The sequence below is a fragment of the Eriocheir sinensis genome, chromosome 44 (assembly GCF_024679095.1).
Source record: "Eriocheir sinensis breed Jianghai 21 chromosome 44, ASM2467909v1, whole genome shotgun sequence".
NCBI classification, from domain to species: Eukaryota; Metazoa; Arthropoda; class Malacostraca; order Decapoda; family Varunidae; genus Eriocheir; species Eriocheir sinensis.
The window spans coordinates 2,629,879-2,699,468 of record NC_066552.1 but is presented as its reverse complement, the minus strand read 5'-3'; the positions used below and the strand labels follow the sequence as shown (position 1 = coordinate 2,699,468).

Genomic DNA, 69,590 nt, shown 5'->3' with positions numbered 1-69,590 from the left:
ATATAAATTACGGAAAATGTAATGTCCAGCGGCCGCTCAATTGGTTATAGTTCAGTTAGGTAGTATTTTTCACTGTGGGTTATGCGTCTGTACTTTAATTTCTCCTCTTTTCCTAACTTTCCTGCAGAATTTCTTTTTATTCCTAGTGATAATAATAATGATAACGGGAAAACAAGAAATTCGCGAGCAAGACCAAGACCAAGAAACGATGTAAACAAACGATCTGAAAACGTTGACGGGGCACCCACGGCCTGACCACCCCCGGAGACACTGACGAAGAGGAGGAAGAAGACAAGCTACGAGTCTAGTGTTGATGGCCCTCTTCCCAGCTTACTCCAGTGAAGGTGAGGCTCATTAACAAACCTTTCAGCTCCTAAGTACAGGATTTCATCATTGTCCCAGGATTTGAAAAGGCTCGTTCAAGTTGTTGGGATTTCCATGAGCCTATTGGTAGTTCACGAGGCTTTTGCACCATGGTATTGCTCCAGCCTTTCACCAAATTCACTCAGGTGGTCGACACTTCTTGGTATTTGGTATTTTTGTGTTGGTATTACAAAGCACTGGTCCCCAAGTTTGTTAGGCCTAGAGGAAGAGAACAGAGAGATTGGGAATGTTGTCCTAACCTGCAAATTTACCCTATTTTTCTGATGGATCTCGACATGCACTTCAACGTTTCTTGGTATCATTTCTGTCGCAAATTAGAAATACAGAAAAAAATAATGATTCTAAGTTTGGGTATAGTTAAAATGAGTAAAAGGATGTCCATAACCATCATAAATTACAAGTATCAAAACTGAGATCATGAGGAAAGCTGTTTTGAACGTTGAATTACAGCTTTACCATCTCCATATGCATGTAGTAATGGTGTGTATCTTTCAGAGGCCCACCCCAAGCCTGCAGCCTCCTCCCTGTCATGGCTGTGCAACCCCAGCTGCCCCCCAGAAATTGGTCAGCTGCCCCCCCAAGAGAGGTGAGGTTCCTCCATTTTAGTTGTTACACTCTCTCTTGTGTTATTTGTTCTCAATCAAAAACAAAAGTAGATGTACCTGTCTTAACCTGGTAGCAGCGACGGGCCAAGTTTGTGGTTTTACCGTGTAGCAGCGACGGGCCAAGTTTGTGGCTTTACCATGTAGCACCAACGGGCCAAATTTGTGCCATGAAATAACCCCAAAAAAATAGATGATACATAATCTGATCACAAATGCTTTGATATATATTATGAAATGGTTTGTGTGAGGGATGATTTTTTCTCATTTTTGTCACTTAGAGGGACCATTAAAAAACATGATCACCGCTGCTACCGAGTTAACTGGTACTTTGACAATTCTGTGCTCCTGTTGTGAGTATATTTATTAACTGAACTAAACCATCTCCACCCACAGTGTGCCAACGGAAGACAAGGAAGAACCCCTGGCACTCGAGGGGCCCGTAGAACCCCTCACAGAACTGACACAAGCCTCCCCAGAACCAAAGAAGAATAAAAGAAAGAAGAAGGAGAAGAAAAAGAAGAAGAAGAAAAAGAAAAAGAAGGAAGAAAAGAAGGAGCTGGTTGATCATGATTCATCATCTAGTGAGGAGAAAAAAAGGTGAGTAAATGAAATTATAAAAATGAAGTTATATGAAGTTTATTTATATTAGGATGGTTTATGATGCCTTGCTCAGTCCTTCTCCCTCTCCTTCCAGGTCACCAAGGTCAAAGAGCAGGTCAAAAGAAAGGTCAAGGAGCAAATCAAAGGAAAGGTCACTGAGGTTAAGAAGCAGGTCAAAAGAAAGGTCACCAGTAAGAGGACAAGTGAAAAAGTCGAGGTCAAGAACAAGATCAAGGTCGAGGGGAAGAAAGTCAAAATCGCTATCAAGGAGAAGGAGGTCAAGATCAAGTTCAAGGAAGAGAAGGTCAAGGTCAAGGAAGAAATCAAGATCAAGGTCAAGGAGGAGGAGGTCAAGGTCAAGATCTAGGTCACAGAGGAGGAGGAGGATATCAAGATCAAGTTCAAGGAGGAGAAGGTCAAAATCTAGGTCGCAGAGAAGGAGGAGGACATCAAGATCAAGTTCAAGGAGGAGAAGGTCAAGATCTAGGTCACAGAGGAAGAGGAGGAGGTCAAGGTCAAGGTCACCCAAGAGGAAGCATATCATCAGAAAGGGCGACCAGAGCACAGGTGGCAGGTACGGCCCTTTATTTATTTATTATTTTTTTTTATTGAATTTATATTTTTCTCTGCTTCTCTTTTATTTCATCAAAGGAAACATAACAAAATATGAAAAACTGGCCTCAACACACATTATTTTTTATGCTTCTTCTTCCTTTTTATTCCATCAAAAGAGACAGATTGGTTGATCGGCAAAACAGTAATATAACTAAAAAAATTATCACAACACATTTACTTCTATGCGGTCTCCTTTTTTTCATCATAGTTCATCGTAGGAGACAGATGACAGACAAACTAAACACACACAAAAAAAAATGGCCGCAACACACTTAATTTTTGTTTCATCTTGTTTTCCATCAAACCTAAAACATATCTTTGAAAAAACTGGTCACAACACACTAAATTCTTTGTTTCTCCTTTTTTTCCATCAAAGCAAAAACATATATCTAAAAAAACTGGTCACACTAGACTTATTTTTTTGTTTTGTCTTGTTTTCCATCAAACCTAAAACATATCTCTGAAAAAAATGGTCACAACACACTTAATTTTTTGTTTCTCCTTTTTTTCCATCAAACCAAAAACATATATTTGAAAAAACTGGTCACAACACACTAAATTCTTTGTTTCTCCTTTTTTTTCCATCAAAGCAAAAACATACATCTAAAAAAACTGGTCACAACACACTTTATTTTTTTGTTTCGTCTTGTTTTCCATCAAACCAAAAATATATATCTGAAAAAACTCGGCACAACACACTTTATTTTTTTGTTTAGTCTTTTTTTCCATCAAAGCAAAAACATATCTCTGTAAAAACTGGTCACACTAGACTTATTTTTTTGTTTCCTCTTGTTTTCCATCAAACCAAAAACATATATCTGAAAAACTCGGCACAACACACTTTATTTTTTTGTTTTTTCTTGTTTTCCATCAAACCAAAAATATATATCTGAAAAAACTGGTCACACTAGACTTATTTTTTTGTTTCCTCTTGTTTTCCATCAAACCAAAAACATGTATCTGAAAAAACTGGTCACAACACACTTTATTTTTTTGTTTCATGTTGTTTTCCATCAAAGCAAAAACATATCTCTTTTTTGTTTTTTTTGTTTCGTCTTTTTTTCCATCAAACCAAAACCATATATCTAAAACGAACTGGCCACAATGCCCTTGATTTTTGTTTCCTTCTTGTTTTCCAGTGAACCAAAAACATGTATCTGAAAAAACTGGTCACAAACACTATTTTTTTTTGTTTCGTCTTTTTTTCCATCAAACCCAAAACATATATCTAAATCGAACTGGCCACAATGTACTTGAATTTTTTTTTTTTTTTTTTTTTTTTTTTTTTTTCTTTTCAACACAACAAAAAAGAACAAAACTCAAAAAACTTATTTTCCTTCTCTTTTCCATTGAACCAAAAACATACAACATCTAAGAAAAAACTCGCCTCAACACACTTTATTTTTTTTTTCCTTTTTTTTCCACTGAACCAAAACCACATGTAAAAGGAACTGGCCCCAACACACTTAATTATTTTCTATTTTTTTCCATTAACCCACAAACATAAAAAAAAATGGCCTCAACAAGCTTCTCCACACTGCCATTCTTCTACTTAACGCTTTCTTTCTCCCTTCAGCGCAGAGAAGATCGTGTCCAGCTGCAAGGGTGTCTTTCTGGAGGACCTGCAGGGCATTGTGAAACCCGAGGAGGCGTTCTTCATCACCGTGGAGGGCGATGGCAACAACAAGGCCCTCGCCACCACCCACTACACACAGCTGGCAAGGTACGGACTCAGCTGACCTTTTGTGCTCTTCAGGGCTCTCGTAGACTTTTTTATTTTATTTTTTTTTTATTTTTTTATTTTTTTACAACAAAGGAGACAGCTCAAGGGCACACAAAAAAGTAAACAATGATAATAAAAAAAAAGCCCGCTACTCGCTGCTCCTAGTCGGACACATTTGGTTTGTAACACTGTAAACTAAAACACAAATTACACTTATGGTCATTTGCTCAGTTTAACCCGTCCGCTGCGATTGGCATGGATTTCGCCTTCACTGGTAGCCTGGTAACATATACTCCGAGGTCTTTCTCTGCCTGTGTGGTGGATAGTGGAGTGTTTCCCATGTGGTATTGGTGTGCTGGATATCCTCTCCCAAGGTGCAGGACTTTACATTTTTCTTCATTGACTTGTAGCAGCCACTTTTTCTTCCATTCCTGTAGCTTGGTGATGTCTGCTTGTAGGAAATCTGCAGTCGAGGGTTTAATTATCCTGTTTTGCTTTCCAGTTACAAGACAAGAACCAGGGGAACGCTAGGTAACCCCATCACCCGCACCAGCCAGAGGAAGAAGGTCATCAGGTATTACAAGAAGAGTGCGCTCAGAATCCTCTACTCCGACGCCACACCAGTCAAGAGGCTCAACCCCAACTCGGACACCCCACACGAGAGCTACGTCCCCTTGAACCTAACCCACGCAGAGGAAACAAAAATCAAGGGTTCCCAGGTCAGGAGCTTTCAGGGGTCGGAAGCGAATCCACTCGGCATTTACGACTCCAAAACCGAGCAGTATATCACAGGGAAAGGTGGACTGGACATTGAGGACAGCGTAGAGACATGCCAGGATGCGGAATATGAGATGTGGCAGAGTAAAGCCAAGCAGTACAATGAGAGACTAGGCAAAGAACCGTACAATGTGTCTCTCTGGCTGGAGTTTGTGAGGTTCCAAGACGACTCCTACAAGACGCTGTATCAAGGTGAGAACAGCGCCGACGAGAGAAAGCACAAGGTGACGCAGAAGGCTTTAGCCGAGAGGAAGATCGCCATACTAGACTCAGCCATTAAGAAGAACATACGAAGCCTTGAACTATACTTTGAGCGCCTGGAGATCGGCAAGGACCTCTGGGGTGACAAGAAACTGAAGCAGGAGTGGGATGCGCTTGTCTTCAACTTCCCTAATAAGGTCAGCGTGTGGCATCAGTATCTCGCGAACGTACAGACACACTTCACCTCCTTCGGTCTATCCTCTGCCGTCCGCATGTTCGGCAAGTGTTCTGAGAGGCTACAGCAGATGAGGGACGGCGTTTTCATGACACACGCGCCACCCCAGGACATCGGAAAGTGTCTAGTGGATGTGGCGACGCAGCTGGCACATTTGTGGAGGCAGGGAGGGCACATGGAGAGGTCCGTCGCGTTGTTTCAGGCGCTGGTGGAGCTCAACCTCTTCAGCCCCAACCATTGCAGTGCCAAGGATGTGCCGCTGGAGGCTAAGCTGGCACTCCTGGAGCCTTTCTGGGACTCAAGGGCACCAAGGTAGACTTATTATTTCTTTCTCTTGCTCTGGCTTCTATGCTTTCATTTGTTTTTACCTTCAAGCTGCCTCCTTCACTGTAAAAAACAAAGTATATGATTATGTTTTTAGTTATTCTTTCAGTGAGATAGTTCCAAGATTTTTCCATGCAGCATAATGTAGCTATATTGTATTGCTTCCTCCTTCATTCACTGCTGCATCTTTTCCATAATGTTCTAGAATTTTTACAAACATTTGATAATCTTTTGACCTCCTTTCCCAGGTTTGGCGAAGAGAAGGCAGTGGGGTGGGCCAAGGTCATGGAAAGGAGGGAAACAGTCCAATTCCCTGAGATTATATTAGGTAAGTTGTGTGAGGCGTTTTGGAAATTCTGCAATAAAGTACCGATTTCGAAAGTAACAGAAATCCCCTACGAGTTTTGAAATGGCGTAAAGGAGTAACTATCCGACTAGCTTACTCTAAATCACTTTCCCACCCTGAATATGAAAGTCACAAGTGTCTTTTCTTAGATTGTATCATTACTGTTATAATTATTTTTCCATTTCCATACTCAACAGGATAGATAGAGATAGATAACTGTGTCTCACTTACTTTTCCTTTTACTTACTCAATAGGATAGATTTTTTTTTTTTTTTTTTTTTTTTTTTTACGTCGCGGCCTATTGCGCCGGTAGGCTTCTTCCCGGTGGGGTCTGATGGTCGGCCCAAGGCTTCTTCCCGGTGGGGCCTGATGGTCGACCCAAGGCTTCTTCCCGGTGGGGTCTGATGGTCGGCCCAAGGCTTCTTCCCGGTGGGGCCTGATGGTCGGACAAGCCTGTTCTGGCGCAGGCGAGTGTTTATAGTGGCGCCATCTTGTGTTGGCTCATGCTGCCTCCCGGAACTCATCTTTGAGCCTCTCTTTGGAGGTTATCTAGAGCCCAGGTTGATGGGTGGTCTTCAGGGCAGCACGTGGGTAGTCATAGGCCACTCGGCGGTGACTGAAAAACCTCAGATGTGCGTCAGCCAGAATTCAAACCCGCGTCCCTCCTGGAGCTCCTTAACGCGGGGCCGTCACTCTAACCACTCAGCCACCGCTTCCCAAATAGAGATAAATACCTTATGTCTCAGTTATTTTTCTTTCACATTCTCCTCAGGGTAGGGATTAAAAGCCGTATTACCAAACATTTCGCCGCCCAAGTACATATATTTGACGAGGCTTTCATAGGAGTTGTGGGGATTTCCAGTAGTTTTACAGCCCTGGTTGTAGATTGACCCTTCCTCTGTATCATGAACCTAAAAAAACACTCATTAGAACCCGTTTCATCCCCTTTTAGATCTTTAGAAATAGCTGATGTCTAAAATATCGACCTCAAACCTTACATGTCACTATTTACATAAGGTCGACAGCCTAACATTTACTGACCACCTTTCAATCCTGCCGTACAGAGGGAGCGCTGGACGAAGAAGATGACCTCCTGGCCCAGGGCGGCACCACGGCAAGGATGTGGCTGGCCCTGGAGGTGTCCCGGGAGCGGCGGCACTGGCTACCTTGGGAGCAGGACCCCGAGGACTGTGAGGACCCCGAGAGGATGGTCCCCTTGGAAGACCTGACCCCACACCTCTTTACGTTAGACTCAGTGGAGGATAAGTTCTACCTCATCCTTGAGTTCCTGCGGTTTCTCGGCATTCCGGAGGTTGAGGACTTGAGCTGCCAGGGGTTGCGGAGTCCTAGGAGTCCTACAGGCATCGGCACTAGGGCGGGGAGCATCTTCAGACCCCTTGTGATTGAGACGCTGTATGACGCTAACCTGTTTGGGAATCACTTGTGTAAGGAAAGTGGCGCTAGTAACATCCTTAGTTTTGATGCAGTGGGTCCCTCCATCACCAAGCCCTCCTGCGATGACTACTACCAGTTTCTGTGTCGTGTGGTGCAGCAAGCAACGTCGATCTTTGAGCACCAGTATAGAAAGCACTTGACCCTTTTACAGATCAAGCTATTTTCCACGTATTTTCAAGTCAAGGCACAGAGGGAGGACGAGGCAACGCTGAAGACTCTGGCGAAGGAACTGAAGAAGCAGATCAAGAGCGTCCTGAAAACGGAGGAGTTCAGGATGTGTCTACCGGTGTACCAGGAGTATGGGAGGATGGAGGAGGCCTTGGGGCATGTCTCGGAGGCGGAGAATATTTACGTCACGGCATTGGCGATCGGCACCATGTCGGGTAAAGCTTTAGAGCCAGCCGGCGAGGACTTCCGAGCAGTGATAGATCTGTACGTCTCATACATACGCCTCCAATTAGACCGTGAAGTTGAAATCTGCAGCGGACGCCATAGCAACAATATCCTTCAGTCACTTTGCTTACTAGTCAATGAAGGGAAATTCTCAGCACCCGACGGATCACCAGCAACAGGAGGGAACTTACTCAAAGCCAAGAAAAAACTACTCCAGATGCAAGCTCACCGTGGCCTCCAGTTGACCGGTATCGGCAAGGATGGGGCGCTACATGAAAACGAAAAGGTTCTCGCTATAAAAGTGGTCACCTTCCTCGCCCTTATCCAGCTCCTCACTATCGGCTTCCGTCCAGCGTGCCTCGTCTTCGAATCCACGATAGAGAGAGTGAGTAACGCCGTACCACACACACTAGACGACATATCACTACCGTCGGAAATGAAAACGGAGACCAAGAATAAGAAACACGACAGGAGTTTAGACGAAAGGGCGAAGGTGTTGGAGTGCCTGTATGAAGACTACCTTTGGCTTGTTGAGTCCTCCAGGCGGCTCGGACACCTGGTGAAGGACGGGAAGATGTCACCAGTGTCCCTGAGGTCGGTTCTTGCAGCAGCCCTCAAGGTCGCGCCGGAAAACCAAAGATTCCTCCTCCTTCTCGCCCAAAACCAGGTTAGTGTTGTGTTATGTATGTTTATATTTGTGAGGCGTTCTCTCTCTCTCTCTCTCTCTCTCTCTCTCTCTCTCTCTCTCTCTCTCTCTCTCTCTCTCTCTCTCTCTCTCTCTGACCTGTTTCTCGTATATTTTGTTGTTGTTTTTGTTGTTGTTTTTTCCATGCATTACATTTGAACCAGCATCCTCCAGGCTTTTGTTTTTGTTTTGTTGTTTTTGTTTTTCCTCGTGAACTACCTCCCGTGCTGTAAAAAATATATATAAAAAAAATGAAGATAAAAAGCAATAGAAATAATCCCTGTCTGTCCTTTCATTTGTCTTTCCTCCTTCCTATCAACTCAAAATCATCATTCCAAGACACAAAAGGACATAAAGCTATATACGTCATCAATCCATCTGTCTTTCCTATTTCCTATTAACTCAAAAATACAGACAAGATGAGATGGAGTCCTCCCCTAGAGCTGGCACAGTCTATTTTTGTTGTTGCTTATGTTTTTGCCCGTGAATTACCTCCCTTGTAAAAAAAAATATTAAGAAATGAACAGATAAAGAACAATAGAAATAACCCCTGTCCGTCCCTCCCCCTAGAGCTGGCACAGTCTTTTTTTGTTGTTGTTTATGTTTCTGCCCGTGAATTACCTCCCTTGTGAAAAAAACATATATATTAAAAAAATTAGTAGATTAAAAAAACAATAGAAATGACCCCTGTCCATCCCTCTTCATAGAGCTAGCACAGTCGTTTTTTGTTCTTGTTTATGTTTTTGCCCAAGAATTACCTCCCTTGTAAAAAAAACATATATATAAAAAAATGAGTAGATTAAAAAAACAATAGAGATGACCCCTGTCCATCCCTCCTCACAGAGCTGGCACAGTCGTTTTTTGTTCTTGTTTATGTTTTTGCCCAAGAATTACCTACATATAGAAATGATCCATGTCCGTCCCTCCCCCCCAGAGCTGGCGCAGTCTCATCGGCGGCCTTGAGACCCGCGCCTCCGAGAGCTGCTCCATCGTGGGCCTGGTGTGCAAGCTGCTGCCACACATCAGGAGGACCATCACCCTCATCACCAACACCAGCGATGGTAGGCGGAAATACTGACGATAATAATGATAGCAAAACTCCTTATACAATCTGCCTTCCTGGAAATTAACTGGACTTGATTCTTTAACTTTATTTTTTTTTTTTCATTTGCTTTTTTTTTTTTTTATGTGTGTGTGTGTGTGTGTGTGTGTTTTCCTTCATCCTTTACAGTGTTCCCTTTGACAGTCTTCCTTTCTTCATCTTCCGCAGGGTTGCTGAGTTGCGGGCACCGGCTGGAGGCTGTGCTGGAGCAGGCCGTGAGGGGGCCGCCGGGAAGCCACTGTCCCTTGCTGTGGCGGCTGTACCTGGCCCTCGTAGCCGCCACTCGACCCAAGGGACTCAAGAACCTCACCTATAGGGCTCTGGTGCAGTGCCCGGGCGTCAAGGTGAGTGTCTGGATTAACCCTGTAAAAGAATGGCAAAAAGTGAGGTCAATTTTGGAAGGAGAGTTGTCTTGGTATTCCCCTAAAGAGAGAGAAAGACAGTAGTAGTAGTAGTAGTAGTAGTAGAAAGAGAAAGTAGTAGTAGAAGAAGAGGGTAAATTAGAGAGAGAAGTAGTTGAGAGAGAGAGAGAGAGAGAACTAAAATATGACAGGTGTTTCAAGTGCCATTTCTTTCCCTATTGCAGAGTGTGTACCTCGACTGCGTAAGACTCCTTCCTGGGATGCTGAAGGAGGTGGTGAGGCTGCTTACCGAGAAGGGCATGAGAGTACGCCTACCTCTCGAAGAACTGCAGGTCCTCACGGAAACGGAGCTGGAGTTTGAGGACGAAAAGAAGGATGAAGACTCCGACAGTGAAGAGGAGAAGAAGGAGGAGGAGGAGGAGGAGGAAGAGGAGGAGGATGTGCCTTAGTAGATAGGTCAGTCTTGTAGTACAGCAAAGAATCCAGCCATCATCCTCATTCTTGTTTGTATTTCGGTAAAAGATTCAAGTCCATATCATTAAACATATTAAGCCCCCACTGCGATCATTTACCAAGGCCGCAGAGAAGGTTAGCCGGGTTTTCATGGGTGTCTTTTTCCATTCAGGGTGCAGAAGTCGTCTAAAACTATCATTTGGATCACTAGACAACAATCCATGAAAGCCCCAACAACTTCTATGACAGGCTTTTCAAACAGGGGAACTGATATATATGTTGAACCCGGTAGCAGTGACGGGACAAATTTGTGGCTTTACCGTGTAGCAGTGACGGGACAAATTTGTGGCTTTACCGTGTAGTAGCGACAGGACAAATTTGTGGCTTTACCGTGTAGCAGTGATGGGACAAATTTGTGGCTTTACCGTGTAGCAGTGACGGGACAATTAGTGGCTTTACCGTGTAGCAGCGACGGGCCATATTTGTGGCTTTACCGTGTAGCAGTGACGGGACAAATTTGTGGCTTTACCGTGTAGCAGTGACGGGACAAATTTGTGGCTTTACCGTGTAGCAGCGACAGGACAAATTTGTGGCTTTACCGTGTAGCAGCGACGGGACAAATTTGTGGCTTTACCGTGTAGCAGCGACGGGACAAATTTGTGGCTTTACCGTGTAGTAGCGACAGGACAAATTTGTGGCTTTACCATGTAGCAGTGACAGGACAAATTTGTGGCTTTACCGTGTAGCAGCGACGGGACAAATTTGTGGCTTTACCGTGTAGCAGTGACGGGACAAATTTGTGCCATTATACGTAAACCCCAAAAAATAGATGATACATAAACTGATCACAAATGCTTTAATATATATTATGAAATGGTTTGTGTGAGTAATGATTTTTTCTCATTTTTCTCGCTTAGAGGGACCAATAAGAAACATGATCCCCGCTGCTACCAGGTTAAAAATATGGGCTTTAGTCATTGCTCTTATTTTTATTTGTAGCAGAGTGAAAGAGTCAGTCCATCGTTCTAATTTTTTGTTTGTATCGCAGTAAAAGATTGTCATTATTTTCATTATCATTAGTCTCACAGTAAGCCGTCATTATTAAGTTATCAAAACAAAACGCATATTAAAGTTGGAGGCGAGGGAGGGAGAGATTCGGATTAAAGAAATGGGAGTCAAATCAAAATGGGAGTTATATTTTTCTCCGTGAGTTTATATGTATGCCTTTAACCTGGTAGCTGCAACGACCCGGCCATCATTGAGACAAACATCATGGTAGGGTGGAGGGTTGATTTAGTTTTTACATTATTTTAAGTTGTAAATGATAGTAAATTGATGGATAAAGAAGAAAACATAGAGTATTAACCCGGTAGCTGCGGGGATCATGTTTCTTAAAGGTCCCTCTAAGCGAGAAAAATGAGAAAAAATCACCACTCATGCAAATCATTTCATAATATATATCAATGCATTTGTGATCAGTTTATGCATCATCCATTTTGGGGGGTTTATATCATGACAAAAATTTGGCCCGTCGCTGGTACACGGTAAAGCCACAAATTGGGCCCGTCGCTGGTACACGGTAAAGCCACAAATTAAGCCTGTCGCTGGTACACGGTAAAGCCACAAATTTGCCCGTTACATGGTAAAGCCACAAATTTGGCCCGTCGCTGGTACACGGTAAAGCCACAAATTTGGCCCGTCGCTGGTACACGGTAAAGCCACAAATTTGGCCCGTCGCTGGTACACGGTAAAGCCACAAATTTGGCCCGTCGCTGGTACACGGTAAAGCCACAAATTAAAGCCACAAATTAGGCCCGTCGTTGGTACGGTAAAGCCACAATTTGATTTGGATAAAGCCATAAATTTGGCCCATTGCTAGTACACGGTAAAGCCATAAATTTGGCCCGTTGCTAGTACACGGTAAAGCCATAAATTTGGCCCATTGCTAGTACACGGTAAAGCCATAAATTTGGCCCATTGCTAGTACACGGTAAAGCCATAAATTTGGCCCATTGCTAGTACACGGTAAAGCCACAAATTCGCCCCGTCGCTGGTACACGGTAAAGCCACAAATTTTCCCCGTCGCTGGTACACGGTAAAGCCACAAATTTGGCCTGTCGCTGGTACACGGTAAAGCCACAAATTTGGCACGTCGCTGGTACACGGTTAAGCCACAAATTTGGCCCATCGCTGGTACACGGGAAAGCCACAAATTTGGCCCGTCGCTGGTACACGGTAAAGCCACAAATTTGGCCCGTCGCTGGTACACGGTAAAGCCACAAATTTGGCCCGTCGCTGGTACACGGTAAAGCCACAAATTTGGCCCATCACTGGTACACGGTAAAGCCACAAATTTGGCCCATCACTGGTACACGGTAAAGCCACAAATTTGGCCCATCGCTGGTACACGGTAAAGCCACAAATTTGGCCCATCGCTGATACACGGTTAACTACTTATACTCAGGGTCATGTTGTACATCTGACTATATCTTTTTTCTTTTTTTTTTATGACATGTTTCTCATTCCTCAGCAAGTCAGAGGTTAATTAAGTCACCCATTAACTACTATAACAAGCTCTTCCATCTCTCTCGTATTTCACTTCATTAACATGTAGATATCACAGTCATTGAGGTATGCAGTACAGGTGAAAAAATAGGAGTCTGGAAAGTATATAAAATGTCGAAATATGTGTATGTTATTTTTTTCTGACCCCCAATGTGCAGTTAATATACTGTTACGCCAAGGCTTAGCTTAGTTTAAATTGTAATTGGCGCCACGTGACGTAATGAGGGTTCCCTGCGGCCCCGTTGAGGGGGCGGGCTGGAGAGGGACGCCATGCGGCGAGGAAGAGTGGAGACGGAGAGAAGACAAAAGGACGCGCTCGCCTGTGCTCTGTGCCTTAGGACTTAATCGCCTGTGATTTGTGCCTTGACTGCCTCCCCCTTGGACTATAAGGATTGTACAACGTGCTATTGCTTAGTAAACCCCGAGAAAGTCCGCCCTGTATTTAATTGTGCCTCGCTGTGTGCTCTGTGGGTGTGTGCGAGTGTGTCCGCCGGAGTGTCTTTGTGTCTGCTGTCCGCCTCGTGGGAGCACTGTGTTTTCCATAGCGAGCCCAGTTTAAGTAATTGGGAGAGCACCTGTCTGCCTGTGTGAGGGGTAGACAAGTGGAGTACAACAGTGGTGTCAGGAGCGGGGTGGAAATTGTGCTGTGAGTGGACGGGCAGACAAAGAGTGACGCCTCGGGCACAATGGAGCTCGGCGAGCACGGTGCGGCTGGCGGAGCGAGTGGTGGGGGTAGTGGTGACCTTGAGGCTGATGAAGACGCTAAGCCTGGCCAGCTGGAGTTAATTGCCTCAATGTTGGCTGGCTTGAGGCAAGAAATAACGCTTCAAGGTCAAAAGCAGGCACAGCAGGCCGAGCGCTCCGAGGCAGGGTGACCAGATACAGCATAATTATGCTAAATTTGGCATAATTTTTTAAAAAAATGAATGTTTAGCATAATTTTTAGCATAGTATCAAATCTAGCATAATTTTAGCATAATTTTGAGTTTTGTACAATTTTCTTAACTTTTATTACCATCTATGAGAGGAATAATAGAATCTGTGACAGTTCACATTTTTAAAAAAAATCTTGAACGTTAAAGGCGGGTTACGTGCGGCCCGCGGCGCCGGGTAAAGTCAGTACTCAGTATTCACTGGACTGTCCGGCCTGGTGGCCACGTCGCGCTCGGGAGACAGACTGACCAGCAGTGCCAGTCACAGTGCGGCTGCCGCGGCTCAGTGGAGAGGTAAGGCCGGGGGCACACTTGGCGTTTCTTTTCCGATCGTTTTTTTCTCCGTCGTGCCCTTATAAACAGTGTACTCTTCAGACAGTGCAAAGTGTGGCCCAATACTGTGGTAGGCTATAGTCTACTCAGTAAATAAGTTATAACTTTTATCTCAGTATACATTCGCAAGTCGCCACTAACTTTATAACAATTATTTTGTTTTTGGTAATTATTGAATCATTTTGCAGGATAGGCTGTAATGGAGTCAGACCAAGAAAAACCCGTTTCTAAAAAGAAAAAACTAACTGAAAAATCTTACAGTCAAGCATTTCGTGAAGAATGGCTCAAGTTACCAGATTACATGCCCTGGCTAAGAAAACTGGACAACAACAAAGCTCAGTGTAGTGTCTGTAAACATTTTTACAAAGTAAGAAATCTGTGATTGATCTACATGCAAAGGAGACAAGCATAAGCGCCTTATGAAAGAAAAAATGATCCCAAAGTAATTCCCATGACAAGTTTGTGAAATCAAATAAAGATAATGATGCTGAAATTATTAACCGTGCTGAAATTAAACTCGCAGCATGGGCTGCTGAACATGAAATTTCTTTCAGAGCAATGGATCACCTACCTGCTGTGTTAGCTTCTTCCTTTAGTGACTCAAAGACTGCAAGTAAGGTTAAGCTTAAAAGAACAAAAACAGCTTCTGTCATCTATAATGTCATAGGTCAAAGGTTTTTGGAAAAGATGAAAAGCGAACTTAATGATGAGTCAGACATGGGACAAACAAAATTTTCAATGATCATGGATGAAAGTACTGATCTGACAGCTGAGAAACAATTAGCAATAGTAGTGAAGTATTTTTGTAAAACTGTTTTGTGTACAAGATTGTTGGCTCTTGTTCCAGTGGCAGAAGGAGATGCCAAGACTCTTTTTAGTGCATTAGAAAATGAATTAACTGCCAGTGATCTAAAATTTGAGAATTGTATTGGTTGGAGTGCTGATACTTGCAGCGTTATGCACGGAACACATGACAGTGTAAGTAGTCGACTCAGAAATGCAAACAGCAACATGATTATCATGAAGTGCGCTTGTCACAGTGCAGCACTGGTGGCATCATATGCATGTGGAGTATTACCACGTTCGTGTGAAAAGTTGGTACATGATGTATACAACTTTTTGCTCATTCGTAAGCGTACTTCACACTTTCATGAATTTCAGGATTTCACAAATACTGACCCACATAAGTTGCTAAAACCTTGCCAAACACGTTGGTTAAGCCTGAAGGAATGCGTCTCCCGACTTCTTGAGCAATGGGATGCGCTTTTGCTTTTCATGCAGCATCATGATTTAGTAGAAAGGAATCTACAGGCGCATGATATTGCAAACATTATGGTGAATCCTTTCACCAAGATGTATCTAGAGTTTCTGAACTTTGTTTTGCCTAAGATTGTGAGTTTTAATGTAATGTTTCAGTCATCCTCACCAATGATTCATCTACTTCATGATTCTCTTGCAAAACTGTACTTAGACTTATTGTCATGTTATGTGAAGCCAGCATACTTGAAGCAGAGTAAGCATGATATTTCCTTGATTGACCCTGAGAGTGAGTTAGCTATGGTACCATTGGAATCTGTGTATGTTGGTACAAATGTTAGCCGCTTGCAAACCACTGCATCTCCCAAAGTCACAGTTGAAGCGAAAAGAGAGTTTCTCAACGTGTGCAGGAAATTTCTTGTTATTGCGTGCAAGCAGCTTAAGCAGCGCTTTAACTTTCATGACCCAGTATTGGTAGCAGCAAGTAAACTTAGCGTTGCAACTGTAAAGTCAGGAAACATTGCCTCATTTGTAGGGAACATTATGATTCACTTTCCAGGCATACTGAAAAATGGAAAAGAACAGGAAGTTGATGATCAATGGCGTAGCCTTCCTTATGATGATAATCTGACTGATGATATGGAGTTTGAAGTCTTTTGGAAAGCAGTTATGCAGGACACCAAGTACAATGCTCTTAGTTATTGCATCAAAGCTATTCTAACTATTCCAGTGGCTAATGCGGACTGTGAAAGAATTTTCTCTGAGATCCACTGATTAAAATCTCCAGTTCGCAATAGACTGACTTCCTCTTCTCTCCTGAAGTATGTGGCTGCTAGAGAAGGCATCGGGAGAGAGAGTGAAAACTGTGAGAAGTTTGAACCAGACAAGTTGATGCTTAAAAAAATGAATTCTAAAATGTATGAAAAATAAGAAACTGTACGGTAATAGGAAAAATAGGAAAAGTAGGGTATGAGAAACAGGAACTCAATTTACACATTACCTAAGTTATATTTATTTTGTACAAGTTACATGTATAGGAAAATTTTCAAATTATGTTGCACAAAAATGTCAAATAAACCTCGAAATGTGACTAGTTTGATTTTTTTTACCGTACAACAACTGCCAATAATCATACGAGTCCATACAACCTAAAAATAATACTAGGTTAATAAAAAATATGTAACAAATTGGAATGTTAACGACAGACAAGGTTTAGCATACTTTTTGCTAATCTAGCATAATTTCAGCTGCTGTCTAGCATAATCCCGCTTCAGAAATCTGGTCACCCTGCTCCGAGGCACAGGCCAGCAGGCTTGAGGAGCAGGCCCGTGAGCAGGCCGAGCGCTCCGAGGCACAGGCCAGCAGGCTTGAGGAGCAGGCCCGTGAGCAGGCCGAGCGCTCCGAGGCACAGGCCAGCAGGCTTGAGGAGGCACTACAAGCAAGCTTGGCTTCTGTGCGGCAGGAGGCACGGCAGTATACCGATCAGGCCTGTGAGGAGGTCCGGGGTGAGCTACAGAGGGGCCTAGAGGCACTGAGAGGTGAGGTGCGGGAGGTAAGGTTTGAGGCGAGGCAGGCTGCCGTGTGTGCTGCCCCAGAGGAAGTGCAGAGTGAGCCTTTGTGTGATTGGGGGCAGTGTCAAGCCTCGCTGAGGCCACGCAGTGCATTCTCTGAGCCTCCGGGCCTGGCGTGTCCGGCCGGGGGTCACGGTCGGGGTTCAGCGGCTGGCGTGGGCTGCGGCGGGGCGCGAGCGGCGGCCCCGCCACTGTTGCCAAACAGCCCGCCACCTCGCCTCCTCACCTAAACCCTACCCTGCCTCCTTTCTTGCCCCAGTGCCTGCCTTCTACCCTGCTCGTTCGTTTCCTTCCCACGACCACCGCAGGCGTAAGCCGGCTGAGTATGACAGCAAGGTAGCTTGGGAGGCCTACGTTGCTAAGTTCGTCAAGCTCGCAACAGCTCAACGGTGGACTGAGGAAGAAAAGGAGCTGCAGCAGGCAACGGCGCTGCGTGGACCGGCACTCTAGATTCTCAGCCACCTTCCAGCCACCAAGCAAGCTTCCTTTACCAGCCTGTCGGAAGCCTTGCAGCGCCGCTTTGGGCACAGTCACCAGGCTGAGGTGTACAGGGCTCAGCTGAAGAAGAGGGCGAGGCAGAAGGGCGAGACGCTGTCACAACTGGCGCAAGATGTGGAGGCCCTTGTGAGGCGGGCTTATCCGGCTGCTGGTGAAGACATGACGACCGTCCTCGCCCGTGACGCCTTCGTAGATGCTCTGCAGGACCACCAGCTGCAGATCTACGTAAAGCAAGCCCACCCTGGTGACCTGCAGGTGGCTTTGGCGAGGGCCATGGAGTTCGAGGCGTTTCTCAAGACGTCAAGCCGCCTCGCTGACTACGCCAAGCCTCGGAACGACGTGCGAGGCCGGAAGGCGAAGTTCGAGCGTAAGGCGGCGTCGAGGGAGACGAGCCCCGAGTTTGGTGGCCGTTGCTGGGGCTGCGGTGAGAAGGGCCACAGACGCGACCGGTGTCCGAGGGGGCGAAAGACGCGTTCCCTCGACCGGCCGAAGTCTGGGGGCTTCCAGACTTGCTGCAAGGACTGCGGCAAGTCTGATCACCGCTCCAGCGCCTGCCCCAAGCCGAAGCAAGTGGCGCAGGCGGGAAACAGCAGCGGGCTGGACAAGGGGGCGACTACCCAGCCTGCCAAGGTCGACACGCCCCACTTGTGTAAGATGCCGCCATACCACTAGTTCGGTGCAGGTGGAGGGCAACGTAGACGGTAAGTCTTGCCGCCTGACAGTCGACACCGGGGCTGAAAAGACCCTGGTGCGCCCCGAGTTGCAGAGATTGTGCGGCGTGACGGGGCATTGCGTGGCACTCCAGGGGCCTGTAGTGGCTCGTGTCGGCGTGGGCGGCGCAGAAGAGCGGCTGCCAGTGTACGCCGCCGACCTGGATGAAGAGGGCTTGCTCGGTTTTGACTACCTGGTGCAGACTGGCGCATGTATCGACTTTGGACGGAAGCGGATGAGGGTGCACGGACAAGAGGTGCCCTGGCTTCCGGAAGTCGGTTGTGCCGAGGTAGTGACGGCCGAGCGACTGCACCTTGCCCCCAGGACGGAGCGACGAGTCCAGTGTCGACTGTCGAGGGTGATGCACGACGCGGAAGGCATAGTAGAACCCTCAGAAAACCAGCACCTGACTGACGGTGTGGCAGTCGGGAGGAGCCTCGTGGGAGCGGGGGAGGAGTTAGTGACAGTACTCGTTGCTAACTTCTCTGACGAGGCTCGGCGACTACCCGCTGGTGCCAGACTAGGCACATGTGAAGAGGTGGAGCGAACTGAACAGCCGTCGAAGAGTGCGTCTACGCCTGCGGAGGAGTGCTGCCTGACTTCCTTGAAGACCTGGCGCTCAGGGGCTCCGCTAACCTGACGGAGTCGCAGGCGGAGAGGTGCGCCACACCTGACGCAGTACTCAGACGTGTTCAGCCGGGGCGACTTGGACTTGGGCCGCACGTCGCTGGTGAAACACAGCATCAACACTGGAACCAGCGCGCCCATCAAGTGTCCCCCTCGACGTATCGCACCTGCCCGACGAGAGGAGATGCAGCGCACCGTCAACGACCTGGCAAATCAGGGGGTGATCGAGAAGTCCGACAGTCCGTGGTCTTCAGCGGTAGTCCTGGTTAAAGAAGGACGGCACACAACGCTTCTGTGTGGACTACCGGGCACTGAATGACGTGACTGTGAAGGATTCCTACCCCTGCCGAGGATCGACGACACCTTGGACGCGCTGGTAGGGGAGGTGGTTCTCCACGCTCGACCTGAAGTCGGGCTACCACCAGGTGGAGATGGCCGAAGAGGACAAGCCGAAGACAGCCTTTTCCTTCGGGCAGGGCTTGTGGCAGTTTAATGTCATGCCCTTCGGCCTCTGCAACGCCCCTGGCTGTTTTGAACGTCTGATGGAGCGGGTGCTGGACGGCCTGCAGTGGAGGACGGCCTCATCTACCTCGACGACGTCATCGTCTACGGAGGCACCTGCGAGGAGGAGCTGGGGAGGCTGGAGGAGGTCCTGCAACGCCTGAGGAAGGCTAACCTCAAGCTCAGCCCCAAGAAGTGCTCCCTCGTCCAGTACGAGGTGCCGTTCCTGGGGCGTGCGCACAGACCCGCAGAAAGTGGCAGCAGTAGCAGACTGGCCTCGGCCCACTAACGTAGCTGAGGTCAGGAGCTACTTGGGTCTGTGCACCTACTACCGTCGCTTCGTGCAGGACTTCGCCACCATCGCGGCGCCCCTACACCGCCTCACTCGTAAAGGAGTGCCTTTCGAGTGGGACGAGGCGTGCCAGGCTGCGTTCGACGGCCTGAAGAGGGCCCTTGTGGAGGCGCCGGTCCTGCCGTACCCCAACCAGAAGCTCCCTTACCTGCTTGACACCGACGCCAGTGCGGAGGGCATCGGGGCTGTCTTGTCGCAGGTGAAGGATGGAAGGGAGCACGTGGTGGCCTACTACAGCGCCAAGTTCAGTAGGCCTGAACGCAACTACTGCGTGACCAGGAAGGAGCTGCTGGCAGTAGTAAAAAGTCTCGAGCACTTCCAGCCGTACCTCTACGGCGCTGAGTTCACCGTCCGGACCGACCACGCTGCCCTGCAGTGGTTGAAAACACTGAAGGCGCCGGAGGGTCAGCTGGCGAGGTGGTTGGGAAGGCTCGAGCAGTTCAACTACCGGATTGTTCACCGCCCGGGTCGTGTGCACAGCAACGCCGATAGTTTGAGCCGGCGCCCGTGTGAGGCAGGTTGCTCTCACTGTGCTAGCAAGGACCCCGACCCTGTGACTCGACGCCCGTGTGAGGCAGGTAGCTCACATTCCGTCCCTGAAGGACCTGACGCCGTGAGTCAGAGCCCGTGTGAGGCAAGCTACTCACACCAGGCGCGTCGGGACCCTGACCCTGTTTGCCGACGCTTAACAGTGCCTGCCAACGCCACTGAAGGCAACGACCGGTGGCGTGAGGCACAGAGCGCAGACCCGCTCTTGCTCCTGTAGTGCGTTGGCTCAGGGCCAGCGGGGAGCGACCCCGGTGGGAGGAAGTGTCGGCGGAGAGTCCTGCCACTAAGTGCCTCGTCGACCAGTGGGAGACGCTGCGGTTGGACCGGTGGGGAGTGCTAGTAAAGCGCTGGGAGGTGTTAGGCGGAGTGGGCAGAGACGCCTGGGTAGTGGTGGTACCACGTGCAAAGCGTGCTGAGGTGTTACGGGAGTTGCACGCCGGTGTTACTAGTGGCCACTTGGGCGAGAAAAAGACCCTTAAACGTCTCCGCCAGCGCTTCTACTGGGTCGGTATGCGGAACGACGTTTCCGAGTGGTGTCGGGCCTGTGACGTTTGTAGTGCGAAAAGGGCCCCACACGCCGGAATCGGGCTCCGCTTCAGTTGTACAGCGTGGGGGCGCCAATGGAGCGGGTTGCTGTAGATATTGCTGGCCCGCTGCCCATGACGCCCGGGGCAATCGTTTCGTATGCGTCGTGATGGACTACTTCACGAAGTGGCCTGAGGCGTATGCGCTCCCGAACCACGAGGCTGAAACAGTGGCGAGTGTCCTAGTAAACGAGTGCTTCACCCGGTTCGGTGTGCCGTCAGAACTGCACTCAGACCAGGGCCGTGAGTTCGAGTCCCGTGTGTTCCGTGAGTGCTGCGACTTGCTGGGAGTGCGGAAGACCCGAACGACGCCACTCCACCCGCAGTCGGACGGGATGGTGGAGCGGTTCAACCGGACACTCGCACAGCAGTTGGCCAAGTATTGCAGGGCAAACCAGGAGGACTGGGACGTCAAGTTGCCCGCAATGCTGATGGCGTACCGGTCCGCTGTGCACGAGGCCACTGACTATACACCCGCACGTCTTATGTTTGGCCGCGAGCTCAGACTCCCCGTGGATCTGGCGACGGGGCGGCCGCCCGACGTGGGCCTGCCGACTGTCACCTCTGGCTTCGCTGCCGCGCTGCAGGAGAACCTGGTCGAGGTCCATCACCAGGTGCGCGGCAAGCTCAGAGTGGCAGGCCAGGCGATGAAGGACTACTACGATCGCCGCATGCGGGACGTGAAGTATGCGGTGGGTGACAGAGTGTGGCTGCATAACCCTCGCCGGAAGAAAGGGTTATCACCGAAGCTGCAGAGTCCCTGGGAGGGCCCTACACGGTGATTGCAGTCCTGTCCGCTGTCACCTACCGCATCAGGAGGGGCCGCAAACGCTCCTCTGTCGTCCACGTTGACCGGCTCTGGCGCTACCATGGGCCGGGCCGTTACTCCTGGGGTACTGGCGCTGAGGAGGACCCTGACTACCCCAGTAGTGACGAGGAGGACCGCAGAACTTGACCCGGTGGACGTCGAGGTCGCGGATGATGTGGAGGAGGAGGCAGGTGGAGACGCCGACCTGGAGGCCGGCTCTGCTGGTGACCTGGACCAGCCGCTGCCTCTCACTCGCCCTCACCTCCACCGCGACGACCAAGACGTGAGAGGAGGAGGCCAGGATGGCTTACAGAGTTTGATACAGAATGAGGTGTTTAGTTCCCCAGTTAGGTTGGATTTGTTTTGTGAGTTGGCGAGGCGGGTCGCCTGCGCTTAAGGTAGTGTTACGCCAAGGCTTAGCTTAGTTTAAATTGTAATTGGCGCCACGTGACGTAATGAGGGTTCCCTGCGGCCCCGTTGAGGGGCGGGCTGGAAGGAAGGACGCCATGCGGCGAGGAAGAGTGGAGACGGAGAGAAGACAAAGGACGCGCTCGCCTGTGCTCTGTGCCTTAGGACTTAATCGCCTGTGATTTGTGCCTTGACTGCCTCCCCCTTGGACTATAAGGATTGTACAACGTGCTATTGCTTAGTAAACCCCGAGAAAGTCCGCCCTGTATTTAATTGTGCCTCGCTGTGTGCTCTGTGGGTGTGTGCGAGTGTGTCCGCCGGAGTGTCTTTGTGTCTGCTGTCCGCCTCGTGGGAGCACTGTGTTTTCCATAGCGAGCCCAGTTTAAGTAATTGGGAGAGCACCTGTCTGCCTGTGTGAGGGGTAGACAAGTGGAGCATAACAATACTTTAGACAATATAATCTTAAAACTTTTCTCTGCTTTATCATCAATAAGTCTCCTTGTGCTCCTCGAGAGAGAAAAAAAAGAAATAGAGAGAGAGAGAGAGAGAGAGAGAGAGAGAGAGAGAGAGAGAGAGAGAGAGAGAGAGAGAAACGTTTAGCTTACCAGAGGAAAAAAAAGGATAAAAAAACGTTCGATGAAAGGAAAAAAAAGAAAGAAGAGGGAAGGGTAGAACAGAGAGAGAGAGAGAGAGAGAGATAAACGTTTAGCTTACCAGAGGAAAAAAAAGGATAGAAAAAAAACGTTTGAAGGAAAAAAAAAATAGAGAAAGAAGAGGAAAGGGCAGAACAGAGAGAGAGAGGGGGGGAGGGAAACGTTTAGCTTACCAGAGGGAAAAAAAGGATAGAAAAAAAACGTTTGGAGGAAAAAAAAGAAATAAAGGGTAGAACAGAGAGAAACGGTTAGCTTACCAGAGAAAAAACGAAAAAAAGACGTTTGATGAAGGAAAAAAGAGAGAGAGATAAAAATGAGAACGAAAGAGGAGAAAAGAAGAGGAAATGAGGTAGAGAGAGATATCGAAAGAGGGGCTGAAGAAATGGAGGAATCTTGAACTTGATCCTGATAGTACAGACACAGATGACTTCAATTGACTTGCAGTTCCCCACGAGTAACAAACAAAGACGCGGAAGTGATATTATCTAACGTTATTTTCGCAGGTGTTATTTTCTCCATACACTCTCCTGTTGATTTCCCGGAGGTTTGAAGGTAAGCAGAATACGTATATGGCAACAGAAGCTCAGTTTATTAATTAGGGGACGAGATATCAGCGCGTTAATGAAACCAATCTTGATCTTAGTACTTACTATAGTTTAACTAATGCTTTGTAACAACTGCCAAGTCGACTATGGCTTATTTCCAGGTTCCCACACGCAATTTTGGCTATTTTTGCGGTTGTTCTTATCCCTACACTCTTTCCTATTGATTTCCGGGAAGTTTGAAGGTGACAAGGATATATACTTAACATCACAAGAGCAGTTTATTAATTAGGAGACGAGATATCAGCGCGTTAATGAAACCAATCTTGATCTTGCTCTAACTTTTCATGGGTGTCATACTATAGTTTAAAGCTTTGAAACTCCTCTTAACTTGACTATGGCTTATTTACAGGTTCCCACACACAATATTTGCCTATTTTTGCAGTTGTTCTTATCTCTACATTCTTTTCTATTGATTTCCGGGAGGTTTCGAGGTTACTAGAATACATACATGACAGCACAAGAGCAGTTTACAATTTATCAAGTAAGAGTTAAGTTGAGAGCTGCAATTAGTGGGCTTTTTTTCTACACTTTTTGTTGCCCTTGAACTGAGAACTTCCATAGCTGTAAAAAAAAAATGCGGGTGGAGGACGAGATATCAGCACGTTAATAAAACCAATCTTAACCTTTCTTTCTCTCCCACAGGTGTCATAGTTTTATTTTCATTTAGTACTGGTGTGACGAGGCCAAGCAGGATGGTGCCAGACGGGAAGGACTCTTTCAGGGTGCACGAGGCTAGCTACGAGGGCAGGTACGAGGTGGTAAAGGCGAAGGTGCTGGCCAACCCTCGCCTCATCACCGTCATGGACGACGTGAGTAGACCTTCATTTATCAGTTTTAATAAATGTTAGATATTAGTTTGTGCAGAAGATGAATTTGGCAGCCAAGTCGTTATCCATTATCATGAGTTGGGTTCCTTTTATAGATATTTATTGATTCCTATTAGGTTCTTCAAAATTTTCGATAAATGGTAATTTTCCAAAATTTTTAGAGTAGAAAATTAATCAGTATATATCAGAACCCCGTGGTGCCGTAAGACTTGCTTTAGGTAGCTGTAAATATTAGTTATGATCATTCCTTGATTGGATATGACAATGGACCAGATGCCTGGTCTGAGTCGTGATCTAAATTTCAGAGTAGGTTAGGTTAGGCAGGTTAGTATTGTAAGTTCAGGGAGATTGAATGAGAAAAGTGGATTATATAGGAGAAACAAGCAGTCCATATCATGTCAGAAATCCCAACTATTAATTTATGTGTACAATATGATACTTTTCACTTGAAGATAGTTCTATTCTTTGTAAAACACCTATTAGAGATCTAGAGGGATATTTACAGTTAAAAAAAAAAAGGTTGTCCCTTAAAACAATAATTTTGAGAAGAGAATCAGCAACAGAGAAAAAAGAACATCGCACCATTTCAGAGTGACCGTCAAGCCTTGCACTGGGCAGCCTGTGGAGGACACGCAGAGCTGGCCAGCTTCCTCATAGAACAGGGAGCAGAAGTGGACAAACCAGATGATGTAAGATACTTTGTGATGTGTAACCCTCTAACATTAACCATCATGGTTTAATGAATTATTGTTTCTTGGTGTTCCGCCTTCCTTGATGAATATGTATTGTTGAAAAGCGACTTTTGGTACATCAATTACAGGTTTTTTTTCCCTTGCATTTTATATCATATTCTTCCTGGGATGTGTTGCCTGCCTTCCCCAGTGCAAACTAGAAAAAAATGGCTTTATCCTATTTTTGTTTTTATTTTTTTTTTTTTTACAGCTAAGGAGACAGTTCAAGGGCGTAAAAAAAAATATAAAAAACAAAAGCCCGCTACTTACTGCTCCTGAATAGAGGTCAAAGGAGTGTCCAAAAAGAGAGGTCAATTTCGAGAGGAGAGGTGTCCTGATACTACCCTCCTCTTGAGAGAGTTCAAGTTGTAGGCAGGAGGAAATACAGATGAAGGAAGATTGTTCCAGAGTTTACCAGCGTGAGGGACGCTTCATCTGTGTGGCTGATGTAAGGTGTGTTGACAGTCAGGGTGGACGCCGCTCATGATAGCCGCCTCAGCCGGACGCGAGCAAGTGGTGAGGTTGCTGATTGGGCGCGGCGCCAACGTCAATGCACAGAACGCAGGTGGTCACTCACCTCTCCAGTACGCTGCCTCCAAAGACCATCATGAGGTAAGATCCATGCATATATATAAACTTGCTGGCTAACAGGGAGCATACGCCCGGGGCCATGTCACTTCACTCACTCACTCACTCACTGCTAAAAAATACGGCCAATCATGCTGTGGACATATTTAATTCATCCGCTTCGATTGGCACGGATCTGGCTTTCACTGGTAGCTTGTTAACATATACTCCCAGGTCTTTCTCTGCCTCTGTAGTGGATAGTGGAGTGTTTCCCATGTGGTATTGGTATACTGGATATCCCCTCCCAAAGTGCATGACCTTACATTTTTCTTCATTGAATTGTAGCAGCCACTTTTTGTTCCATTTCTGTTGCTTGGTGATGTCTTCTTGTAGGAAATCCACAGTCAAGGGGTTAATTACGCAAACAGAACACCATTTTCATCATCTCGCTAATAACAAAGAGAGATAATGGTGGTTGTTTCTTCCAGATTGCAAAAATATTGATGGATAATATGGCTGACATAAATCTGCCTGACAAAAGAGGTGCCACGCCCCTGCACCGCGCCGCCTCCAAGGGCAACATCCAGTCTCTGTCGGTTCTTCTGGCTAATAACCAGTGTACTCTCAACTTACGTGACGCTGAGGGCAACACCCCGCTGTAAGTGGCTGGGAGATTGCTCTGGTTTTTTGGAAGTAGGAGGAGGAGGGAGCCCTTGTAAACTGGCCAGTGAAGCATATTCATAGCAGCCCTAGAACACTTTAGCTGTAGATTGTTTAAGGTCTGTGCTGTAGCCAAACATTGGTCAGGAAGTCTTCTTTTTCTTCTCGTTTAACGTCCTTATTTTCCTCTGTGGGATTGGATGGGCCATGAGTCTCTCCCACTCCTGGCAGTCGTATACTCTCCTCCCTGTTGCTGGTCATGAAGTCTGTGTATGAATATAATATCCATGACTACAAACATTAATTTCCACTGCTACAAGTAATTTTCTTTTTCACAGGCACCTTGCGTGTGAGGAGAATTCTGAGACGGCAGTTATGCTTCTTCTTGAGCAAGGTGCGAGAACTGACATAGAAAACAACGAGGAAAAAACTGCTAGACAAATGGCCACCAGTGTGGGAGTCAGAAGGCTCTTTGCTCATGATACTTAATTAATCTTAAAAATGGAGTTTGTGTTGGAGGGCAGTGTTTATTAATGCCTTGACTGCGGATTTCCTACAAGAAGACATCAGCAAGCTACAGGAATGGAACAAATGAAGAAAGATGTAAAGTCATGCACCTTGGGAGGGGATATCCAGCATACCAATACCACATGGGAAACACTCCACTATCCACCACAGAGGCAGAGAAAGACCTGGGACTAAATGTTACCAGGCTACCAGTGAAGGCAAATTCCGTGCCATTCGCAGCGGACAAGTTAAGGGCCCTTTTCACAGTTCGCCATGACGAGTTAATAAGCCTGCCAGCCAGTACCAAAGACTCCGAAAATTCCTTGTGTAGTGTTTGGTGTTTATGTTTAAGTTCGGAAATTTGAGGAAACTGTACGGGGAACCTCTTGTATCATGTGTTGCACCAATAACCTAACCATTGTGGAGAGTAGAAGATTGAAGAATTTGGTTCGGACAATTACAAAGCTACTGTGTTGAACTGAAATTGACTAAGTATGAGTACAATGCAGAAATAGTTGATTTGAGAGGTGGAAACATTAGAGAATATTGACTTTTAAGTGAGAGAGCAAAATTAGAAAGGGGAAAGAGAAAGAAAGGAAGAAGGTAGGAAGGCAATAGAAAGATAAAAAGAAGTGGAGAACATCCCCAGGATTCACGCACGTTCTCCTTGTTTTATTCTTGGTGGGGACGCAGTATATAGTAGTAGGATGTATTAAAAAAAAAGTCTTTCATTTCATCTGTCCACCAGCAAAGCGGGATTTTTGACATGTGGCACCTGTGTATTTCTAGTTAATGAATATATAAAAAAAAAGTTGAAGTACTATTAGATCTTAATAAGCTGCAGTATATTCGAGCCATTATGGTGGAAGAATAGATAGATAGATAAATAAGATAGATAGATAGTAGTAGTAGTAGTAGTTGACATCAAAGTTCTGAAAAAATAACGAGAGGTGGAAACGCTTAAGAATATCAACCTTTAAGTGAGAAGCAGAAATAGAAAAGGAAGAGAGAAAGGAAGAAGGTAGGAAGGTAATAGAAAGATAAAGAGAGATAGAAAAAGAGATATCAACGTTCTGGAAAAAAATAGCGAGAGAATTCTTCAGCCATTTGATCGAGTTCTTAAAAATATGCAGCAAGAGTGTATGTCTATTTAGGTACCTTAATAAACAGTGTGGGATCTTTTATATCCTTCGCCTTTGATGATTTCCCTCAATTTTAATGATCTACACCCAGAAATCTTAACTTCTTTTTCCAGAAACATTGTAGAGCATCAACGTTTCACCACTCATACGTAATTATACTCACTAGACAAGTAAGACCATTCTGTATAATCTGTATCTTCATAAAACCATTCACTGACTAGTTGTGTTATGAATTAAGCAGATTGTGGCATGCTGCATTTGAATGTTGGTATAATCTGGGATGGCATGAATTTATGGAAGCATATAAGAATGAAAAGAACGATAGAAATAGATGAGAAAATAATAGTATAGAGTGAAACGTGAGAGAGTATTGCAATGAAAAGGAAAGAGGGAGAGTTAGAGAAATGAAAACGGCAATAGATTTAATTTTTCTGTAAGCCTTGAATTTACAGAAACTAAAAAAAACAATAAAAACGAAAGAGAATAGTAGCATTTGAGTAAAACATGTTGGAGAACAATATACGATGAAAATTAAAAGGAGGAAGAGACGAAGAAGGAAAAAAGATGTTTGTTTTTGTAAGCCTTCAACAAAGCCGCGGGTAAGTTTAAAATGTCAGAGGTGCAGAGAGAAGCGAGTCAAGGGAAGGGCAAGGATGTAGGCGGCATAATAATGTGTGAATCATTGGAGGGAGGAAGATGGTGAGGTCATATTCCGAACGTTCGCTCTAAAGGAGGGAGAGAGAGAGAGAGAGAACCAAAAAGGAGAAAGGGAAGAAAGAAGGAAGAAGATAAAAAAAAAAAAAAGTGAGGAAAGTTGATGAATCTTATGGTGAAATAAAATGAGGAAAACATAAAAAATGACCAGGAGAGTGAGATAAGTAAAAATCGTACTTGTGTGAACAAATGTAATACAGAAAAAGGTAATTTGATGGCAGGGTCGGTATTTTCAAACGCTTCCGCCTCTCACGTCATCTGTTTCCAAAGGCCGAAAAAGAGATTCATCGGGTTTACATGAGTGTTTTTCCACGTTCAGGGTACAGAAGAAGAGTGAGACTACTACTAGGGATATACACCTATCCACGGAAATGCTCAATGCGCCTACGGAAGCCTTGTGAAATACATGTACTTGAGCGCCGAGATGTTTAAGAACGCAAGGCCGAGACTACGGGACCACGGGAGCCCCCCCCCCCCCCCCCCCCCGTAGTAATATATAGCAGTAGTAGATATATAAATATAAATTAAGTTGTAGTATATTCGAGCTATGGTGAAAATAGATAGATAGTAGTAGTTAGTCGTAGTAGTAGTAATAATAGCAGTAAGGGAGAGCGGTCATGATTCGGACAGTGGGATGGTCCGGCCATGGCACTTATATTGTAAAGTGTATGGATTGATTGATTGATAGTTTATTGTTGCAGGTAAACAACAAGGGAGAAGGGAGGAATATACCATCCCAACCCCCAGGCAGGACAGTGTGTGATTATACAACTATTAGTACATGTGTAGGGAGCACCATGAAACTAAAATGATACAATGGTAGGAAGGAAAGCACAACAAGGGAGGGGGCGGTACCTCCCCCTGGACAATAAGACAATAAAATGTGGGGACGGAGAACATTGCCCAAGCACTAGATGGGGACTGAGCGCCGCGAGATTTTGTGTGAATGTACAAAACTTTGTTGCCTTGGCCCACAAAGGGACAACCACGCCCTCAGAGCTGTTCTTTTCGATGCAAGTCCGATTTTATGTATTTTTGCATCTCGTATGTAATATTTTCAGGGTGTATCGTAAGCTCTCACTTCAAAAACATGGCAAGGATAGCGAAATGTAAATTATTTCGGTGACGCGCGGCAAAGAGCCAAATGATGGAGGAACATTTCGAGATCAACAAAATTACACTACTTTTTAAACTTTTTTTCTAAAAATATTTTTCTAAAAAGTGGCCGAATCATCACCGCTCTCCCCTAGTAGTAGTAATAATAGCAGTAGGGTAGGTTCTGGACGAACCGTACATATGGATGTACCGTACAAAAGCTCTCAAGACCACATATATTATTTTAAGCTAGTTAACGTCTAAAGAGTGAAAGAGAAAACGGAGTCACACAGCTCCGTCCCTCCATTTGAGCGCGGCAACCAACAGCGCATGAATGAGGTGAGTTTTTCGGTTTTTCGCATTCCTGATGTAATATTTTGCCTCTAAATTATGGTTTGTGATGCTTATGAATATGCTAGGAGTGTGAAGGTTAGGTATTGTACACCTAAATATGACTATATGTGATGATATGACGAGGTTTTAGTGATGTAGTACACCACGTGTGTCGGTAAAGTTTGTTTTCCTTTTAATGGCTGCCTGTGGATGTTTCGTACAGCTTGGCTTTTAAGTGTACGGAGTCTCCACATGTAAACAAAGATATTTATGCTGTTTGTGTGTTGAACTTTATTTGAAAATTGACAGATAGGCTACAGCAATATAGTCTAGGATAGCATAAGGTATCTCATATGAAATTTAAAGATTCTGTTGCTTATCTAAATATTGTTTTCATTGTAATTGTTTTGTTGTTGTGTCCAGTTCAAGAATGGTGAAGGACACACTTGAATATAATAATGTATAGTATAGATCAGGGGTTCCCAAACTTTTTTTGTTCCAGTACCTTAGACTTCTTTTTTTAGTAGGTGTGTGTACTAACACTAAAAAAAAAATTTGATAGTAAAAGGACATTTATTTTTTTTGATTTTTAAGTTTATTTAGATCTTCATGTTTAGTTATACATAGGCATCTTAAAAAAAAAAATGAAAACAAATTATTACTAAATTACTGGTAATTGATATTTTACATTACATATACACACCCTTTATTATTATTATCCAAAACATTAATGAACAAAACTCGGTCTTAACAACAAGGATAGTTAAGTTAGTAACGAAAAAACACTTTCACTTTCACACTAGCTGCGAGTAACAGGATGAGAGTCTCTGAGTCCTGAGTCACGAGTCAGGCACTGACCTGACTCTCAGGCCATGACTCCAGGGCGCGGACGAATGCCCGGACGCTGCCGCCCTAGATATATGCCTTGTGACCTTTATTTATGTTATTTATTTCAGATTGAGCCAGGATGCCACGCAAGTTCATTCCCAAGAACCTCCGGGAGACAGACCGGACCAACCTCGAACTGGCATTCAACTACAGGATTGAGCACAACACCAGCATACGGAGGGCAGCTCGGGAGTTTGGTGTCAAGGTTATGACTCTGCAGGATGCCTTCACAAAGAGCAAAGCCAAATCTGATGGGCACACCTTTGTAATTCCCCAAGAAAATTTTAACAAGATTTTCAACAAGAATCAGGAGGAAATGCTGTGCAAATATGCCATACATGTGGCAAGACTGTTCTATGGGATGACACGCAAGGAATTTCGCCGACTTGCATATGAGTATGCTGTGGCTTGCAAGTGCTCCAATATCCCTGCAAACTGGCATGCCACACAACTGGCAAACGAAAATTGGCTCCAGCGTTTCATCAGGTTTCCCTACTCTCTTCTTTCATAAAATTATAATATCAAGTAGGCATTTTTGTTTGTTTTAAGCTTTGTAAGCTTTTTAATGCAAAGAAGATAATGTAACCATATTTTTTCTCAACTTTTTGTGTAATAAAGGAAGATTAAAATTAAATCGCATTCTTTATTTCAACATATTTATCTTTTTATGTTGCAAATCATTTAAAATCAACATTGGGTCTATTTTAACGGAATCTGGTGGCAAATTACAAATTTATTTAATTGTCTATTTTTTACAATTTTTTTTGTTTGAGGCCTCATATACGTGTACGGATCGTCCATACCTGTGGACGATCCGTACACTTCGAGATATTATTTTTAAAGCTTCATTTCACCAACTTATATTGTGGTGAAAAAACTGTGCTTACGAGAGAATATGGCGCAATGATTGTACTTTATAGTGATCACTTCAAATTTAGGTTAATTCACTAAAAAAAAAATTTATGAATAAAAAAAAAAATACGGTTCGTCCAGAACCTACCCTACGTACCGGTAGTAGATATATATAAATATAAGTTGTAGTATTCGAGCTATGGTGAAAGAATAGATAGATAGATAGTAGTAGTAGTAGTAAAAGTAGTACATAGTAATAGTCGTAGCAACAAGTTTTGGCAGGGCAAGGGAGATATTAGCAAGTGTGCATGAGTCACCCCTGAGTGTCATGATCACGAGGCTGTTGTGGTCATTCGCTTCTTCTTTTTTTTTCTTCTCTCTCCCACTCATTGATAAGCCAAGGACTGTGATAAGATAGCAGGGAATGTGGAAACACGGTGTAAAGATGTAGACAGATAATTAACTTTTGCATTTCCTCTTTCATCCACGGTATACCTTATTTTTTCCTTTTTTTTTTTATATATTTTTGCTCCTCATGTCATATATAAGCTAGATCTACACATATTTTCACTTCTACCGTTTCTATAGAAGTAAAGATTAGTGTGGAAATTAATTGCCGTGAAGATATCTGACAACACTAAAATGATATATATTCTAAGATGTACATATATTCCTAACTCCATATACTACCGTTTCTCCAAAATTATAATTGATACACGTACAGACATGTGACTGACTGATTGATAGTTTAATGTTACATGTAAAAACAAAGAAGGGACAGACATGTGGAAATAGCCAAGAATTAAATATCATATGTATACCAACACTAACACAATAATGTCATATATATTATAATAGCCTATACTCGAAGATTTACATATATTTTCACCTCTAGAGAGACAAATGTGGAAATATAATCATACCACTATCGTACTATAATTTGACACGACATATGTTGCAAGCGTACGTCAACTACTAGCAGTATTTTAATTCCTTTCATGTCCCGTACGATCTCTGCCTGTGACTTTTAATACATATGAACAAAGAACAATAACGAACATTTTTGTTTAATTCCCATGCATGTGACACCTCATCGATTTTTATTAGAGATTGCGTCATCTTTCTTCATGGTATATATATAAGACCCCACATTGTGCAAGTATTAATAATTTATGTGGTGAAAAAAAGCTGCCTAGCACAATACAATCAATATATCGACCTTAAACCTCAACATTGCCTTATGGGGGTTGTTAGATCAATAAATATCAACCTTTCATCATAGTGTTTTTCTTCTTTGTTTGTAAACATATGATGTCATAATGTCGTGTCATCTAACCCAGTAGCTGAACAGGAATTTCTCACATAACATTTTCGCCATTCTCGGCTTTTCATACACGAACTATACCCATAAACGAAAGAAAATGACGTCAATACATATGGTAGAGGCAGTAAAATAGGTGTTATTGTATTTATATGGCCAGAAATGGGTTTTTAATATGGCAGAAATGGGTTTTTAATATGGCAGAAATGGCTACATGAGAACTAACCCCGAGTGTAATCAGCTGATATTTCACATAGCTACAACATAATTTTCGCCAATCCCAGCTTTTCACACACGAACTATACCTCTTAAACAGAAGCAAACACCATCAATACACATGGCAGAGGCAGTAAAATAGGTGTCATTATATTTTAATGGCTATAAATGGGGTTTTTAACATAAGCCCTGACAAGCCACCAGAAGCTAGACAAGGAACTTCACACAGGAATATTTCATGAACCCAGCTTTGTACACATAAAACATCCCCCCTGAACAGAAGCAAACAACATCAATACACAGGGTAGAGGCAGTAAAATAGGTGTCATTGTATTTAAAGAGCCAGAAATGGGTTTTTTTTATAGCGATGTGGCAACAATGCGCATGAATGACAACTCAAACAGCTGTGACGCATCAGAACAGAAGGAGAGACATTCACCTTCAGACACACATACAGTCATCTTTTAGTATCTCATCAGCCGCCATTACACTAGAATATCCTGGAACCTTCTTATATAGTGACTTTGAGAATTGTGCACCATATATAAGCTGGTAAGAGAAGCAGGAGAGCAGTTGTGATAGAGAAGTGAGGAAGAGAAGAAGCTGTTTGAGGAAGTGTTTGACCCGAGTGACTTGATTTTGCTTCCGCTTTGGTAAGTATAAGAGAGAAGGGAAGGAGTAAATGGAGAGAGAGACGTGGATAGATAGTAATGAAAAGATAAAGAAAGACAGACATTGGTAAAGAAATAGAACAAATGTTGAGAGATAGATATTGAGTGAGAGAGATTGCCATTTTAACGTTATTTCTCCGTTTTCTCGTATAGTTCTCGTCTTTTACAGTGATAGAAAGAAAAGAAAGACAGACATAGATAGGTTAAGAAATAATAAGAACATAAGAATATAGGGAGACTGCAGAGAGGAAGAAATTGAGTGAGAGAGAGGTTGCCATTTTTACGTTATTTCTCCGTTTTCTCGTATAGTTCTCGTCTTTTACAGTGATAGAAAGAAAAGAAAGACAGACATAGATAGGTTAAGAAATAGTGTAAATGGAGATAGGAAGAAATTAAGAGAGAAGTTCCCATTTTTAACGTTATTTTTGCGTTTTCTCGTATGTTTCCCGTCTTATACAGGAATGGCAAATCATCTACAACCTTCTAACTCACTGTCATGAATACAGTAATACAAATAAAAAAAACAGGTTAAGAGAGTAATTGAGAAAGCTGCCATTTAAACATCTCTTATCTTGTATATTTCCCGTCTTATACAGGATTGGCAAAGCATATACAACCTTAAAACATACAGTCATTGATGTATTTTTAGTTTTATCAAAGAGTAGTGGCATGCAGATGGTGACGCGTAGTGGACAAGGCCAATACGTGTCTTATGGGGTGATAATGTGTGACAGCTGCTGTATTGGACATGTATCATACGGGAAAGGCTGTATTAACAAGAATCAGTACTTTTGACTTAACTACGGGTCTGCATAATCAAGGGGCCATATAGGGGGGCTTAAGTTACTTGGGCATGGGTGTAATTGTATATATATGTATAATTGCTTGTTATTTTACATTTTAGTTTAGAATTTCATATTGACAACAACTTTTCTCAAGGCCCCCAATCTAACCTAAGCAAACTAACCTAACCTAAGCAAACTAACCTAAAGTAACCTAAACAAACTAGTCTAATTGAAGCAAACTAACCTAACCTAATTTATAACTGACTAACCCAACCTAAGCAAATTTATGACAGCTGTTCTCTGAGACATCAAACATATGGTCGTGTCTGGATTAGTAAGACTCCTGGGTATTATTTTGTATGGTAAATGTATAGTTTAGCTTTGCCATCCCAAAATACCATGTACACCTTCATATTATGGGTATAGGGCAAAAATACTTGACTTTACAACTAATCTAATCTAACTTAAGCAAATTTATGACAACATATGGTCGTGTTTGGATTAGTAAGAACCATGAGTATTAGTTTGTTTGGTATATGTCTAGTTTAGCTTCGCCACCCCAAAATACCATATATGCCTCTATGTTTTGGTTAAAGGGCAAAAATACATGATCTTTAACTATATATTAAAGGTGCAGATGACTAGGAACTAACCTTAACTAACCTAACTTAAGCGAACTAACTTAATTGAACTAACCTAACCTAAGCAAAAACTATGAGAAACACAACTAGACGGTGAGAAGATTAGTCATGAATTTTATAGATGATAGCTTATCTAACTGCAGTCAAGGGTGAGGTTAGATAAAGAGGTGAAATAAGCATGTCTTCTTTTAGTTTGCCGTGAAACGCAACTAAATTATAAAAAAATTAGTCATGTACTTTATAGATAACGACTTATCAGGTTAGAAAAATGGTGAATTACCAGGCTTTTTTTGCTGTTTTTCTCTTCTCTTTCTTAATATTTGCCTTTGAGCTGCTTCCATTACCGTAAAAAAAAAATTAATTTGTGTGTTCTTCCTCTAGTTTGCTGAGAATCACAAGAGAGCACCAGCGACATCACCAACATGCCGGAGGAGGCCAATATGAGTTTCAAGGTGTATCTGGACCTGGGTGGCGGCCGGCAGGAGGTGCGGCGCTTTGCCCTGCCGGAGACTGTGGCCACCAACTACTCGGTGCTGAGGGAGAAGGTCTGCAGCATCTTTGGCCTAGCGAACCAAGATGCCGTCCTCTCATGGAAGGGTAGGTGTCTGAGCTCTTTCATTCCTTATAGTTGGCCTCCCTGGTTTCTGTGATTTAGGGTCGGTTCGACAGTCCAGCACAGTCATTGTAAGCGCCCAAACCAAACTATATTCTCCACAATGATCCGTTATTTCTACTCGGTACCAGATATTAAAGAAATTTCCTGTGTGGATTCTTAAAATTTCCTACATTTTATATCAACGCCAAACACTATACAAGGAATTTTCGTTGTGTGTTGTGTTTGGCTGGGGAGCTTACAAACTTGCTGCATTGGATTGTAAAATTGGCCCTTATACTTTCACCAGGAGAGGATCAAGACTTCTTACGGTAGCTGTGATCTTTTGGGGTCCTTATAAATACCCTATCCACTGGCCTTCCTGCTTTCTATGATCTATACTTTCACGAGGGGAGGATCAAGACTTCTTAAGGTGTCTCTCATCTCTTGGCTCCCTTATAAATACCCTACCACTGGCCTTCCTGCTTTCTATGATTTATTCTTTCACGAGGGAAGTATCAACACATCTCTCGAGCTAAATGTGACTTCTTGAGGTGTTTCTACTCTCTTGGTGTCCTTATAGATGCTCTACTACTGGACTCATGATTTCAGTGATTTAAACTCTTTCACGAGGGGTTTTTTAATCTCCTCTAGGCTAAATGACTTCTTTGAGGTGTTTCTACTTCTAGTGTCCTCTGATGCCCCCTCTGGGATTCCTCCATTTTAATTCAAGATTTAAGAAGTTTTTTTCAGAGAGAGAGCTACTCTTCTCTACTACTAAATGTACTTCTTTAGGTGTCACTACTAACTCACCACACTCCATTTTTCCTTATTCTTGCCATACTTGGTCTTATGTGTTTAGGAGGCGAATAGAAGCTTTTTTTTTTTTTTTTTTCGTGATCCTTATTTTAATGTATAAAAAAAAAAAAAAAAAATCACACCACTCTTCTTCATTTTAGACTCCGAGGGGGATGCCATCGTCATCTCCACCGACGACGAACTGATGGAGGCCGTAGCAGACAGCCTGAGCAACCAGAATGCCCAGTTGGTACGAATCAACGTGTCGGAGAGCAGCGGCCGCCCAGAGCCTGGCACCGGCGGACGTCCAGGTGCGTAGATATAAAGATTTACAGATTTGGCGAGGCATTTGGCTATCATCAACTCATCTGTTTATGGTGTGTCCTCTTAGGGTTGCGTCACATGAACATATTTTTTCTGTACGTTAGAATGGCTGTGCGGTAGGCTGTATAGGAGGCCTGTCTTCATGCTATAGTGTTTTTCCTTTACATTCTTACCCTATATGGTTCACCTGCAGCACTACAGGAATATAGTGCTTGTGTGAATTGAACCTTAAAGTCCTTTTTTATGGAACCCTGCTGCTAGTTTTAGAGGTTGAAGCATTTGTATTTTCTTCGGTTTTAGTTTACTTTTTGGGGTATTTATATCTTAAACACCACAGCATTTTTCCTATGGGTGTGGCAAAGGCAGAAGTGTTTAATTCTCCCTATTCCATCACTCCCTCTGGCCACATTCAGACCCTTGCCAACCAGCTGTCATTTATTATTTTGGGGTATTTATATCTTAAACACCACAGAATTTTTCCTATGGGTGTGGCAAAGGCAGAAGTGTTTAATTCTCCCTATTCCATCACTCCCTCTGGCCACATTCAGTTCCTCCCCTACCAGCTGTCAGTTTATTTTTTGGGTATCTATATTTCAAACACCTCAGAATTTTTCCTCTAGGTATGGCAAAGGCAGGAACGTCCCGAATTCTCCCTGTTCCATCACTCCCTCTGGCCACATTCAGTCCCTTGCCAACCAGCTGTCAGTTTATTTTTTGGGTATCTATATTTCAAACACCTCAGAATTTTTCCTCTAGGTATGGCAAAGGCAGGAACGTCCCGAATTCTCCCTGTTCCAGCACTCCCTCTGGCCACGTTCAGTCCCTTGCCAACCAGCTGTCAGTTTATGATTTTGGGGTATTTATATCTTAAACACCACAGAATTTTCCCTATGGGTTTGGCAAAGGCAGAACTGTCTATAATTCTCCCTGTCCCATCACTCCCTCTGGCCACGTTCAGTTCCTCCCCTACCAGCTGTTAGTTTATTTTTGGGGGTATCTATTTTTCAAACACCACAGAACTTTTCTTATAGGTGTGGCAAAGGCAGGAACGTCCCTAATTCTCCCTGTTCCAGCACTCCTTCTGGCCACATTCATTCCCTTGCCAACCAGCTGTGTCGCCCAGTAGTCATCCACTCTGTTAGCACCTCAGTCTCTTCTATTTGTGGGATTGGTGTGTTGCATTCTTTCCCTCCCTTGCCCTGCCTCCACATTCAGTCCCTTGCCAACCAGCTGTCTTGCCCAGTAGTCATCCACTCCGTTAGCACCTTGGTCTGTCTTCTATTTGTGGGAGCTTGCCCAGTAGTCATCCACTCCGTTAGCACCTTGGTCTGTCTTCTATTTGTGGGAGTGGCGTGGTGTGTTGCATTCTTTTCCTCCCTTGCCCAGTAGTCATCCACTCTGTTAGCACCTTGGTCTGTCTTCTATTTGTGGGAGTGGCGTGGTGTGTTGCATTCTTTTCCTCCCTTGCCCTGCCTCCTGCTTCATAAAGAGGGAAAAAAAATGTCCGAGCAGAACCTCTCCTTTATAAGCAACAAGTCTTATCTGACATATTCCCTTTCTTTATTCTATGGCTTCCTCTTTTCCCTCCCTTGGTCTCATGTGTTATAAAGAGAAAGAAAAATAGATGAAAATAAACTCCCTGTGGTGATATCAAGGGAAGTTGATAAAGACTTCCCTTCCTTTTGTCTCAGGTGTTTAAATAAAGAAAATAGATAAGCTTTCCCCGGTGATATCAAGGGAAGTTGATAAAGACTTCCCTTCCTTTTGTCTCAGGTGTTTAAATAAAGAAAATAGATAAGCTTTCCCTGGTGATATCAAGGGAAGTTGATTAAGACTTCCCTTCCTTTTGTCTCTGGTGTTTAAATAAAGAAAATAGATAAGCTTTCCCTGGTGATATCAAGGGAAGTTGATAAAGACTTCCCTTCCTTTTGTCTCAGGTGTTTAAATAAAGAAAATAGATAAGCTTTCCCCGGTGATATCAAGGGAAGTTGATAAAGATTTCCCTTCCTTTTGTCTCAGGTGTTTAAATAAAGAAAATAGATAAGCTTTCCCCGGTGATATCAAGGAAGTTGATAAAGATTTCCTTCCTTTTGTCTCAGGTGTTTAAATAAAGAAAATAGATAAGCTTTCCCCGGTGATATCAAGGGAAGTTGATAAAGACTTCCCTTCCTTTTGTCTCAGGTGTTTAAATAAAGAAAATAGATAAGCTTTTCCTGGTGATATCAAGGGAAGTTGATTAAGACTTCCCTTCCTTTTGTCTCAGGTGTTTAAATAAAGAAAATAGATAAGCTTTTCCTGGTGATATCAAGGGAAGTTGATTAAGACTTCCCTTCCTTTTGTCTCAGGTGTTTAAATAAAGAAAATAGATAAGCTTTCCTGGTGATATCAAGGGAAGTTGATTAAGACTTCCTTCCTTTTGTCTCAGGTGTTTAAATAAAGAAAATAGATAAGCTTTCCTGGTGATATCAAGGGAAGTTGATTAAGACTTCCTTCCTTTTGTCTCTGGTGTTTAAATAAAGAAAATAGATAAGCTTTCCCTGGTGATATCAAGGGAAGTTGATAAAGACTTCCCTTCCTTTTGTCTCTGGTGTTTAAATAAAGAAATTAGATAAGCTTTCCCTGGTGATATCAAGGGAAGTTGACTAAGATTTCCCTTCCTTTTGTCTCAGGTGTTTAAATAAAGAAAATAGATAAGCTTTCCCTGGTGATATCAAGGGAAGTTGATTAAGACTTCCCTTCCTTTTGTCTCTGGTGTTTAAATAAAGAAAATAGATAAGCTTTCCCTGGTGATATCAAGGGAAGTTGACTAAGATTTCCCTTCCTTTTGTCTCTGGTGTTTAAATAAAGAAAATAGATAAGCTTTCCCTGGTGATATCAAGGGAAGTTGATTAAGACTTCCCTTCCTTTTGTCTCTGGTGTTTAAATAAAGAAAATAGATAAGCTTTCCCTGGTGATATCAAGGGAAGTTGATAAAGACTTCCCTTCCTTTTGTCTCTGGTGTTTAAATAAAGAAAATAGATAAGCTTTCCCTGGTGATATCAAGGGAAGTTGATAAAGACTTCCCTTCCTTTTGTCTCAGGTGTTTAAATAAAGAAAATAGATAAGCTTTCCCCGGTGATATCAAGGGAAGTTGATAAAGACTTCCCTTCCTTTTGTCTCAGGTGTTTAAATAAAGAAAATAGATAAGCTTTCCCTGGTGATATCAAGGGAAGTTGATTAAGACTTCCCTTCCTTTTGTCTCTGGTGTTTAAATAAAGAAAATAGATAAGCTTTCCCTGGTGATATCAAGGGAAGTTGACTAAGATTTCCCTTCCTTTTGTCTCTGGTGTTTAAATAAAGAAAATAGATAAGCTTTCCCTGGTGATATCAAGGGAAGTTGACTAAGACTTCCCTTCCTTTTGTCTCTGGTGTTTAAATAAAGAAAATAGATAAGCTTTCCCTGGTGATATCAAGGGAAGTTGATAAAGACTTCCCTTCCTTTTGTCTCAGGTGTTTAAATAAAGAAAATAGATAAGCTTTCCCTGGTGATATCAAGGGAAGTTGATAAAGACTTCCCTTCCTTTTGTCTCAGGTGTTTAAATAAAGAAAATAGATAAGCTTTCCCTGGTGATATCAAGGGAAGTTGATAAAGACTTCCCTTCCTTTTGTCTCAGGTGTTTAAATAAAGAAAATAGATAAGCTTTCCCTGGTGATATCAAGGGAACTTAGTGGAGACTCCCCTTCCTTTGATTTCTGGTGTTTATAAAAAAGAAAACAAAACAACCTCCTTAAGCAATATCAAGGGCACTAAACTGAGACTCCTTTCTTTGCTCTCTGATGTTTAACCCGTCCGCTGCGATTGGCACGGATTTGGCCTTCACTGGTAGCCTGGTAACATTTGCTCCCAGGTCTTTCTCTGCCTCTGGTGGATAGTTTAGTGTTTCCCATGTGGTATTGGTGTGCTGGATATCCCTTCACTGGTAGCCTGGTAACATTCATTCCCAGGTCTTTCACTGCCTCTGGTGGATAGTTTAGTGTTTCCCATGTGGTATTGGTGTGCTGGATATCCCTTCACTGGTAGCCTGGTAACATTCATTCCCAGGTCTTTCACTGCCTCTGTGGTGGATAGTTTAGTGTTTCCCATGTGGCACTGGTATGCTGGATATCCCCTCCCAATGGTGCATGACTTTACATTTTTCCTCATTGAATTGTAGCAGCCACTTTTTGTTCCATTCCTGTAGCTGGGTGGTGTCTTCTTGTAGGAAATCCACATCCAAGGGGTTAAAAAAGAAAATAAATCTTTCCTGTAGTAACATCAAAAGAACTTACCCGAGATTTTCTGACCCCAGGGAACCAGGTAGGAGACATCCATCTTGGCGTGACCTGCGATGGCTGCAGTGGTGTCGTCCAGGGCTTCCGCTACCGCTGCGTTGCCTGCCCGGACTACGACCTGTGCGGCGCCTGCGAGACCAAGGGAATGCATAAGGAGCACAAGATGATCCGCCTGCCCAAGCCACAAGACCCTGTAAGTGTTGGAACGTCCTCTTCTGGGGCACGAAGATCACTCCTCTGCTACTGAATGACCTCACTTTGTTGTATAGAAAGTCTCATTAGTAAGGAAGCTTATTTGTTTGCTGTTTTGTTAGGTTAGGTTAAGTTTAGGGTATTTTCAAACACATGATAGCCAGCACCTTATGGTATAAATCAACAAAGAATGACCTCACTTTGCTGTATAGAGTCTCAGTAGTAAAGAAGCATGTATGAATTTTCCGAGTCAAGACCTACAGTAAGATCGCTCCTCCACTGTGCTGTATTCCACTTTCCTGTTGCCTCTCACAATGTCCCTTCTTGCTGTTTCTTTCGTCATTTGTTTTCGTCAAGCTGTTTTATATATATATATTTTTTTTTTGTGCCATATGACCATGGTAGTTGTGGTGCCATGATGGAACACCACAAGCAATCAATTAGTCAAAATCTCTTCAGTACTGCATTTATTTACTTATTTGCTCCGTCTTTTTCATTTTGAGGCTGCAGACAATAACTCAAATTGCAGGTGAATTGGCTAACCAAACCTCCAGTTATATGAGGAATTAATGTGACGTGTTATACCCTCTTTCTGCAGGGAGCTCCAAGGTTCTTCTGGAAGGAGAGAGAGGAAGGGCCGGGCCAGTATTCAACTCACTTTGGGATGCAAGGCGGTGATGCTGGTGGAGGTACTTTCCAGTCCAGCTCCTTCAGTGGCTGTGGTGCTGCTGGTCCTGGGACTGGTGGAGGGGCTTGGTTTGGCTTTGGCGGTCCACGTGGGCGCTGCCACAGGCGGGGGCATGGAGGTGGTGGTCGGGGCCGTGGAGCCTGGCCAGGGTGGTGGGGGCGAGGCTGGTCTGGGAAGAACTGGGCTGGCTGCGGTCAGGGGCAGACCATGGGCTCAGACTCTGGATGTCAGCAACAGCAGCAGCAGCAGTCATCATCTGAGCAGCCCCAGCAACAACAGTCCCAGCAGTCCCAGCAGCAACAGTCCCAGCAACAACAGAGTAATGACAAGAGCCCCAAGGATGAGAGTGGGTGCCCTTGGCTGAATGCGGAGGGTTCTGCTTGCCCCTTCATGGGTGAGGACACTGGTGTACCAACCCCGGAGCAGGTACAGCAGATGGCACAGCAGGCTGCTCAGCAGGCCGCCCAGCAGGCCCACCACTTTGCCACGCACTACGCCTCCGACCATCTCGCCAATGTCATGCGTGGAATCTGGACAGCTTGGTCTGGCCAGCAGGGACCGAACGCCACCACATCAACCTCCTCCTCCTCCTCCAGCTCCTCCTCCTCCCACTCTGCCAGTGCCAGCCAGGACGGCCCCAAGCAGGGTACAGCAGAGGAGCAGAAGAGCGAGCAGGGAGGGCAGTTTGTCAGGGAGGAGTACCTGAGGAACGTTGGGGAGACGGTTGCCAACATGCTGGACCCTCTCGGTAGGTGATTTGTTTTTTTCTTTTTTTTAAGCTTCTTCTGCATCTGTCTCTTTTACAGTAAGATATAGAACAACACACACACAACCCATGCATGCAGTTCTTCTCTTAGGCATTTGGTAATTTTGGTAGCAGAGTGTCATGGACTTTTTTTGTTTTGTTGAAAGTTTCTTCTGCATCTGTCCCTCTTACAGTAAAATACAGAACAACACACGAATAACCCATGCATGTGGTTCTCTTAGGCATTTGGTAATTTTGATAGCAGAGTGTAACATCCTTTTTTCTTCTTCATCTGTGTCCTCTACAGTAAGATACAGAACAGCACCCAACCAACCCCCTGCATGTGGTTCTCCCTCAGGCATTGACGTGGAGGTGGCCGTGGAGCACAATGGGATTCGCCAGCGCTGCAGCCTCGGGGAAAACGCACCCACCCCACAGAGCAACGCCTCACCAGCCCCAACCAGCCCCACCAAGCAACCAGAGTCCACACCTTCCTCCTTGGCCTCCGGAAGCGTGAACATGGAGGTGCAGACCGAGGAACCTGCAGAACCACAGACGCCAAGTACCAAGGATGTCGAGGCTATGGATGTCGCAAGCCCAGCACCAGCCCCAGTTAGCCAGGTCGCAGGGGGGCAGGCAGAGGGTCACACTGGGTCCCCTGAACCCGAGGACTGGATGCTAGTGAATCAGGAGACGAGTGAGCCTGCCTCAGCCTCCGGGGTCAGACCCAAGACCCCACCAAATGATAAGCCAGTGTCCTACCCAAGTCTGAAGGAGCTCACGCCTCATCCTGGTAAGTAGCGAGTCTGTTTTTTTTTTTTTTTTTTTTCTCTCTCTCTCTCTCTCTCTCTCTCTCTCTCTCTCTCTCTCTCTCTCTCTCTCTCTCTCTCTCTCTCTCTCTCTCTCTCTCTCTCTCTCTCTCTCTCTCTCTCTCTCTCTCTCTCTCTCTCTCTCTCTCTCTCTCTCTCTCTCTCTCTCTCTCTCTCTCTCTCTCTCTCTCTCTCTCTCTCTCTCTCTCTCTCTCTCTCTCTCTCTCTCTCTCTCTCTCTCTCTCTCTCTCTCTCTCTCTCTCTCTCTCTCTCTCTCTCTCTCTCTCTCTCTCTCTCTCTCTCTCTCTCTCTCTCTCTCTCTCTCTCTCTCTCTCTCTCTCTCTCTCTCTCTCTCTCTCTCTCTCTCTCTCTCTCTCTCTCTCTCTCTCTCTCTCTCTCTCTCTCTCTCTCTCTCTCTCTCTCTCTCTCTCTCTCTCTCTCTCTCTCTCTCTCTCTCTCTCTCTCTCTCTCTCTCTCTCTCTCTCTCTCTATATATATATATCGCTGTCTCTCACCATCTGTTTTTCTTGCTGTTTCTTGCTGTCTGTCTCTCACTGTCTCTTTCTCTTCCTATTTCTTTCTTGCTGTCTGTCTCTGTCTGTCTCTGTCTGTCTCTGTCTGTCTCTCACTGTCTCTTTGTCTTCCTGTTTCTTTCTTGCTGTCTGTCTCTGTCTGTCTGTCTCTCACTGTCTCTTTCTCTTCCTATTTCTTTCTTGCTGTCTGTCTCTGTCTGTCTCTCACTGTCTCTTTCTCTTCCTATTTCTTTCTTGCTGTCTGTCTCTCTCTGTCTGTCTCTCACTGTCTCTTTCTCTTCCTATTTCTTTCTTGCTGTCTGTCTCTCTCTGTCTGTCTCTCACTGTCTCTTTCTCTTCCTATTTCTTTCTTGCTGTCTGTCTCTCTCTGTCTGTCTCTCACTGTCTCTTTGTCTTCCTGTTTCTTTCTTGCTGTCTGTCTCTGTCTGTCTGTCTCTCACTGTCTCTTTTTCTTCCTATTTCTTTCTTGCTGTCTGTCTCTGTCTGTCTGTCTCTCACTGTCTCTTTCTCTTCCTATTTCTTTCTTGCTGTCTGTCTCTGTCTGTCTGTCTCTCACTGTCTCTTTCTCTTCCTATTTCTTTCTTGCTGTCTGTCTCTCTCTGTCTGTCTCTCACTGTCTCTTTCTCTTCCTATTTCTTTCTTGCTGTCTGTCTCTCTCTGTCTGTCTCTCACTGTCTCTTTCTCTTCCTATTTCTTTCTTGCTGTCTGTCTCTCACTGTCTCTTTCTCTTCCTATTTCTTTCTTGCTGTCTGTCTCTCTCTGTCTGTCTCTCACTGTCTCTTTCTCTTCCTATTTCTTTCTTGCTGTCTGTCTCTGTCTGTCTCTCACTGTCTCTTTGTCTTCCTGTTTCTTTCTTGCTATCTGTCTCTGTCTCTCACTGTCTTTCTCTTCCTGTTTCTTGCTGTCTGTCTCTCAGTGTCTCTTTCTCTTGCTGTCGTCTCTGTCTCTTCCTGTTTTTTTCTTGCTGTCTTTTTGTCTTTGTCTTGTCTCTCAGTGTCTTTCTCTTGCTATCTGTCTCTGTCTCTAACTGTCTTTCTCTTCCTGTTTCTTGCTGTCTGTCTCTCAGTGTCTCTTTCTCTTGCTGTCGTCTCTGTCTCTTCCTGTTTTTTTCTTGCTGTCTTTCTGTCTTTTTCTGTCTCTCAGTGTCTCTTTCTCTTGCTATCTGTCTCTGTCTCTCACTGTCTTTCTCTTCCTGTTTCTTGCTGTCTGTCTCTCAGTGTCTCTTTCTCTTGCTGTCGTCTCTGTCTCTTCCTGTTTTTTTCTTGCTGTCTTTTTGTCTTTGTCTGTCTCTCAGTGTCTCTTTCTCTTGCTGTTTCTTGCAGTCTTTCTCTCTGCCTCGCTGTCTCTATCTCTTGCTCTCTTTCTTTTTGTTATGTCCATCAGTGCAAAGTCTATCATTTTATATCCTGGTTAGTAGCTAGTCCAGTTTTCCCCCTTTCTCTCCCTCTCTTCTGTCCCTTTGCTGCTATGTCCATCAATGCAAAGTCTTTCATTCTATATCCTGGTTAGTGGCAAGTCGTTTTCTTCCTTTCCCTCTTTTCTTTCCCTTTTTTGCTATGTCAATCTTTACTAAGTCTTTCATTCTATATCCTGGTTAGTGGCAAGTCCAGTTTTCTCCCTTTCCCTCTTTTCTCTCCCTTTTTTGCTATGTCAATCTTTACTAAGTCTTTCATTCTATATCCTGGTTAGTGGCAAGTCGTTTTCTTCCTTTCCCTCTTTTCTTTCCCTTTTTTGCTATGGCCATCAATGCAAAGTCTTTCATTTTATATCCTGGTTAGTAACAAATCCAGTTTTCTCCCTTTCTCTCCATCTCTTCCTTTTTTGCTATGTCCATCAATCCAAAGTCCTACATTTTATATCCTGGTTAGTGGCAAGTCCAGTGTCCCCCTTTCTCTCCCTCTTTTCTTTCCCCTAATTTGCTATGGTCATCAGTGCAAACTCCTACATTTCACCTTTCCCGCACACAGACCCCAAGATCCAGCAGTCCTTGGAGCAGATGTCAGCGATGGGCTACAGCAACGAGGGAGGCTGGCTGACCAACCTGCTGGAGATGAAGCAGGGAGACATCAACCAAGTCCTGGACCTCCTGCAGCCGGTCAATAAGTAATGTGAAGGCTTGGGCGTGGCGTGGCGAAGCATAGGGCTGTGGGGTGTGTTTTAAGTTGTATTTGTATCTTTTTTCACTGCCTTTGGTTCATGAATATTGGTAAGGTAGGCGAATGAAGACATGCGGGACGGACGTCAGGGAACAGAGAGTATATGGTTGTCAGGAGTGGGAGGGATTCCTTGCCGATCCAACACCATAAGGGAAAATAAGGACATTAAACTGAAAGAAGAGGAAAAGAAAGTCCTTGGTAGTTTTGTATCCCCACCATGCAGAGGACACTATTAGATTAGGTATTCAGTGTAGGGTTGTCAAGATGTCCCTTTCTTCACTGCCTAAAGATATCATTGGGCGAATTTGAGGCACTGCACGCTCTGTTAAATGTTCCTCTTCGTTGACTAGTACCATGTTGTGATCCAGCTGAAATTGACGTCACTCTCTGGTCCCTCATTTTTTTTTATTTTTTGTGGGAGCAGCGTCTTGCAGGCTTTCATGATGCGTCTTCTGTTTTGTAACCTTTGAGCTCCCTCCCTCGCTGTCAAAAAAAAGGGAAAAAGACGAGGAAATCATGTTGACTACAAACGATGGTGCTCTCCAGACATGCAGAGGCTTATGTTACCTGTATTGATGAGCCATAGGGAGTGATGAGGTGTTTTACAAGGGTGTGAAGTTGGAGCCGCTAGAGTTGTATACTTCTGGCCAGCGTTGGAAACTATACCTATTTATATGTTCAGTAATGCCCGACGTCTGACCATGCTTGGTTTCATGTGATGCAGTAGAGGATTTATTTTATTATTCAGACCAACATTTACTATATTATAAATGTTTGTAGTGATATGTATACTCTTGTATGTGATAATCTATTTAGTCTGTCAGCAATATAACAGCTGCACTCAACTTTTTACTCTTGCTCAGCCCTATACTGTCCAAATTCCTTATGCAAGAGTTAACCAGCATCTTCATTCTTTCATCACTCTTAACTGGTAAACTCTCAAACAGCCTCCCTTTGTCTGCATTTCCTCCTGCCTATGACTTGACCTCCTTCAAGAGAGGAGGAAGTATAAGGACACCTCTCCTCTGCCAACTCTATATACTTCTTTTCATAGGACCATCGATTAGCTTATTTATTTTTTTTTTATTTATTTATTTTTTTTTTTACTGCTTCCATTGCTATAAGAAAAAATGACCATAGTAGTTTGTTGCAGCACTATATGATTTAATACCTCTCTCCTATATATGCTTGCTGTGCACACATATTAGGTGTTCGGGGGAGAAGGAACATAAGGGACACAGCCATTTTTTTACTAGTTTGTACTGAGCAAGGCAGGCAAGGCTATACACACCCAAGGGAATATACAGTTTGGCTCCCAGCTGCTATTCCTCTGCCTTGTGTTTCTGGTTCTTCGTGCAATGTGTAGCAAACTAGAAAAAAAAAATGTCTGTCCCTTCCACCCCAACTCTGGACACCTCATTATATTCTGTCACTGTATGGTGTAGATTCCTGTCTTGCATGTGGTCTCCATCTGGTGTTCTGTGCTCCAGTGCGAGGAAGACTTCATGCTCCATAGCTGTTGTTGTGTAGCCTTGATAATCGTATATAGCTCTAAAGGTAGTGCTCTCTGATACAGGGTTCACGTGTGTTAGTGTGCAAAGCTTCCCGAGGTATCTGGTGGCACAGGTTATGTTGTTTTAGATTGTCGGCAACACATGAGCACAATAGGTTTTCATTAATGAGGCTGACGTTTAGGATTCCATGATAATTAGTATATTTTTAGGTGTATTTGTGAAACCTTGTGATCAGTAAAGGTTTAGTCTAAGGTTAGAGCAATTGGGTTCCAAGAAGTGTATTTTTAGGTTCATGGCACAGAAGAAGGATCAAACTACCACCAGGGTCAGAAAATTACCCTTGGAAATGCCTGTAAAGATTTATAAAGCCTTGTCAAAAATTTGTCTTTTATGAATGAATGAATATCGAAGAGAAATGTGATCATTCGTTTTAAAAGCTCCGAGTTGGTGAATCATTAGAACTATTTTTTATAAAGCAGAACGTAAAACTCACTGAATAATATCATAATAAACATATAAATAAAAACAAGAGAAATTTCACATTATCCTTTACTTAAATGGCAACGGAAAATAGTATTGCATTTCTTTTTTTTTCATTATTATCATTATCATTATTATTATTTTGCTGATGTGTATTTCTCATTATTATACAGGGTCACACACACACACACACACACACACACACCTCTTCCTCCTTCTTCCTCTCGTAATCTTCTTCCTCCTCTTCCTTATTCCTTCTTTTCCTTCTTCCGTTTGCTCTTCTCCTCCTCCTCCTCCTCCATCTCTTCCTCCTCCTTCCTACTACTACTTCTACTACTACTTTTACTACTAGTACTCCATTTATTTTGGGAGATCTGACAACAATACACTTAACAACATAAACAACAAAATTATAAAACCACAGACAACAACAATATCAACAACACATGCAGTGGAGAGCGGTTTTCCTCCTCTTGCGGTGTGTCAAAATTAATTAGTGTTCTTGTTTATATTTTAACTCATTGGTGAAAGTGACACACACACACACACACAAACACACACATTTTTTTATCTTCCCTGGTCTGTATGTATTAACCTTGTGGCGTTGTTGCCTTGTAAGATACGATTAACCCTGGATGGAGGTCACACACACACACACACACACACACATACATAACCTCCATTCCTGTGCTTTCAGTCAAGAAGGGAAGGGAAGGGAATGTCTGATGCCTTCCTGTATATTCTGTGACATTGATTAGGTATTTTAATTATTCACGAGTCATTTTCTTTGCATCCCATAAGCTAGATTTGCAAAGGGTTCATCTTGGTATTGTCATATGCTTCCATCCCGCCCCCACATCAACTATTTCTAAGGGCAAAAAAAGAGATTAGTTGGGTTTTACTGAGTGTTCTTTTAGGTTCATGGTACAGAGGAAGGGTTAAAATACCACCAGGGCCAGAAAACTACCCCTGGAAATGCCCATAACTCCTATGAAAGCCTTGTCAAATATGTGAGGTCGGTGTCCTTATAGATGCTTCCACCCTTCACATCAACATTTCCAAAGGCCAAAAAGGAGATCAATCGGGTTTTAAGGAGTGTTATTTTTAGGTTCATGGTACAGAAGAAGGGTCAAACTACCCCCAGGGCCAGAAAACTACCCCTGGAAATGCCCATAACTCCTACGAAAGCCTTGTCAAATATGTGTGGTCGATATCCTTTACATTAATAATTTCCAAAGGTCAAAAAATAGATCAATTGGGTTCTCGAGTTTTTTTTTTTTAGGTTCATGGTACAGAGGAAGGGTCAGACTAACACCAGGGCCAGAAAACTACCCCTGGAAATGCCCCAAAACTCCTACGAAAGCCATGTCAAATATGTGTGGTCGATATCATTTACATTAATCATTTCCAAAGGTCAAAAAATAGATCAATTGGGTTCTCGAGTGTTTTTTTTTTTTAGGTTCATGGTACAGAGGAAGGGTCAGACTAACACCAGGGCCAGAAAACTACCCCTGGAAATGCCCCAAAACTCCTACGAAAGCCATGTCAAATATGTGCTTGTTTAGTGTCCAACAGGTTATACTTCCGATTTCATGTACATTTTGCATTCGTGGATCTCATATTAGCAGCATTAGTGTAATATTCTCGCGATCAAGGTCATTCAGCCAAAAAATATACTAATGACAGGTATGCTCTCAGGTAAATCACACCTGTACGAGAACGTAATTGCACTAATGGCATAAAAAGGTGTACAGGTGAAGCAGGGAGGATATTATTACGCAAGTGAAGAGAAACATTAAGCCTGCTAAACGCCTGAATAATTATATATAAGTGATAGCCTTTACTGCGAAGGTGTTAATGAAAATGCAGGTAAGGGTTATATAGGTCGAGGCTGCCACGATCCTTAATAACGTTGAAAAGTAATAATGGTAGGAACTTATATTATTTTCATGTGCAGAGTCATAAATTAGGTGCCCTCAAAGTTATTAAGCCTCCGAATTAAATCTTTAAAAAATATTATTGATAAGTTATTGTTGTCAGGTTTGCTTGGTAAGGTTGGCAGAACTGAACTCAAGGTAGTCTTCCCTAAATACCTCACAATTTTCTATCTAATCATTGATAGCGGTCGGAGCACACGTGTGGCTTTAATTATAGAATACTTGGATAAGGTGATAGGTATAACAGACTATGTAAACGTTATTTATGGGGTGTTTAAGGCTTGAGATGAGGTGTGTAATTGAAGGGACCGGCAGTACATGGCAGTTCTTAACCAAAACAAACCGTGCAGCGTGATCAGATGCCAGTTACTGTAATATCGTACGACTTTAGTTAAAATTGTCGTACTAATTTATAAAACCAACATCTGCGGTTCGAAAATGCCAGTGCAAGGCTATTCCCCAACTTTCGTTTTACCCTTACACTCTTTTTCATGGTTTTCTGAGAGGTTTGAAGGTTGACCAAAGACATTTAGGATTACAACACTGGGAATGAAGAGAGATAATGGATTCAGGTGCTGCTGCTGGAATTGAGTGGTGAAGCAAATGAAAGAATTACAGAAACCAGGAAGAGTTCTGGAAAATATGTGGTGTACAAGAAATAAGGAATAAGATGTTGATAGATTGATTGACTGATAGTTTATTGTTGCGGGTAAACAACAAGGGAGAAGGGAGGTACTGCTTGTCTTTTCTTTTTACAGGTTCGGTTAGGTTAGGTTAGGTACCTCCTCCCTTGTTATACAATCAACAATAAACTCTTACTACACTGCTATACTACAGGTTGTGCCGATATTAAGGCCTGACTCTTCAATGGGTCACCTAAGAAGAGCAAGAGCGAGAGGTAGTTATCGTATACCAACACCCCGTAGCCGAGGTCGGAGGAGGAGGGGCAGACACCTTGGCAGGGCGGCAGACGGAGAGAGGCGGTGTTGGAGATAGCTGTGACCTGTGGCCCCTTGTTATTCCTTCCTCTCGAGTGACCCCAAAGCCCACCCATGAGTAGCAAGGTCCCGTATCCAAAATCAAGTGTTTGCGATAACACGTACCCGTACCACAAGGAGTACGGGCTGACCGAAGGCTATAGCGACTCAGTGGTGCTTTGGGCTTGTTAGTTTCAATCATTTACCAGCACAAACAACGCCTCCTACCCTTACGAGGACCTGAGGTGGCCTGTACACTCTCCAGCTTGCCATAGGAGAATACTCACGCTATCTGACTCTGTAGCTTTGGACACGAGAGTTTAAAGCCACGTACTTGATATGAAAACTCTTATGTAGAAAGTATATTAACCACAAGTGCTATCCCCGAGCCCCCATCCCGACACCTGTCACACACGGAAACCACTCTCCTTAAACGCTATCTGACTCTACAGCTTTGGACACGAGAGTTTAAAGCCACGTACTTGATCCGAAAACTCATGTGGAAAATATATTAATTACAAGTGCTACCCCCGAGGTCCCATCCCGACACCTGTCACACACGGAATCCACTCTCCTAAAACCCCTTGCCTCTCGTCCTTTGAGTCTTGAAACCACTTGATACGAAAACTCTATGTAGAAAATATAGTAATCACAAGTGCTACCCCCGAGGTCCCATCCCGACACCTGTCACACGCGGAATCCACTCTCCTATAATCCCTTGCCACTCGTCCTTTGAGGCTCTTCCGTGTTCCTCTCAATCCGGAAGGAAGATCACATTAACCACCGCTCCGTGTTAGCCTGTCCTCTGGTCCGTATTGCCCCCACGAAGGTCACGGGTGATATCCCTCGTATATAAACGGCTTCCCCTGGGACTGCATCGTCATTACCTGCTCTGGTGGCTTAGGGAAACGTGGCAGACACAGAACCTGTAAGCCAGTCAAGAAAAACCTCATCAACTCGCCCACGCAAGGGAACCCAAGACTTGAGATCGCGACGCAGGAATCAAAACGCTCGCACTTTGGTTCTCTTTCCGCGGTCATTTTTCGGTGTTTGGTGCTCTTAGACTCGGTGACAGCTCTGGACACTTCACCACCGCGGCAAATCACACTTACTTGAAGCTCTGAAACACCCCAAGCGGCTTTAAAACACTGAAATCAGGGAAAGATAGCGAAACATATTGCACCCTCTGACATTACTACGCGGGCGGACTCTAGCAACAAAACGGTCGACAATTGGAAGGAAAAGAAGGATCGCGTGACATTTAAGTATCCCGACGCGTTTTATTCGCTATCATCCGCGCTTGAGGAAGGAAGAGAAAAGCTTAGTGAGATAACGGCGCTACTGAACAAAGCCTTCTTGACCCTCTGCTCCGCTCTTGGGCGAGTAATGGCACCCACGCCTACGATGGAGCCTCTCAGCGGGGAAGAAGAGTGGCGGAGGATGGAACGCGAGCACCCTGTGATGAGGATGACCAGGAACGACAAAGGTAAGAGGAAATTGCACCTGTTGATTGTTAATGTTGTCGCATGTGTTACTTAAATGACGATGATGACCTGATATGACATAGTGAAGATACTAATACAGATGACAAAGGTAAGAGGAAATTGCACCTGTTGATTTCTAATGTTGACTCGTGTTAACTAAATTATGATGACCTGATATGACGCAGCGAAGATACAGAGATGACAAAACAAGGTGCACACGTTTTTAGTTGACCAAGAATGACAAAGGTAAGAGGAAATTGCACCTGTTGATTGTTAATGTTGTCGTATATGTTAATTAAATGACGAAGATGACCTGATATGACGCAGCGAAGATACAGAGATGTCAAAACAAAGTGCACACGCTTTTAGTTGACGATGACCAAGAATGACAGTTAAAAGGCGGTTGCACGTGTCAACTGAATGACGATGACCTAAAATGACATACTTAATATACTGCTGCAAACTTTGAGATGACTTAACATGCAGAGGTTTTATAAGAAGACCCTGAATGACAAAGATAAGAGGCAGCTACACGTGTTGATTGAATGACGATGATGACCTAAAATGACATACCTAATATACTGCTGCAAACTTTAATTGAGATGACTAAACATGCAGAGGTTTTATAAGAAGATGACCCTGAATGACAAAGATAAGAGGCAGTTACACGTGTTGCTTGAATGACAATAAGAAGAACGTTTGATGTGGTGACGATTACCAGAAATGACATGTGATTTCATTGATAAGGGTGATCAGGAGGGAGATATGCATGCAAGTATAATCGGTAGCAGGTGATAAGGATGACCAAAAAGAAGAAGGGCATAAACGTTAGATGACTGATGACTAAAAAAAGACTAAATGTGACACAGGTATAAGTGATGACGATGAACGGGAAGGATGAAGGTAAGACTCAGGTGCAATTTAATGAGTTTGCTACACCTGGATGTATAAACGAAGCAAGATTATAAAGGTCATCATGAAATACCGACCAATTTACATATTTTGCTTACATTCATATTTTTCTTCATCTTTAAAGTTTTCTGTGTTACTTTTTCGTTTGTTTTCCTACTTATAACATTGAATGGGGCGGTGATTAGCGGGCTTTTTTTTCTCTCATTTATTTTTTACCCTTGAGCTGCTTCCTCTACTGTAAAAAAGCGATAATTAGTCATGCTGTTTATCATTTTATGAGCATTGTTTACTGAGGGTGTTTGTTGATGTCACTTTTATGTTAACTAAGTGACGTAATCTGCATTTATCTTGTTTATCACGAGTATATGATTCTTTTTCGTTTATTATATATACGGTAACATCTAATTAACCTATTTTGTGTTTACGCCTCCTCAATTCCTATCTTTTTTTGTCCATTTTGTTTCTTTCTTTCCAATTTTCCTTCCATCTTGTCTTTCATTTTCTTTTACTTCCCTTTCTAATTCTCTCTCACTTGTTCCTTATTCTTGCCTTCTTATTTTTTCTTCATCTTCTTTTTCGTCTCATACTTTCTCATCACCTTTTTCTTTCCTATTCCTACTCTTTCTTCTATATACGGTAACATTTGATTAACCTGCGTTGTATTCTCGTATTCCTTTATTATTACACTTAGTTTGATACATGGAATTCTTGACTCTGTTTCCTGTATGTATGCAAGAATTGGGATTTCTGAATTACATCATGTTTTTTTTTTCCCCGTTATCACATCAACCTGTATTATCAGTGTGTCATGAGATGTTGCTTGACCGGACTTGGTTACTAAGGCTATTTTCGTATACTTTATTTTTTACGTAACAAAATTCCTCCTCCTCCTCCTCCTCCTTAAATTCTTCCTTTTCTTTATTTTGCTTCTAACGTCTAGCTTTCTTCCGTCTTTTCTTTCTCATTTTCTTTATTTTCTCCTTTTTATTCTCTTTTCTCATTTGTTATTCATTCTTGTCTTTCTTACTTCTTGTTCTTCCTCTTCTTCTTTCTTCTCCTCCTCCTCCTCCTTCTTCTATTTCTTCTTTTTCGTCTAATCCTCTCCCATCACCTTTTTCTTTCCCATTCTTTTCTTCTCATCGTTGCTCTTCTTCTTCTTCTTCTTCTTCTTCTTCTTCTTCTTCTTCTTCTAATACTTTTTCATCTCCTTATTCCTTCCCATTCTTTCTCTCTGATCATTGCTTTGCTCTTCCTTACCACGGGCAGCAGTGGATTACAAGTGCATACGATATTTATAACCTGTACAATAATTTATACGTAGCGCACGATAATCTCCCTGTATTAATGAGATCAGGTCATTTAGTTTATATCTAATTATTATTCTATTGTGATTTATTTTACTGTTTCGTCTTGCTGCATGATTTTTTATTATTTTTTATTATCGATCAGTTACGTAATTGAAGATATATTATTCAGGGAGAGAGAGAGAGAGAGAGAGAGAGAGAGAGAGAGAGAGAGAGAGAGTGAAATGACGTCAGAGGCTGGAATGACGATCTCTCTCTCTCTCTCTCTCTCTCTCTCTCTCTGTGTGTGTGTGAAAGATACACAAACTTTCTCTCGTGTCCTCTAACATTTCCACGAGAGAGAGAGAGAGAGAGAGAGAGAGAGAGAGAGAGAGAAGTCACCTCTGGAGCCAAAATTAATAATGTATTTGTGATATCTTAATTTTCTCTGGCATTCTTTTGTTCTCTTGGTACATATGAGCAACTTGGAGCGAGGTATTGCATCAGTCTCTTTTAATGATATTTTGAGCCTCTGTCCCCTCAGTACCGTTAGAAAGAAAAAAAAGAAAGTTAGAATAGAACGCTGCTGCCATTACCGCCTCTATGCTGTTAAGGGGCGGGGAAAGAAAAGAACGGGTCTTTCCCTCCACGCCTATGTAGACAAAATTCCCTTCCAGATTTATTAAACAATGGTAAGCCTAACTAAACTATAGAAAACTAAACTTAATAAAGGCGCTAATTTTGCATATTTTTTTCATAAATCAATATTAGCCCACGGTCTTGTTAATTAAGAATCGCTGGCATACGCTATTGTTGCGCTAGGCCACATTTGATTGATTGATTGATTGATTGATTGATTAATAGTTTATTGTTGCAAGTAAACAACAAAGGAGAAGGGAGGAACATGCCATCCCAACCCCCAGGCAGTACATAGTGTGATTATACAACTTAGGATACATGTGGAAGTAGCACCAGGAAACAAAAAAATAACCTAACCTAACCTAACCTAACCTAACTTAACCTAACCTAACCCTTGAGCCTGTGGTGGTCTGACCCTTTATCTCTGTCCTTCTGTCACGAGGGAGAGAAGATACGAGAAGGGTTGAGAAAGGCAGGCAATGAACACCGTGTACAGGACTAGGGAAAGAAATGGTGAGATCTGATAGTCTCACTGTTTATCTCCAGGTCTCTGCGTCACACAGATAAAGGTGATGAAGGTAACGTGGTGATAAGAGAGCTTGCGTTGAGCCTTGATACGGAGGCCGATAAGAAGTGTTGATCAGAGAGAGAGAGAGAGAGAGAGAGAGAGGTGATGGTGCTTTGGTCTTTGAATTAATGTGATGGGGACCTGAATATCTCTCTCTCTCTCTCTCTCTCTCTCTCTCTCTCTCTCTCTCAGGAAAAAAAAGCGTCATCTCTTCCTTTGTTTCGTCTGCAAGGAAAATAAGCGAAAAATATGATAATAATAATAATAATAACAATAATAACAATAATAATAATGAGGCACCTTACATTATATACAAATTCTAACTTCATGCGAATAAAGAACATACATAAACAACAACAACAACAACAACAACAACAACAACAACAACAATTTACATACGAAGAACAAGCAAGGAACAGCGACAAGATTACATTCAGAAGAGCAAGAACAGAACCAGACAAGAATAACAACAAGATAAATATAAATAAAACAAGCTTGGGTGTGTATGGGTGGGTGGTTGCTGTTGCTGTCCACGCGCGCATCAGCTGACCGGACTGTAAACAAAACATTCCCTGGAGAAGAAGGAGGAGGAGGAGCGTGGCATCTCAAGTCACCAGTGGACGAACAGACGGCCGTTGCCCCCTGTTTTTATCGCTCATAGAGATAAAACGAACGCGCATGGATACGGTGTTGAAAGAGACCGCGAGGGATCCATAAAAGGCCAAAAATATCCCTTATGTCTACTCCCCTGACTAAATCAAGGCCTTTATTTTTTAGCACTTGTCCCGACCTACCATCTTTTTAGTTTCCTGGTGCTATTTCCACATGTATCCTTAGTTGTATAATCACACTCTTTACTGCCTGGGGGTTGGGATGGCATGCTCCACCCTTCTCCTTTGTTGTTTTTACTTGCAACAATAAACTATCAATCAATTAATTAAGTAATACCAAAGGATATGTAGGGCGAGAAGCGCAGATCAGTATCGCCTGATTTATTATTATTTTTTTTTTAACGCCACATTAATCTTCGTCAGAAATAATGTGGCTGATTTGACCCTTTTTTGACCCGTTAGCAGGTTTTGTTGAATTTTTATATAGTTTTTTTTACGACTGACTTTGCAATATGTCGATTTAACTGAAAATCCAGCGCTTATAGTTAACTTCGTCCCCAAAAATGTGATTAAAAAGTCAAACTAGCCTCGTAACTTCATACATACTAATACGACTTCAAAAAAAGCCTAGAAATATAGACATACCAACTGAATATGTAATGCGAGAAAGCGCTTACGAATGTGTTTTCTACGTCTCCACTCTACAGAAATAAATTTAGACATCAGTTTATACTATTTCCTTTATTTTGTTGTTCTTTCACGAGTTTATGTATTCTAGTTTTTATTTATTTAGGTATTTCTTTGTTTATTCTTTTTACGAACCAACTCACACACTCACACTAGGAAGGAATTTTTGTCACGCTCACCGCTTCCTTGAAAATATTAATGCCGTCCTGTCTTTCTTGGGACTGCTTTGAATGTTGGGGTTATGTATACTTTCTATCCATCCATATATCCATCTATCCGGCTATCTATCTATCCACATCTATCTATTTATCCGTATCTTTTAATCTATATCTTTATTTTTTATCTTTCTTATCCATTTATGTATCTAATGTTGTAGTCAAGTATGCTTTCTATCTGTCTGTATCTACCTATCTATCTATCCATCTATTTATCTATCTATGTATCTGTCTATCTATCTATATCTATTAATCTATAGCTACTATCTTTCTTATTTTCGTCATATTCTTTTTCTTCTCTCTCCATGTAGTTATCATATGTTTATTTACTCATGCATTTACTTATCTCTCAATCCTCTTAATCCTCTGTTTATCTTTTTACGTAACTCTCCATTCTCTTCTCTGTCTTTCTTCATATATTTATCATTTATTCATCTACTTCTTCATCCTTTTATGTATTTACTTATCCACTCCACGTACTCAGTCATCCAGCCATCACAGTAGGAAACATTTTAACACTGGAGTCCCTTAAAAAAAGAAGAACAAAATGACCTTCTGTCTTTCCCGGGAGTGTTCTGAAAGGTTGTAATTACCTCGCCGTGTTTTTCTCTCCTCCTCCGTGTGTCGGCAAGGAGGGAAGTCTCGCGTGAAGGTGAGGCAGGAACGTCATTTTTTCACCCCTTATGTAAAGCCGGAAGCTTGGTCTTGGTCTGGGTCGTGGTTGAGTTGTTGCTGGATTCAGTTTTCGTTTACTTGTTTTTTTTTATATCTTGTTTTGGGGATTTTGCTGAAGTGTGTAGTATATATATATTTTTTTTTTATGTAGGTTCTTTTTATTCTTTATCTATATGTTTTTTTCCTTTCTTTTTTAACTTTCAATACTTTTTTCTCGTTTTTTTATTATAGGCCTACCTATTTTCCCTCTATGTTCGTTCACTCGTGCAGAAACATGACCTTTCCCACCTTTTTTTTTATATTTTTTGTTTAGTTTCTCTCCATGTGCCATTTTGATCTTAATGGGTGTGATTTTTTTCATATTAATTCTTACATTTTTTTATTATTGTTATTATTTTTTTTTCTTTTTTCTGTCCTTTTGCTTAATTGACGTGTTTCTTAATCGTCTTCAGTAGTAGTAGTAGTAGTAGTGGTTGCTCTTATACGTTTGTTTGTGTGAGTCATGTTATGCATTCGAATTTTGATAGCGAGGAAAATGAGTTTGACCTCGGCGATACAGGAAGGAAGGAGGGAGAGGGGGAGAAAGGATTAGGAAGGAAGGAATGCAGGAAGGAAGGAGGGAGGGAGGGATGGAAGAGGACGGGGAAGAGGAAGTAGTTATCGAACCCACAAATAATAGTTCAAAAAATAATAATTGTCGTGTCCTTCCATGTCCTTCCTTTTTACTCCTTCCGCAAACCACATTCTTCTTGCTGTTGTTGTTGTTGTTTGCCATGAGATAAAGATGCTCCTGATAATGATGATGATGATGATGATGATGGTGGTGATGGAAAGCGAAGAGAATCAGAGTTTATTTAGTTTTATTTGTGGTCTTCTATTATTTATTTTTTTCCTTGTTGAGTGTTCTGCGAATCGTGGAGGTCGGAGATAACGAATGAGGCGGAGGAAGAGGAAGAGGAGGAGAAGGAGGAGGAGGAGGAGGAAGGTCTAGTAGTTATTGTAGGTTAGAGGAATGTATATTGATCCGATCACACACACACACACACACACACACACACACACAATCCCCTTAACTAAAACACGCACACACATTCACAATCCTCTGCCCCCCCCCGACACACACACATACACATACGTATACATATAAACAAACACTGGCACACACACACACACATATATATATATATATATATATATATATATATATAGATATATATATATACATACATACATACATACATACATACAAACAAACAAACACAAACACAGCCTAGATTGGAGACCCTAACCTGCTTCACTTGATTCGATGTTGATGATGTTGATGTTTGTAGGCTTTTACGAATGACCTTTTTATTATCTATATGTTTGTTGTGTAGTTTAAGATACTCATTAGCCTACCCTTCTGTCCCTCTAATTCTCTTCTGTATTCTCTCGTCCTCTTTCTCCTCTCTCATTGCTTTCATTTTCAGTTTCTCTATCTCCGCGTCTCAGGTGTTTAGGGAATGCAGAAGAGCCCGCTTATAATGTCTGCATTCCTCCCTCTTTACCTGATTTGCCTCTTACAATAATAATAGGTAACAACAACAAAACCCGTATATTTGCAACACAGTTTTACAATGATGAAGTTTGCATACATATGCCTCCCTCACGCTGACCTTTCATTGCTGCATTTGAAGGAAGAAAACAAGGAAAAGATGGAGAATATAAGAGTTGAGAAGTGTTTTTAAATTGACGCAAGAAGTGTATTTGCATTGACGTAAGAACAGACGCTTTTGAATAATAAACCGTCATAACTAGGAAAAGATGGAAAAATAAAGAGTTGAGAAGTGTGTTTAAACTGACATGTAAGAGGTGTATCTGAATTGACGTAAGAATAGACGATTTTGAATAATAAACTGTCATGTCACCACTGCACTTGGAGGAAGAAAACAAGGAAAAGATGGAGCAAAGAGATGAGATGTATATTTAAATTGACGTGTAAGAGGTGTAGGTATTTGCATTGACGTAAGAATAGGCGATTTTGAATAGTAAACCGTCATGTCATCGTTGCATCCGGAAGAAGAGAACCAGGAAAAGATGGAGTAAGTAAGCGTTGATAAGTGTATTAAGGAGGGCAGGAGGAAGATAGCAGATTCTGAATTTAACATGATTTCCCACTCTGTTTCATTTCCACTAATAGCCCCTACTTAAATTGACGTAAGAATAGGCGGTTTTGAATGATAATCCACCATGTCATTTCTGTATACGGAAGGAGAGAACAAAGGTAAGATAGCGAAAATAAGAGTTAAGAAGTGCATTTAAATTGACACTGATGGACGATTTATCAGTAACAAACAAACACTAATAAAGAAAAAAGCCGGAAACGGTAGCAAAAGTTAGTCTTCAAACAATTAAACAATCAACACCTCTTTTATATATACCTCCGATATGTCAACAGTAAACGTACAGTACCTAGTCATCTCTGTATATGCGGAAGAAGGAAACGGAAGAAAAAAATAACTGGAAACGATAGAAAAAAAGCTATTTCGTTTAAACAAATAGCTCCATCAATACTTCATATACAAAAGTTCCGATATGTAAACAGTAAATGTACAGTATCTACTCATCCCTGCATATGCGGAAGAAGGAAACGGAAGAAAAATAACTGGAAACGATAGAAAAAGCTACTTCATTTAAACAATTGACTCCACCAACACCTCTGATAATTATGTCAACAGTTAACGTACAGTATCTACTCATCCCTGCTCCTAAAAAAGAAACAAAAGAGGTGGCCGAAAGCAAGATCAAATACGGGAGGAGAGATGTCCTGATACCCTTCTCTTGAAAGAGTTCAAGTCGTAGGCAGGAGGAAATACAGATGAAGGAAGATTGTTCCACAGTTTACCAGCGTGAGGGATGAAAGAGTGAAGATGCTGGTTAACTCTTGCATAAGGGGTTTGGACAGTATAGGGATGAGCATGAGTAGAAAGTCGAGTGCAGCGGGGTCGCGGGAGGGGGGGAGGCATGCAGTTAGCAAGTTCAGAAAAGCAGTCAGCGTGGAAATATCGATAGAAGATAGAAAGAGAGGCAACATTGCGGCGGAATTTAAGAGGTAGAAGACTATCAGTATGAGGAGGAAAGCTGATGAGACGAAGAGCCTTAGCCTCCACTCTGTCCAGAAGAGCTGTGTGAGTGGAGCCCCCCCACACATGAGATGCATACTCCATACGAGGGCGGACAAGGCCCCTGTATATGGACAGCAACTGTGCAGGGGAGAAGAACTGGCGGAGACGGTACAGAACGCCCAGCCTCGAGGAAGCTGATTTAGTAAGAGATGAGATATGAAGTTTTCAGTTGAGATTTTGAGTTAAGGATAGACCGAGGATGTTTAGTGTTGAGGAAGGTGATAGGTGAGTGTTGTCAAAGAATAGGGGATAGTTGTTTGGAAGATTGTGTCGAGTGGATAGGTGGATAAACTGTGTTTTTGAGGCGTTGAAGGACACCAGGTTCCTCTTGCCCCAATCGGAAATAATAGTAAGGTCTGAGGTTAAGCGTTCTGCAGCCTCCAGCCTTGAGTCGTTAAGTTCCTGTAGGGTGGGTCTTCTATTAAAAGAAGTTGAGTAATGCAGAGTGGAATCATCGGCGTAGGAATGGATAGGACAGTTCGTTTTGGAAAGAAGATCATCAATGAACAACAGAAAAAGAGTGGGAGATAGGACAGAACCCTGTGGGACACCACTGTTAATAGATTTAGGGGAAGAACAGTGACCGTCTACTACGGCAGAAATAGAACGGTCAGAAAGGAAACTGGAGATAAAGGTGCAGAGAGAAGGATAGAAACCGTAGGAGGGTAGTTTGGAAAGCAAAGATTTGTGCCAGACCCTATCAAAAGCTTTTGACATGTCCAGCGCAATAGCAAAGGTTTCACCGAAATGGCTAAGAGAGGACGACCAAGAGTCCGTTAAGAAGGCTAGGAGATCACCAGTAGAACGCCCCTTGCGGAACCCATACTGGCGATCAGATAGAAGGTCAGAAGTGGAAAGGTGCTTTTGAATCTTCCGGTTAAGGATTGATTCAAAAGCTTTAGATAGACAAGAAAGTAAAGCTATAGGACGGTAGTTTGAGGGATTGGAGCGGTCATCCTTCTTAGGCACAGGCTGTATGAAGGCATACTTCCAGCAAGAAGGAAAGGTAGATGTTGACAGGCAGAGGCGAAAGAGTTTGACCAGGCAGGGTGACAGCACGGAGGCACAGTTTTTAAGGACAATAGGAGGCACTCCATCATCGGTTTTTTTTTTTTTTTTTTTGTGTGTGTGTGTGTGTGTGCCCTTGAGCTGCCTCCTTTGTTGTAAAAAAAAATATAGGAAGAAGGAAACGAAGAAAAAATAACTGGAAACGATAGAAAAAAGCTACTTCGTTAAACAATTGACTCCACCAACACCTCTAATATAAAATTATGTGAACAGTTAATGTATAATATCTACTCATCCCTGCATATACGGAAGAAGGAAATGGACAAGAAAAATAACTAAACGATATAAAAAGCTACTTCGTTTAAACAATTGACTCCACCAACACCTCTGACGTATAATTGTCAACAGTTAACGTACAATATCTACTCATCCCTGCATATACGGAAGAAGGAAATGGGCAAGAAAAAGAACTGCAACACATCCGATGATTATGTCAACAAACATTATCTAGTCATTCTTGCATATACGGAAGAAGGAAACACAAATAAAAAAGGTGTTTACACGAGTCACTTCCGCAAGACGACGAGTGGCGCCACGACGCAGTTTATCATCTTCCGCCGGGACGAAGGACGGACAAACGGGTTACTGGGTCGGGGCGCGGGCAGTGTGTGTGTGGTTGTTTGCATGCCGGCTGGCGCGTGGCACAGCAACTGATCCGCGCACAGGCTCCTGATGGGTTTACATGATTTAACGGTTGTGTATTAATGTGTTTGTTCATATATTCACTTCTTTGTTGATTGGAATAGAGAAATACTGATTGTGTGACGATATAATGTAACTGAATCGTGCCCTGCTTCTTTTTTTGTTTTTTTGTTTTTTACAGTAAACAGTTCAAGGGCAAGAAAAAAAAGCCCTCAACTCAACCCGTTTTGAATAGGCTTAACGGTTATGTTGCCCTGTTTAGTAATGCATTTGTTTATATATGTATTCTGGACATTAGTTTATTCGTTATGATAGATGCAGAGTGAGCCACAAGATATAACTGAACTAGTGATGGGTATATGTGAATTAACTAAGTAGTATTGGATTTGTTTATATAATTGTTTATTTGTTTTAATGGAAAAATACAGATTAATTGTTGGTTGATAAAGAAAAAAATCATTGAAAAGTAATAGGAAAAACTAATTGGCGTAGATGATATAGATGGGGTTATGTGAATTAAGTAGTATTGGACTTGTTTATATAATTGTTTGTTTTAATGGAAAAATACAGATTAATTGTTGGTTGTAAAAGAAAAAAATCATTGAAAAGTAATAGAAAAAAAACTAATTGGCGTAGATGATATAGATGGGGTTATGTGAATTAAGTAATATTGGATTTGTTTATGTAATTGTTTATTTGTTTTAATGGGAAAATACAGATTAAATGTTGGTTAAGAAAGAAAAAAAATCATAGAAAAGTAATAGAAAAAAAGCTAATTGGTGTAAATGACGTAAATAAAACTGAAACATCGCTATGCTTAGAATAAGTTGCACCAGACTAAATTTTGCATAACATGTAAAGAGAACTGAGAGCACGATATTCACGACTATTTATCACCTTTTCATTGCATAGATAGTCAGCAGTGTATGATTTGTATGTAATGTGTATGTATATGAATATGATGTAATGTATATAATGCGTATGAAGTGTAATATGTATGTAATATAGCCTAAAAGATATATTTGCTGTAACGTTTTAATATCTTTCTGGTGTGTTGTGTGTTTGTTTTCCTTTACCTGCGCAGACACAAGCGGGGGAAGCAATTAGTATAAGCCCTTGACTGGATATATATTTGCTGTAACGTTTTAATATCTTTCTGGGGCGTTGTGTGTTTGTTTTCCTTTACCTGCGCAGACACAAGCGGGGGAAGCAATTAGTATAAGCCCTTGACTGGATATATATTTGCTGTAACGTTTTAATATCTTTCTGGGGCGTTGTGTGTTTGCTTTCGCTTACCTGCGCAGACACAAGCGAGGGAAACAATTAGTATAAGCCCTTGACTGGAACACCTTGACCGCCATAACAGAGGTAAACAAACTGTCCTCACTGCATTGTTTGTGGACATGATTCCGCAGCCAAAAAGTTCCCGGCCGAGTTTCCGCGATAAGAGGAAAGTTAATTAAAATGTGGAGGATAGGCTAACTTTTATTTGTATTTATTTTCTCACAGTGAGGGAAGCAGATAAAGGACAAAAAGAAGAAAGGAAAGAGAGAAATGAAGAAAGAAAGAAAATTAAACAAAGAAAAAGCCCGCTAAGCGCTCCAAGAAAATAAAATAGAATACTCGTATAGAGGTCACTTTCAGATACCTCGCATTGCCATCTTGCTCATATTTGTCTCCTCGTCCTTGTGAGATAATGTCGATAATAAACAATTCTGAACCTTGTGAACTGACAGTTATATGCAAGAGAACATTTTGAGAGAATTTTTCTGAATTTTCCACCATCTGGCTAAGACTTCATTGTCATTCTATTACTAAATACATTTGTGCTGTTTATCTCTCGCCTAACTCTACTAACTATGTAAAATTCTTTGACTATTTGAACTCTAAAGTGGAGCACATCTTGATTCACTCTCCCTTTGCTGAAATCTCCATCTTGGGAGATTTCAATGTTCACCACCAGCTTTGGTTTTCATCCTCTTTCACTGACCATCCTGGTGAACAAGCCAACAACTTTGCTCTCCTCAGCGACCTAGAGCAGCTGGTTCAGCACCCTACTCGTATTCCCGACCGTCTTGGAGACAGGCCCAACATTCTAGACCTCTTCCTTACCTCTAATCCTTCTGCTTACTCTGTCAAACTGTTCTCTCCGTTGGGCTCCTCCGATCATAACCTTATTTCTGTATCCTGTCCTATCGCTCCTGTACATCCTCTGGACCCACCGAAGAGGCGATGCTTCTGGCATTTTGCTTCAGCTCGGTGGGACGACCTGAGGATGTACTTTTCTGATTTCCCGTGAAATGATTACTGCTTCCAGGAGAGAGACCCCTCTGTGTGTGCTCAGCGCATCACAGAGATGATTGTCTCTGGAATGGAGGCATACATTCCACGTACCTTCTCTACTCCTCATGCTAAAAAGCCTTGGTTTAATCATGCTTGTTCTCGTGCTATTAAAGATAGAGAGGCAGCTCACAAAAGGCTCCAGAGCCTTCGAACTCCCGCTAACTTTGATCTTTACATTTCAGCCCGGAATCGTGCCAAATCTATTCTCCGACTTACCAAAACTTCTTTCATTAATATAAAATGTCAACACCTTGCTTCTTCTAACTCTTCCCGTGACTTCTGGCATCTAGCCAAAAATATCTCCTCCAATTTCACTTCTTCCTCTTTCCCTCCTCTCTTTAACCCTGACGGCAGCACTGCCGTCTCATCTGTCTCTAAGGCTGAACTCTTCGCTCAAACTTTCTGTAAGAACTCCACCCTGGACGATTCTGGGCATATTCCTCCTACTCATCCCCCCTCTGACTCCTTTATGCCTGTTATTAAGATTCTTCCAAATGATGTTTTCTATGCCCTCTCTGGCCTCAACTCTCAGAAGGCTTATGGACCTGATGGAGTGCCTCCTATTGTCCTTAAAAACTGTGCTTCTGTGCTGACACCCTGCCTGGTTAAACTCTTTCGTCTCTGTCTATCAACATCTATCTTTCCTTCCTGCTGGAAGTATGCCTTTGTACAGCCTGTGCCTAAGAAGGGTGACCGTTCCAATCCCTCAAACTACCGCCCTATAGCTTTACTTTCCTGTCTATCTAAAGCTTTTGAATCAATCCTTAACCGGAAGATTCAAAAGCACCTTTCCACTTCTAAACTTCTATCTGATCGCCAGTATGGATTCCGCAAGGGACGTTCTCTTAACTGACTCTTGGTCATCCTCTCTTAGCCGTTTCGGTGAAACTTTCTCTGTTGCGCTTGACATATCGAAAGCCTTCGATAGAGTCTGGCACCAGTCTTTGCTTTCTAAACTGCCCTCTTTCGGATTCTATCCCTCTCTCTGTTCCTTTATCTCCAGTTTCCTTTCCGGCCGTTCTATCTCTGCGGTGGTAGACGGTCACTGCTCTTCCCCTAAACCTATCAACAGTGGCGTTCCACAGGGCTCTGTCCTATCACCCACTCTCTTCCTATTATTCATCAATGATCTTCTTTCCATAACAAACTGTCCTGTCCACTCATACGCCGACGACTCCACTCTGCATTATTCAACTTCTTTCAATAGAAGACCCTCTCAACAGGAAGTACACGACTCCAGACTGGAGGCTGCAGAACGCTTAACCTCAGACCTTGCTATCATTTCCGATTGGGGCAGAAGGAACCTTGTGTCCTTCAATGCCTCGCAAACTCAATTTCTCCACCTATCAACTCGACACAATCTTCCAAACACCTATCCCCTATTTTTCGACAACACTCAGCTGTCACCGTCTTCAACACTAAACATCCTCGGTCTATCCTTAACTCAAAATCTCAACTGGAAACTTCATATCTCCTCTCTCGCTAAATCAGCTTCCTCGAGGTTGGGCGTTCTGTATCGTCTCCGCCAGTTCTTCTCCCCCGCGCAGTTGGTATCCATATACAGGGGCCTTGTCCGCCCTCGTATGGAGTATGCATCTCACGTGTGGGGAGGCTCCACTCACACAGCTCTTCTGGACAGAGTGGAGTCTAAGGCTCTTCGTCTCATCAGCTTTCCTCCTCCTACTGATAGTCTTCTACCTCTTAAATTCCGCCGCGATGTTGCCTCTCTTTCTATCTTCTATCGATATTTCCACGCTGACTGCTCTTCTGAACTTGCTAACTGCATGCCTCCCCTCCTCCCGCGGCCCCGCTGCACACGACTTTCTACTCATGCTCATCCCTATACTGTCCAAACCCCTTATGCAAGAGTTAACCAACATCTTCACTCTTTCATCCCTCATGCTGGTAAACTCTGGAACAATCTTCCTTCATCTGTATTTCCTCCTGCCTACGACTTGAACTCTTTCAAAAGGAGGGTATCAGGACACCTCTCCTCCCGAAATTGACCTTTCTTTCGGCCACCTCTTTTGATTCTTTTTTGGGAGAAGCGAGTAGCGGGCTTTTTTTTTTTATCATTGTTTTCTTTTTTTTGTGCCCTTGAGCTGTCTCCTTTGTTGTAAAAAAAATAATAATAAATAAAAACATATTAGATAAGTCGAGGATGAACGCTGAATTTATGTCTTTACTCTGTCTAGCGCTAATGTCGGATAGGCTAGCATTTCTTTTGTTTATGTCGCTTCGGTTGGTAGCCCTGCGCGACATCAGGAGAGGAGGGAAGCGATGCGATCAAGCTTATTATGTGGGGTGGTGACTTAAAGTTCTTTTTTTTATAATTATCATCATTTAAAACGTCTCCACCAAGGCCGCGCTTATTTAATTACTGTTTTCATGACTGATTTGGCATATACTCACGGGTTCTGTTTATTCAACGTCATACTTATTGACTATTTGACCTGATTTCATTGTTTGCTTGATTATATTCTTTACTTGATTTCCTTATTATCTTCGTTTGATTGCTTGCTTAACACTCAGTCGTTCCTTGTTTATCAGCATCTCCCTCCCAATGCTTTCTTAACTTGTTTACTTGCTTATCTATGTTACAGACTTGCTTGTTTTGATGATTGAAAAAGTCTGGTTGCAACGTCACTACCAAGGCTGATAAATTTTACTTATACTTCCTACTGTTCCTTTATTTACTTATCTTGAAATGCTTGCTTATTTTCTATTATTACTTATTTTTTATTGTTTTATCTTATTATACGGTCGGTTATCTTTTTGTTAACACCTTAGAACGTCCCTACTACCTAAGTCTTATTTACATTTCTTCCTCATTTATTGTTTTTTGTTTTATTTAATTTTATTTAACACTTCGATCTCAAGGCTGCTTTCTTATCTTATTTCCTTTCTTCATCTATTGTCTTTTGTCTTATTCTTGTCTCGTTCTTGTCTTGTTCTTGTTATTTTTGCCTTTGTTCCAGCCTGACTTAACATAATGTGGGTTGGTTACTGGTCTGAGGTGATATCTATTATTATTGCACATTATTCTTTTGTTTGGTTATTATTTTTTTTGTTCTCCTTTATTCGTATCCTGTTTCTGAGGTTACTCGTGTGTGTGTGTGTGTGTGTGTGTGTGTGTGTGTGTGTGTGTGTGTGTGTGTGTGTGTGTGTGTGTGTGTGTGTGTGTGTGTGTGTGTGTGTTCCGTGATTTAGTTTCCTGTCGGGTTCTCCTTTCTTTCTTTTTTTTCTTCTTCGTTTCTTCTTTCTTTCTATCTATCTTTCTTTTCCTTCCTCATCTACTTTTTCTCTTTTTTCTTTTCTTCTTTTCTTCTTCGTTTCTTTTCTTTTCCTTTCTATCTTTCCTCTTTTTCTTCTTCCTCTTCTTTTTTCCTTCTTTTTCTTTTCTTCTTTTCTTTTATCTTCTTTTTTTTTCTTTTTACTTTTCCTCCTCCTCCTCCTCCTCCTCCTCCTCCTCCTCGTTCTTCTCCTCCTCCTCCTCCTCCCAATCCTTTTGTACTCTCTCCTCCTGTAAATATTAAAATCCTCAACGCACAAACTAACACACATTCTACATAGCACGGCACAGTGGTCGCTTGGCAATCACTCTCTACCCCCCCCCATGTTCGATCCCAAGAACTGTCCTTACTAAATGTTTCACGTGGTATGCGTCGAAGCACTGTCACGACCTTCTTTTTTTTTTTTTTTGTAATGATTGGGGGGAGGGAGGGGGTAAGGGAGGTAAGTATACTCGTAATAGCAACATTCCTCTCTTTCTCCTCTCTTTCTCCTCTCTCTTCTTCATTTGAATTTCTCTCTCTCCCTTCTTCCTCCTACGTACCTCTTTCTTCTTCTCTCCTTTTTTCTCTTCTACATTCTTTATTTCTCTCCTCCTTTTCTCTCTCTCTCTCTCTCTCTCTCTCTCTCTCTCTCTCTCTCTCTCTCTCTCTCTCTCTCTCTCTCTCTCTCTTTTCCTTCTTCCTTTTCTCTTGTCCCCCTCTTTCTCTTACATTTTTTTCTCTCTCCCGTCTCATCTATATTTCTCTATTTCTCTTTCTCTTCCTCTTTCTCTTTGTTCTCTTGCG

The 69,590-nt window shown here is 42.9% G+C and overlaps 4 protein-coding genes and 2 long non-coding RNA genes across 16 annotated transcripts in view; 5 read left to right on the top strand and 1 right to left on the bottom strand.

The window, feature by feature from the left end:
* Positions 1-206: 206 nt before the first annotated feature.
* On the top strand, positions 207-10,675 carry LOC126980285 (nuclear exosome regulator NRDE2-like). 3 transcript variants are annotated; one of them, XM_050829999.1, is made up of 12 exons: positions 207-344; positions 880-970; positions 1,383-1,586; positions 1,663-1,956; positions 2,017-2,163; positions 3,781-3,927; positions 4,430-5,452; positions 5,713-5,792; positions 6,875-8,325; positions 9,278-9,404; positions 9,614-9,789; positions 10,032-10,672. In XM_050829999.1, exons 1-12 carry the CDS (start codon positions 314-316, stop codon positions 10,254-10,256), a joined length of 3,996 nt encoding a protein of 1,331 aa, XP_050685956.1. In that variant the 5' UTR covers positions 207-313; the 3' UTR covers positions 10,257-10,672. The 3 variants fall into 3 exon arrangements, with proteins under 3 accessions (XP_050685956.1, XP_050685955.1, XP_050685954.1); XM_050829998.1 differs by having other exon boundaries at positions 1,684-2,163; positions 10,032-10,675; XM_050829997.1 differs by having other exon boundaries at positions 1,663-2,163; positions 10,032-10,671.
* A 12,331-nt stretch (positions 10,676-23,006) lies between these two features.
* Positions 23,007-27,866, top strand: LOC126980284 (26S proteasome non-ATPase regulatory subunit 10-like). Its single transcript, XM_050829996.1, has 6 exons — positions 23,007-23,161; positions 23,857-24,023; positions 24,632-24,730; positions 25,238-25,384; positions 25,828-25,997; positions 26,338-27,866. The coding sequence occupies exons 2-6, from the start codon at positions 23,907-23,909 to the stop codon at positions 26,486-26,488; spliced, it is 684 nt and encodes a 227-aa protein (XP_050685953.1). The 5' UTR covers positions 23,007-23,161; positions 23,857-23,906; the 3' UTR covers positions 26,489-27,866.
* A 5,592-nt stretch (positions 27,867-33,458) lies between these two features.
* LOC126980281 (sequestosome-1-like) lies at positions 33,459-48,355 on the top strand. Of its 3 annotated transcripts, none has more exons than XM_050829993.1 (7): positions 33,459-33,619; positions 35,546-35,761; positions 36,716-36,865; positions 41,207-41,382; positions 41,980-42,817; positions 43,122-43,607; positions 46,124-48,355. In XM_050829993.1, exons 2-7 carry the CDS (start codon positions 35,587-35,589, stop codon positions 46,261-46,263), a joined length of 1,965 nt encoding a protein of 654 aa, XP_050685950.1. In that variant the 5' UTR covers positions 33,459-33,619; positions 35,546-35,586; the 3' UTR covers positions 46,264-48,355. The 3 variants fall into 3 exon arrangements, with proteins under 3 accessions (XP_050685950.1, XP_050685951.1, XP_050685949.1); XM_050829994.1 differs by having other exon boundaries at positions 33,480-33,720; positions 43,173-43,607; XM_050829992.1 differs by having other exon boundaries at positions 33,480-33,720.
* LOC126980283 (uncharacterized) lies at positions 36,875-38,335 on the bottom strand. Its single transcript, XR_007733044.1, has 3 exons — positions 38,201-38,335; positions 37,754-38,143; positions 36,875-37,479 (listed from the first exon to the last, which is right to left on the bottom strand). It is a non-coding gene; the product is annotated as an uncharacterized LOC126980283 (long non-coding RNA).
* On the top strand, positions 38,432-40,561 carry LOC126980282 (uncharacterized). 7 transcript variants are annotated; one of them, XR_007733040.1, is made up of 3 exons: positions 38,540-38,651; positions 38,978-39,059; positions 39,548-40,561. It is a non-coding gene; the product is annotated as an uncharacterized LOC126980282 (long non-coding RNA). The 7 variants fall into 7 exon arrangements; XR_007733038.1 differs by having other exon boundaries at positions 38,599-38,733; XR_007733042.1 differs by lacking the exons at positions 38,540-38,651; positions 38,978-39,059 and adding an exon at positions 38,678-38,815 and having other exon boundaries at positions 39,548-39,957; positions 40,040-40,561.
* Positions 48,356-51,766: 3,411 nt separating the features above from the next.
* The window catches only part of LOC126980280 (6-phosphofructo-2-kinase/fructose-2,6-bisphosphatase 1-like), a 75,456-nt gene continuing 57,632 nt past the window's right edge, over positions 51,767-69,590 (top strand). Inside the window, exon 1 of the mRNA XM_050829985.1 lies at positions 51,767-52,706. Coding sequence (XP_050685942.1) covers positions 52,607-52,706 — 100 coding nt within the window. The 5' untranslated portion in view covers positions 51,767-52,606. The remainder of the gene's footprint in view (positions 52,707-69,590) is intronic.

What these genes read in the sequence shown, in the direction of transcription:
- LOC126980285 (XM_050829997.1), top strand. Translation starts at nt 314, where the DNA reads ATGGCCCTCTTCCCAGCTTACTCCAGTGAAG. An exon ending in CAGCTGCCCCCCCAAGAGAG is followed by an intron (nt 971 to 1,382) that starts GTGAGGTTCCTC and finishes CTCCACCCACAG; the next exon opens with TGTGCCAACGGAAGACAAGG. An exon ending in GACCAGAGCACAGGTGGCAG is followed by an intron (nt 2,164 to 3,780) that starts GTACGGCCCTTT and finishes TTCTCCCTTCAG; the next exon opens with CGCAGAGAAGATCGTGTCCA.
- LOC126980284 (XM_050829996.1), top strand. Translation starts at nt 23,907, where the DNA reads ATGGTGCCAGACGGGAAGGACTCTTTCAGGGTGCACGAGGCTAGCTAC. An exon ending in AAGTGGACAAACCAGATGAT is followed by an intron (nt 24,731 to 25,237) that starts GTAAGATACTTT and finishes GTGTGTTGACAG; the next exon opens with TCAGGGTGGACGCCGCTCAT. An exon ending in CCTCCAAAGACCATCATGAG is followed by an intron (nt 25,385 to 25,827) that starts GTAAGATCCATG and finishes TGTTTCTTCCAG; the next exon opens with ATTGCAAAAATATTGATGGA.
- LOC126980281 (XM_050829993.1), top strand. Translation starts at nt 35,587, where the DNA reads ATGCCGGAGGAGGCCAATATGAGTTTCAAGGTGTATCTGGACCTGGGT. An exon ending in TGCCGTCCTCTCATGGAAGG is followed by an intron (nt 35,762 to 36,715) that starts GTAGGTGTCTGA and finishes TCTTCATTTTAG; the next exon opens with ACTCCGAGGGGGATGCCATC. An exon ending in TGCCCAAGCCACAAGACCCT is followed by an intron (nt 41,383 to 41,979) that starts GTAAGTGTTGGA and finishes CTCTTTCTGCAG; the next exon opens with GGAGCTCCAAGGTTCTTCTG.